General features: G+C 34.4%; 2 protein-coding genes across 2 annotated transcripts; one reads left to right on the forward strand and one right to left on the reverse strand.

Moving 5' to 3' along the window:
- Positions 1-31,853: 31,853 nt before the first annotated feature.
- LOC140434719 (uncharacterized) lies at positions 31,854-32,750 on the reverse strand. Its single transcript, XM_072523186.1, has one exon. It carries the CDS (start codon positions 32,748-32,750, stop codon positions 31,854-31,856), a length of 897 nt encoding a protein of 298 aa, XP_072379287.1.
- Positions 32,751-38,892: 6,142 nt separating this feature from the next.
- Positions 38,893-44,100, forward strand: LOC140434727 (uncharacterized). Its single transcript, XM_072523209.1, has one exon. It carries the CDS (start codon positions 38,893-38,895, stop codon positions 44,098-44,100), a length of 5,208 nt encoding a protein of 1,735 aa, XP_072379310.1.
- The last annotated feature ends 27,989 nt before the right edge of the window (positions 44,101-72,089 follow it).

Raw genomic sequence — 72,089 nt, forward strand, 5'->3', positions numbered from 1 at the left:
ATACGGCGTTTTTTTTCGACACAGTCTTTAATCCAGGAAGATATATTACAATGTTATAACTTCGTGTTTTGTCAGTAGTTGGTAGATTTTTTGACCATTTGTATATATTTTTGCCATAAACGTACCTTAATAATTCTTGAAAACTTTCACTATCTTCATCATCACTACTTACTACTGAAAGTACAGGACTCTAATCGCTGATATCTCGAATGGTCACTGTTAAAGGCCCAAGATCTTTATTCTTCGTATTCTCTGGAATATGGCTTTCACACAATATCATATTCTGAATCGCTGTCATATGATCAGTGTCTATAGTTGGGGAGTCACTAATATCACCATCATCATGCTTTAAAAAAATTGCCTGTGCCTGTTTACTTGTATACCGTTTTCTATCAATAACAGTTGAATCCATGGTTGTAAAAATATATGCGTATCTGGTATGGTCGGGTCAGAATGGACTCCAGACAGTCGAACCACTTACTTAGAGTACTATTTATAGACTGGTATTTAACAGCTTGACGCATGTGCATGGTTTGGGAGAACTTCTAAAAGAGGCGTTGTTATTTGGCGCTTGTGCGAACAAAATACTAAGAGAAATTTATCCAGTTGAGTCAAAAATGACGTGACTATACCAGTTAAGGGTTACAACAATATCATTGAATACCGTGCCTCTACTGATTTACATGGAATTTTGGATTTAGGTTATACTCTTCACTTCTCATTATCTCGTATGATATTTTATACGAATAATAAGATCATCTAAATTAATTTTTTTAAATTCTTATTTCTGAATAATTTTTATGAGCTACAACTCTGCTTCTGCTGGGTCTACAGACTTCATAAGCGCTCCATTTTTTTGGTTTTCTGATAAGCTACATTTTTGCTAAAAATATTGTTTCCGATAATTACTTGTTAATTATTTGTTACAAACCGTCTTAAAACGTGGTTTTTATTTTGAAAAATGGATATTTTTACTCGCTATTACCTCAAAAAGTAATGACTTCATAAAAAAACTCTATGGAATAAAAGTTGCTTAAGATTAGTCAATGCATCCATTTCTGGACTTTTTGATGAAAAAAAGTTCGGAATGGTATGGTATTTCACCCCTGAGAAGGGATGGCTTTCACTCTCAAAGTAACAGCAAGCCTAGACATTATAAGTCCAAAAGTGAAGTAGAGGGTAAGGGGAACCTAAATCCAAATTTTCAAGCAAATACGTCGTGACGAGGCAAATTACAGTCCAAAACGGTCATTTACTGGATTAACTAGCTAGAAATAGAGTTCGCTGGAGACACTTCGTGGAAGCCCTATGTTCCTCTAAGGAATATCCGGACTAATATATATATATATATATATATATATATATATATATATATATATACAGCCCTTGCTGTCCAATTTTGGACATAGGCCTCCTCTTCTTTCTTCCACGTCTCTCTATTGTAGGCAGTTTGTATCCACTTCGGGCCTGCGTGTATCTTCAAGTCATCTGACCGTCTCATTTGTGGCCTTCCTCTTTTTCGTTTGTAACTATATGGTCTCCAGTGTATAATCATCTTATTCCATCTGTCGTCTTTCTGTCTTATGGTATGTCCAGCGAACTTCCACTTAAGTTTTGTTTTGTTGCGGATCCAAGTATTTCTTTTCTTGTGTGATAGCCTGATGTTCAGCATTTGCCTTTCCATGGCTCTTTGGGTCTTTGCTATTTTTTCCATGTTTTCCTTTGTAAACGTCCAAGTTTGAGAACCGTAGGTGAGAACAGGAAGTATACATTGGTTGAAGACTCTTGTTTTTAAATATTGGGAGTATTTTCAATTTTTTAGTATATAGTAGTAAGTTTTCCGAAGGATATCCAAGCCAACCGTATCCTTCTCTTTATTTCTCCGTTCTGATTTTTTTTATTTAATTTAACTAGTTGTCCCAAATATACATATTCTTCTACTCGTTCTAAAGTTGTTGGTCATAATTTTTCTTTTATTATAATTCATTTGTAGACCTATTTTTGGTTGATTTGCTATTTAATTCATCCATCATATTTTCTAATTCTTCCCTTTTATCTGTTATTAATACAATGTCGTCTGCATATATCAAGTGATTCAAGCATTGGCCATTTATATTAATACCCCGTTTTTCCCATTGCAATTTCCTCAGAACGTCTTCCAAAGCTTGATTGAATAGTTTGGGTGATATAGTGTCACCCTGTCTGACTCCTCGCCGTATCTTAATGGGCTCCGTTTGTTCAACTATTTTGATGGATGTTGTTGCTTGATCATATATATTGAAAATTAAGTCCGTATATCTATAGTCTATTCTCCCATTTTGTAAAGACTTCTTGACTGCGCAATGTTCCACCTTATCGAATGCTTTTTCAAAGTCTACAAATGCCATATACATTGGGATTTGATATTCGTTGTCCTTTTCAATTAATATTTTTATCTTAAGCAGATGGTCGCTTGTACTGAATCCTTTTCTAAAACCGGCTTGCTCTCTTGACTGGTAATTATCTAACTTAGTTGTTAATCTGTTTGTTAATAGTTAGTAGTTCAGTTAACAGTTTGTACATTACATTCAGTAGCGTTATGGGCCTATAGTTTTTCAGATCTTTTCTATCGCTTTTCTTAAATAGTAATAGTGTCATTGCCTCGTTCCATGTGGTGGATATATATATATATATATATATATATATATATATATATATATATATATATATATATATATATAATATATATATATATATATATATATATATATAATATATATACATATATATGTATATATATATATATATATATATATATATATATATATATATATATATATATATATATATACGAATGAGGTATTAAAAAATTAACAATATCTGACACATCCGCAATATGCATGATGATCTGATGATGATTTATTGTTTTATTGTGAATGTTAAATTGTTACTTGCAGAATAAATAGCACAAACAAAAATCTACGACTAAGAATTAATGTCATTAATTCTAAAAATAGAGACTATGACAAGCAGATAAAAACGTCTTTATTACAGATACTAGTCTAAATTTTTTAAAAAGTAAGAAAGGGGAAGAAAGTCCTCAGATAAGACAAAGTGATGATTTTAAAAAACATCTTAAAATATTGACTGACAAGAGCGTTGGATAAAGACTAGTCAAGAAGACAAGATATCTGTGTCAAAAAGTAAATACAATAAGGGTAAAGTATTAACAATGGGCAGCCTTCGGCAAGCGGAACCATATTTTCAAATCGTCTGATATACCAATATGCCTTAAAAGAAAAACGTTTAATCAGTGTGTTTTGCCAGTGTTAACTTACGGTGCGGAAACGTTGACCATGACAAGGAGAACAGTTCAAAAGATCCGTGTGTGTCAAAGGCGATGGGGCGTGCTATGTTGGGCGTTTCACTACGAGACAAGATCCCAAATCGTCAGCTACGACAAAGAACAGGAGTGGCTGATGCAGTAGAGAGAGTAGCAACACTAAAATGGAACTGGGCCGGTCACGTGGCTCGAATGACAGATAATAGATGGACAAAGCGGATACTGGAATGGAGACCAAGAGATGATGCCCACCGAAGCAGAGGTCGTCCACCAACACGTTGGACTGATGATCTAAAACGTTGTCATAGGAATTGGATTCAAGAGGCACAAGATCGAAATAGATGGAAAATTATGAGGGAGATCTATGTCCAGCAGTGGATAAGCGAAGATTGAATGATGATGATGATTAACGATTACATGGACAAAGAGAATCGCGAATACCAATTAAAAAGAATATTTAATAGACTATTAGAGGTAACAGGCACTTATTAGAGGTACTTATATGACATAAACATTATTAGAAGTAAAAAAACATTAGTAAGTATACATAATTACTTACCCTGTGGAACACAATTCGCCCATACTAAGCCAATATTTATAAATAGAAAAAATACTCCCACTGAAACTTTCATCGTTTCAAGTGTAGAGTAGTCGGTAGTGAAAATAATTTAAATAAACTATTATCATAAATGCGTGTTAAATTTTAATTTAGGGTATAGTAGAAATACAATAAAATCATGTCTAATCGAGGTTTTCTAAAAGCTATAAATGATTACTTGAATTATAGTGTATTAAGGAGTAAAGCGATACTATAACAAATGTGTACATTAAGAGACTTGTATACTTGATAAACGAATTACCTAGACAGTAACAATAAGCAGTTTCAGCTTAGAAATGTTTCTTTTTTATACCAATTTGTTGTTTCATATGCCTTAGTTTCCCTTCAGTTAAATTTTTATAAATTATGTGAACTTTTCACGTTCTCTATCTTATTAGCTGCCGCTAATTACCATTCCTAGAAATCTACTAAAATACGAAAAACCTTTTTATTATACCTTTAAGGCTATTTGACTGTTATCACCACATAGGTTGTTATTTCTGATCATTATGAACTTAAAAATGTTTTAATAACCAGTTATTATGTCTCGTATATAGCGCTCTTGGCGCCATTTATTTGTCATATTTATAAAAAAGGAGAAAAAACTGAATGCGAAAACTACAGAGGTATAGCACTATTAGAAGTAATGTAAAAAATGTAAAAATATGATTACAAAGTGATTGAAAAATACCAGAAAGGTTTTAGACCAGGAAAAACAACTGCTGATCAAATAAGTATGTTAAAATTAATACAAAATAATAGGTACGAACAAAACTTACATATGCTATGCTATATGCTATTTATCGATTTCAAACAAGCATATGACTCCATAAATCGGACGCTGCTATATAAGGCCATGAGAACATTAGAAATACCAGAAAAGCTTAATAGGCCAGTGAGAATGATGCTTAGGAACACGATAAATAGGGTAACAATGGAAGACAGTTCACAGTGAATACAGGTTTAAAAAAGGGGATCCGATATAAACAAATTTATTCACCCTAGTATTAAAACAAATCGTAAGAAGATCAAACATGAACACAAACAGGACCATTTTCAGTAGCAGGGAACACCGCATAGCGTAAGCGGATGATGTGGTTATACTAGCAAGAAAAAGAAAAAGCGAAAAGATACAGATTAATAATAAATCAAACAAAAACGCAATATATGGAAATAAGAGGAGACCTGATAAATAATAACAAATATATCAAAAAGCAGAGACTGTCTCTAACCATAACGAGCACGGGAAAAGAAGGAAAAGAGATGGACAAAAGATTAATGAAGGAAAGCAGAGCGAATGGGTTACTAAATTCATTACTGAAAGCTAAAAATATGTTAAAAATAGCTAAACGAGTCTACGAATAGTAATCAGACCCACAATAATGTATGCCAGCAAAACGTGGATAATGAATCAGCAGGAAAAAACGAAAGTAGAGATCTGGGAAAAAAGGTGCTTAGAAAAATCTTTGGAGAAATAAAGACGACGGAGAATATCTGGAGAAGATGAACAAATAAAAAAATTTAATGAGGATGTATGGAAAACCAACAATTACGGCAAAAATACGAGCCCAAAGAGCTAGATGGCTTGGTCACATTATACGAATGCCAAAGAATCGAAACGTTAAAACAATACTGAACAAGGGAGAAATGGAAAAAAAAGGACGTCCAGAGAAGAAATGTTTGGAAGCAGTGAAGCAAGAATTGTCAAAAATAGGTGTGAGAGACTGGAAAAAGAAAGCAAGGGACCAAAAAAAATTGGAGGGAAATTACCAAGTTTTTGGAAGCCAGGGGCCTACAAGGTCTGTAGCCCTGTTATTTATATTATGTCTGGTATGTGATTAATTGAATTTGAATTAAGTTAGAGATTGGCTAGTGAGTCCGTAGCATTATTTTCACAATTGATTAAATTCTATACAGGTCAACAAGGTGATTTGTATACAACATGATTTTACGTCCTTATTTGGCCAATTACTTACTTTGTATCTCTACAATGTATCGTGGGTCTTGGCTGACTATACTATCTGCCTCCATTTTGTTTCTGTCTTTCTTAAGGTCTATCTTAATACCTTAAGATCTGTCCAACTGTAAGCCCACAACAATGAGATATTTAGCGATGATGTTTCTCCAACTGCGTGGTCGTCCTGGTAGTCTTCTTCCATCTGGGTTAGACTGTCATGCTAGTTTCGGCCATTGGTCATCTTGTTCTCGTTGTATGTGATCCGTCTACCTTCATGTCTGCCTTGACCTCTTTTACAATGTTTGCGTGCTTATATAATTCCTTAAGTTCTTTATTTTTATATTTATATCCGGTGTCTTTGTGTACCCTTATTAGTTATTGGGTCATATATTTTTCTTAACTTCTTTCGTTCGAAGCATTGTAATTTTTCATCTGTGTAAAAAGTGTATTAAGTGTGTAAATACTATCAAAAACACATTTTACTAGAATTATATGTATTTATGTAATTATATGCATTTTATGGCGTGGCCATAGCTGTCATAATTATTCTCAGTTTTAAATGTAATGTTGACATATGGCAGCTCGTTTTATTATTTTTAACATTAATTTGTTTTGGTTTTTTAAAGAAGGTTAACCTCTCTATGAATAGTTTCAGTTTAAAGATATTTCTTTATTTGTAACAATTTCATTGTAAGTTTTGTAGCACCTCCCACTTGTAAACAGAGTTTGTAAACAGATAGGACAAAGTAAATGTTTCTTTGTTATTTTGGTATTTATCTTTGTAACTATTAATCTAGTAATTTGTGCCATTTATTTTTGTGGTATAACTGTTTATGGTGGGACAACAATAAATATTAAATTTTTTTTCTAAACCATTTCTCATTTATTTTCGTTACAATTTGGCGCCTCCAACGTGAGACATGTTTTAGATTTGCGTCAAATTGTATCTTCGTTACAGTTTTGCGCCCAAACGTGTGTAGCCTGTTTATTCGTTACAAACTGTCGCCCAACCAGTGGGGCTTTATTCTTATATCTGTTGCCAAAATGGCAACAATTTTTATTTCGTTTGCCCACAAGTAGTTTCAACAAAGTAAGATAGATTCCTTTTCCCCAAGCTATATATCTTTTTTCAATTTTCCCCTAGTTTTCTGTCATTTATATGAAACACCCTCTTTCGAATAGTGCCCCAGTGTTTGTTTATGTATTGTATATCAACATATGTATTGTTGCATATTAGCATAATATGTATTATTGTTTTCTAACAGTAACAGATAATACCCTTATAGTTGCATTTATTTTTAATTGATTTGACAGACTTTACAGAATAAACGGTTTTTGTAATTTTGTTTGTTCGGTCATTTTGAGTAAATCTGTATACTGTTTGAGTGACTTTTGTTTGAGCTGTGTAACTGTGTAGTTGTGTTTTGTCCTTTATCCCAGCTGTGTAGTTGTGTTTTCCCCTATGCCCTTTGTTTCCTAATTAACCATCTTTGACTGTGTTTTTTATGCCACTGGTTAGTTGGAGAGTGTGTTCCCCTTTGTCCCTTTTGTTTTAATAATAAGCCCATCTTGGACGGTGTTTTTTATACCACGAGTTAGTTGGAGATTGTGAACGAGAAGAAGAGACAAGAGTCAGTGTTTTGTGTTTCCTTTCTTGTAAGTGTAGTACTCGTGATCGGAGGTGCTGTTTAGTTTTGACTAGGAGCAGTCTCATTTAGGTTTCAGAACAAGATCAGGTTTATTTTGTGTTAATTTGTGTAGCTCACTCAAAAGTCAAGTTTTCAATATTATTAGTGTTTTTCTGTACCCCCCTGTATGTGCAGTTTATTAAGTCTGTTGTTTTATCTCCCACTGTATGTGTAGTTCATTGAGTCTGTTGTTTTGAAACATTTTTTTTTAGTTACATTGTGTATTAAACTTTCATCCAAGTTTTCGTTAAATCAAGTTTATCCAAGTTAACTGCTACCAATTTCCAATTTTTCTATTTTCATTTTCTTCATTTTCATTTTCATTAGTTCAGTCTTTGTAAAAATTGAGAGAAATGTTTTTGTTTGTTTTTTGTGAATCAAATAATACGTATTTTTAAAGAAGGTTAACCTCTCTATGAATAGTTTCATTTTTAAGATATTTCTTTATTTGTACCAATTTCTTTGTAAGTTTTGTAGGACCTCCCACTTGTAAACAGAATTTGTAAACAGATAGGACAAAGTAAGTGTTTCTTTGTTATTTTGGTATTTATCTTGGTAATTATTAATCTAGTAATTTGTGCCTTTTTAGTTTTGTTACTGCTTTTATATATATATTTTGCATTTCTAATAATTATTTCAATAGTTACAACTAGTTGTAATCGATATAATTTGTCACCTCGAAGCGGCGTCCTTATTTTAAATAGCTAGAGGTCCTTCGTTTGTTTTTTTTTGTCCATTTGTTCCTGAAGATTCATGTAAGTACCCCTTTTTTTCATTTTTGTAGTTGCCCAATCCAACCGCCTTGCCATTCAACTTATCCACGACCCAGCTACTCCAAATAAACCCTGAGTGCCGTTCGCATAAGTTTCGTTTATTTTGCTTGCCCTATCTCTAACCCCAATAATTTCTGTCCCCAATTTTTAACCCCTTATGATAATACCCTATGTGGTAGGCAAAATATTTCGTTACAAAACAGTGGCCCCCTTTTTTTGTAAACAATTGGTCTCTTCCTTTTCTTTTTTGTTTTTGTTTATATGTTTATATCTTTCGCTATTTGACTACACTACTCCACTCATTATCTACAATGACAGAACAATTGTGCATTTGATACACAAAGTGCCGACTTCCTGGTAGTTCGGTTCACCGTTGTGTTATATCGGTGCATAAGCGCCTCTAACATTCCACTACACGCGCGTGGACCGACAGTCCTTGTTTGATTGAAATACAGAATTTCTTGCATACCTCCTACTATTTTTTGTAGCCGCTTTGTAAGTATTCATCCACTCGACTGATTTAGTCTAGACTGAGAATTAGTTAGAAACAAGTTAGTACGTTAACTTGTTTCCAAATTATAAGCAAATGCGGATTGAGGGACCACGCGTGTGTACTGATGTAACTGACATAGGTTTTGTATTTATTAGAGTATTTAATTAACAAAATGTAAGATAATTATTATACTTATATTATTCTAGTTAGTATGTGAGCATAAATTCCCATAATATTCATATGTAAATTAATCTGTTTTACATAATCTTACAATCAAAATCTATTCTTTTTATTAAGAAATAATCTTTGCAAATAATTAGAATATGTTACAAGAATAGAATATAAACAATTTTTGACTAACTTTATTTTTTCCAGAAGGTGTCTTATGAGTTAGCGCCGAACTACCTTTAAAAGTTGATGGAGGAAGCATTATTAGGTGATGAGGGAGAAGAACCTTTCTATGATGATAATGATCACCAAGAAGAATATTATGTAGAAGAAAGTAGTGATAATTCAGAGAGCGAACAAAATATTTTAGATATTGAAGTGGAAAAATCTAATAAGCAATCTACTTAGTGAAAAAAAGACGCATTATCAAAGAATGTTAAAACCAGATCTGTAAATTTATTGAAACATTCACCTGGTCCGAAAACTTCAACTAAAATATTGAAAGATCCACTTGAAATCTGGAAAGAATTTTTTAATACAGATATGTTAAAAATTATTGTCGAATATACAAATCAGCATATTGCTTCATGTTCATATGTGAGCTTTAAGCATTCTTTGGATTGTTGTACTTAACCGGCGTCTTAAAATCAAGTCACTTAAATTTACGAGACTTATACAATACTCAAGGAACGGGGGTGGAGTTACTTTGACTTGTGATGTCTCTAAACAGGGTTCAATTTCTTTAACGGCACTTAAGATTCGACTATTCTGAAACTCGCGAAGAACGCAAAAAGCTGGACAAGTTAGTACCCATACGGAATAGTATATTACTTTATGAGGCAGAGAAGCATGACTTTTCTTGACGCGCCAGATATTACGCGCCGAACGAAGTGAGGCGCGTAATAGAGGGCAAGTCAAGAAAAGTCGCTTCTTTGCCGAATAAAGTATACTATTTTTTCTTCAAACGTAGCAATTTTCAACCATAAATAATACAATTCATACGCTACTTTTACACGAAATTAACTGTGACAACTATCAAAGTCGTCTAGATGTTAGAAATTAAAATAATTAAGTCGTCGGTGGGATTGGCGTCTCCCTGGTACCAGTTGTTTGACAGTTGTTTGCAATTATTAAAGACAGCTTATTGTTGTTGCAACCGCAAGCGCAAATTTAGTGCGAAAATGGAAAACCTAAACGAAATTGAGTCCGCGATGCAAAGCATGTAGTATACTCTACTAAATTATAAAAATATTTCAGATTGTTTTGTTAATTGGGGTTACCGGCGCCTGTCGATGCGACGAAATGGTAAAAATGAAGACTGTGGACATTGAGGATAAAGAAAATGTAATAATTATCAAAATCCCAGACAGTAAAACACGACAAATTAGATCTTTTACGATAATTGGTCAAAACTACATTAAACTGTATAAAAAGTATGCATCACTGCGGCCTGAAAATTTCACAGAAAACCGATTTTTTATCAAGTACCAAAATGGAAAGTGTTATCGAAGCGTCATTTGAATACATTCGATCAGCGCAGTAGCCCAAAAAGTAGGTAGTTATTTAAATTTAAACGATGCAAGCGCATACACGGGTCACTCTTTACGACGAACTTCAGCAACACTTTTAATTGATGGAGGTGGAAATCTAGAATGCTTCAAACGACATGGGGGCTGGAAATCAAGCACGGTTGCCGAAGGATATAGAGAGGATTCAATAAGAAATAAGAACGATAATGCTCAAAAAATTTTAAACCCTCATGATTCGCCAACATCGGGAATGATTGCTGAAAGTTGTTCTCGACCATCAGTATCATCAACAATTACCAATGCGTATCAAGAGTCGGGAACATTTTTGCACGGTTTCAATTTTGAAAATGCCTCATTAACTAATTGTACTTTTAATATTACTATAAATAAAAATGATGTTTAATTGTTGTTAATGACATTTGTATTGTTGCTTTGTGACATGTTTCATATTGTTGATATGACAACATTTTTCCCTCCGCCGTAAAGAAATGGGAAACAAAAACTGCTGCTGGCGGAGACATCAAACTTTGACAGGATCAAGTTAGATAAGTAATGTCATCATTATTTGACGTTTGAAGAAAAAATATTTTATGCCTTCGTTACCAACTGCAAAACCGCTTACATTCAATTGATAACGGTCAATGAGAAACTGGAGGCGTTTGTTTCGAGGGCGTTGCCCATTTAGGTAATATATTCCAAATAAACCCAATAAATATGGGATTAAAATTTTCGTCCTAGTTGATGCCAAGTGTTTCTTTACTGAAAATCTTGAAGTCCATGTAGGGCAGCAACCTGATGGCACTTATGCTGTGAGGAACTCTCCCAATGCGGTAGTCTGGAGATTATGTGAACCCATATACAGGATCAGGAAGGAATACTACCGATAACTGGTTCACAAGTATGAATCTATGAGAGTCGTTGTACGCGAAAAAGCTGACGTTAGTTGGTACAATTCGTAAAAACAAAACAGAATTACCACCTGAGTTTGTCAACCCTCAAAGTCACGGTTCGATAACAGTAGTTTATCTGGCTTTCGATAAAATGTCACTGTCGTGTCCTACAAACCCAAGCAAAATAAAAACGTCCTACTGTTATCCAGTCTTCATTATGATAATAAAATAGATGTACAGGTAAACCCGAAATCATAATGGATTATAACGACACTAAAGGGGGTGATACCGTGGACAAGCTGTGTGGTGCCTATAATACTGCAAAAAATACTAGGGGATGACCAATGGTAGTTTTCTATTCGATGTTAAATATTGCAGGTATTATTGCAAATGTCATTTTTCATTGCAAAAATCTCGATAATTTAACCAGCAGAAGATTTTTTTTACAAAGTTTAGCTAGACAATTAGTTGATAATCACCTTTGTGCTCGCGCTACTCTTTCTTATTTGCCATCATCAACGAAATTAAGAATTACAGAAATGGTTGAATGTAAAGGTGGACTATCGCCTTCAGGTGGTAATATTGGCCAACAAAGGGGACGCTGCAGTTACTGCGACAGAAAAAAGACCAGTCCGACCAAGTAATCATGTGTTTAATGTGGAAAATATATGTATTTACAACATTGCACAAATAGTTGTAATAAATGTGTATAACATGCAAAATAATTAATAAATAAGTGTTTGTAATAGTAGTTCATTTTATCTTATCAGAAGAATTTTTTAGTCCGTCTCATACTTGCTATTTCAATATGCGCGTGTCCGGAATGGTACAAGAACAAATGTCATGTTGGCTGTGCCTATTTATTTCTCTTTTAAACATTTACATATATACAGTGTGAAACCACGAAATTTTTACTTGTGTTGTCAATTTTACCTCACAGCCAACTAGGACAGTTTATGAGGAGCACTTTGCGTATATTTTAGATTTAACTGAAATTTATAGTGACTCTAAATTCTATCTTTGTGGCTATATATGAGGAAAATTATTAATAGTCCTAGCATATGTTATATAGAAAATATGAGTTACTTGAACTTAAAGTGGTCTTTTGGGATAGCAATATAATACAAAAACCACAAGTCAACACTATACAATTCTCCACAAAACTTTCCCCACTAAATATTGCAAGCTAAATGTTGCAATAAATTTATCTATCTTGATATTCTGTCTGACTATTATCAATCTGTCTTGATTTGGCGAAATACAGTCATGTTGTGGTTGGTGGGAGCCAGTGTGTAAGTTAAACAGCTACACACGGTGGGAAGTGGGAGTATCAGTAAAAAGTTCTAGTACAAGCTGGACTCATTTTACCATCAACCTTATCTTGCAAAATGAGCTAAAACACCTCAGCTCATTATTTGTATATTTTAATCTTTATTTTATATTACGGTATTTTACATAACGATATTTATTTTATTTTGCGGTATTGGACATGTCCTAAGGCACGAGAGTTATAATTTCCAAAAGTGAAAAATGAAAAAAAATATTGCCGTCAGACCAGGTACTGATACACGACATACACGACACACTACGTAGTTAAGAAATATCAAGAAATGAACTTGATAAGAAAGGGCCAAGATAGACAAAAGTTTACAGAAGTCATTGCCAATCTTCGTTAGAAGAGGCCACATGAAGAAATAATAAATAATTATATTAAAATCACTTAAACAAATTTAGTTTTATTATTAAAGTTTAATGTTACATTCTACAACAAATTTATTGTTGCCCGTATGAAGTAATATGACTAAACGCGCTTTTCCTGCATCAGTCTATAATTTAAAAGATATTAAGAATATCCGTCTAAGCATAAGAGTATAAAAGTCGACTAAAGTATGCGGCCCAGCTAAACGTTCGAATACCCATTAAAACAAGATACATATAATTGAAGGATGGCCGATCGTTAGACATTATTGCTTTTAATAACAAAAAACACTTGAAGGGATTATTTATTTAATCGTTAGAAATTTACATAATTTCACCGGTCCATTAAAAAGCTTATTAGGTTCACTAGTCAGGTCCGTGGATATCTGCTTTTGGAATCTAATTTTGACGACTCACCGGACTCGGGGAAAATAAACAGTGTCAAGATACAAAATAATATTTTCTTGTTAGCAAATAATTTGATTGATTAAATAGAAAAGCCCTAGAAAAGTAGAAGCAGTTAACATAAATTCTCTAAAAATACAAAGCACTAATATAAGCACAAATATACGAAAAAATAACAGAAAACAGATTAATATATAAAGACAGCGTGGAACACTGTTGCCAAAAATTAACAAATAACAAATTAGGACCATCAGAAGAGGCACTCGGAACAAAAAAGGTAAAAATAAATAAAAAAAATCATAGAAAATCCCGGTTTACCGAAGAAGTAAAAACTGAGTGTAATGATAAATAAACGCATATTTGACGTCTAGAAACTCGAAAAACGTGAAGATTATATTAGGTTTGTGGAAGTATAAATGGTGTAAATGCAAGAATAAGAACCATAAAAAAAATAATGGAAAATATTTACTAAGGACGTTGAACAAAGAGTAAGAATATTTTTACGCTCATTAGAAGTTCGATAAATGCTTATAAACCGATAAATACACAATTAGAAGAATTTTAAAATAATTTGAAAACTTATAAATCAAAAACATTCTTAAGAAAAAACAGACACACAAGGCGCGAAATGGATTTCCAGAATGAGACTTAAAAAGCAAATTACCTAATTACCTAAGTTATGCTTATGAAGTTTCTGAATCCAACGACTCCTCCGAAGACGAATGATTATATAGGCAGTCACATTTAAGTCTATTTATATCTATATACGTAACCGTTTACTTGAGCCCAGATTAATTCTATAAGGTTTAACTCGCAACGGTAAGGAGGAAGTCTCAAAATGGTGATGCCTTTAGCACGAGCCATTGTATCTACAACATGCTGCATATATCTGTCATGATGCTGTCTAATGACATTTATAAGCTCAGCCTTAACCATGTCCTCGGAAAATGGAATTCCTTTTCGTCCTAACCAACTCTGTATGTCTGCTTTTCTGGTGGCCATAGTTGGCAGATATTCTACTAATCGCCTGTGATAAAAAGCGTTATTCATCACTAGGAGTGAATTTGAATCTTAAAATAAGGGATTCAAACCATTTTTCAAATCATTAGGCGACCATGTCTTTTTGATAATCCCCATTGTTTTGGATAAAAAATGAGAACACTATCATCATCTAAAAAGTTACTCTCACTACCTAGTTTTGCATATATAAATTCTAAAACTTCTTTTATTATGATCCTTAACGTCTCTTTGCTCATTTTTGGAATAAGATTATTCTCCGTTACCTTTGTCCTAATGGATTTGAGAGTCGGGGCTTAATTCTCAAAAAAGAAAGAACGAATAGTAGTGCGTACAAAATTTTTCTGGTACTGGTCCAATTCAATTTTTTTTCTACCACGACAATATACTTTTGGAGCTTGCACAATCCGAGTCACCTTTTTTTACTCTCGTTAAAAATGAACATTCAGCTACAGCTGCCACTGTAGTTCACGTGGAAATTTTCGTTTACTCTACAGACAATCTGCTTTTCTTCTATCGGCATAAACTTCCACTTTGTTTGTACATTACTTGGACCCTCTACGGCATCCATTTTACTGTTACAAAAAGAATAAACATTAATTATATTATTCTGCTATTTGTCTGTTGTTGACTAACCTCAAAAACTATTTTAAAGTTTATAAATATAATAAAGTCTATTTAATAAAAATATTCACAAGAAACAGAACATATCACACCTATGCAGAAAAGGAATTTGGAACGAATAGACTATTTCTCTCATTCTCATTCATTCCAAGGACGTAAATATAAAGATCAGCGAAGTGTTGATAAGTTTACCGATATTTTAAAGTATTCAACGAACTTGTTCTATTATTCGCTCGTGAATCGCACTGGTATGCAGAAGTTATATTGTTACGGGGGCAAATTTTGTAGAACCATCTGACTTTTCACTTATCCACATTGGCGAAGCATACACAATAAAAATAACCTCGGTAAGTACCGGTTAGAATTTACTTCTAATATTGAGCATTGTTGCCGTTAGCTCTTAGTTCTATTTGTAGATAGGTTACCTTTAATTAAAAATTGTTATAGTATAGTCGACAAACGTTAAAACTAGAAGTCTATTGTATTCTATAGACTTTTCAATCAATACTTCTATGCACTGTAGGTGGTTATTTGTATCGTAGATGAAGCGAAAATCAGCCTGTTCTCTTGGCTCATACAGTTTAAGTTCAATTCCTTTTTTATGTCCAATAGATTGGTTATTATTATGATCTACATTTGGTGTACAGTACACCGAAACCATCAACGGATCACGACAAAGCTTTTCACTGTATAACTGTGGGCATTCTAAGTTAAAGGAGCTTATAGATGCAAAAGGACTGACAACAACGACAAATGTAAGACTGGATAGCGGCCTAACGAAGGAAACACCTATTAACTATGGAGTAATTAAAACAAGGATGTGTTATATTGCCCATTCTGTTTAATGACTACTCAGAATGCATCTTTTAAAGAGCCCTACAGCATGCAAAGTTTTAAAAATAAATGGTAAACGTTTATTTAATATAAGACATGCTGACTAGAAAGTGGTGTTAACATACAGGATAGAACATCTCAAGCTTCTACTAAACAAAATAACCAGAGAAAGTCATGAACTCGGCTTGAAAATTAACAAAAATAAAACTATAAGCATTGTCAAAAACTCAAAAAATTGAGCAGCTGTATAGACTTGGGCCATGAACGTTAGTACAATGAACTGTCTTGAGGCCGGCTAAATATTGATAAAGCGTGGCGACGTGTGCTTAGAATGTCTTGAGTGGATCACGTTACAAATGGACTAAATTTTGGGAAGAATGAGAAAAAAGAGCAGAAACAAAAACTAGGACACATCTTTACACTAGAGTTATGAGCTCCTAAAACTAATCATAAAAGGAAAAATAGAGTGCCGCAGAAGACGTATTCTTGGTTCAATAACATCCGTGATTGAAGATAAGTTAATTTAAATGCACTCCTGAGAATGACACAACACCGCATGCAGTTTATCGAAATTATTGCCAACCTCCATTGATAGAGATGGTACTTAAAGATGTATCAGTTTATGATTTAAAGCTAGTAGAAGACATTAAGATTTGTATTAAGAAACTGTATGGGAGTACTGTATTGGAAGACTGGTATTAATTCGTGTATCTATTTATATACATACATGATATGTATACATGAGTGTTATTATTGGTGTTTGTTTATTGAATAAAAAAAAAACAAATGTGATCAAAAAAGTGTGGTTACAGGACAAAAGACATTTTCTTATAAAGCTCTTTATTATATTCAAACTATTTCTTCAATTATGAACAAATAAACACTGACACATTTTATAGCTATCGACCGGAAGCAGAAAAAGACAAAAATACAATATCAAGGCAATCAATCATCAACCATCAATATGCCAATTTGTCATTCGTCTTCTTGTAGTACCTCATCGTAATAGAAAGCCAGTAATTTCAAAATACCATAGATTGGAAACGTAAATATTGTACGTAAAGCTGTACCGTAGTCAGCTTATTTGGATATACGTATTTTATTTAATTCCGTTCAATAAGCTCAAAAAACATAAATCTTCACTGAAATAAACTCCTTATTTGCTCTTGAAGTTATGTTTACAAAATTTCACCAGTTGTTTATATTCCTTTTCAGATTTTTATCACTATACGAATAGTTAAGGTGTAATCTGACAGAACGTGGAGTGGCGTTCGAAGAAAGATATAAAATAAATAATAGAAAAAGACAAAATATAAAAAAGTCAACCCAATATGGAATACTTCTTCTTCAAGTGCCATCTCCGCGGCGGAGGTCGGCAATTATCATAGCTATTCGGACTTTTGAGACGACTGCTCTGAAAAGTTCATTTGATGTACGTCCGTTCCACTCTCTCAGGTTGCGCAGCCATGACATTCTACGCCTCTCTATGCTTCTCTTTCCTTGGTTTTTTTCCTGCATAATCAGTTGGAGCAAGGTGTATTTCTCTCCATGTGTAATATGTCCGAGATATTCTAATTTTCTTGTTTTTATTGTATTTAAAATTTCCATTTCTTTGTTCATCCTTCCCAGAACCTCTTTGTTTGTGACGTGTTCTGTCCATGATATTTTCAGAATTCTTCTTTACACCCACAGCTCGAATGGAATACTAGTTTGTCGGTATTTAAACACAGTTTAATGGAAATTGGAGTGTGATTTATAGCACGTACTTACCCCATCATACCTTACGACGCGACGTGACTTAAAACAGGTACGGCCAGTGTCATGGTAATTTTACTATGGAGTGGTTTAACGAAGTTGTTTTAGAATTTTCATAATTGTGTAACTTAATTACCTAAGTTACTAAAATTTTTATTGGCAACACTGGTGGACAAAACTTACCTAAACCTGTTTTCGAGGAGACACGCTTCATTGGGATAGTTATCAAAAAGTAAATCAATTTCACATTAATTTGGCGGTCCATACATGACCCCTCTTCTTTTTACCGTATATATTTTCTGTTCCTATTGACCGACGTGAACCAGCGAAGAGCGCTATTCTACGAGCCGTCTGATGCCACCTTAGAGTGCCCGTCGACAAAAAATGTACGATAGATCCTCTCTCCAAACTTTGGGTATCGCTTCATTAAGCCTAGTCTAACACGTTATCACTCTTCGACTTTTTTTGATTCTGTGGCGTTTTTCCTCTAATTTTTCCGAAATATTCCCCGAAAAATAATGATCACCCGTCAGATAGGAAAATCGAAAAACAAGTTCCACGGACAATATATTATTTTAATTAAATACCTTAAAATTTATAAGAAAAATACGAAAATAAAATTGTCTGATGATAAATATAGGTCATTCAATGCGCCTGACGGCTTGAACATATCGGAAAAACTACTGTGAACAAATTTTTCCAGGAAAACTAACACCTAATTTTTTCAGGATACTTTCATTAACAGCTTTTACACATATTTTATTTTTGTTCTTTTTTTTTAATGTGGAAAATGTATCGAGAGACAGAGGTCCATATTCAGAGGCAAGCATTGACTCGGCATTGAGTCTCACTTTTAATATGGTTTTCGTGTCCTGCCGTCAATGGCGATATACCAATACTATCCTGTGAAACAATATGCGACATTCCTCTGCACAGTAGTATACTTATAAAAACACAGTATCGCGATAGCGTCTATAATTCAAATTTTAAATTCTATAGCAGGGCTTCCTCATTATTGTCGGTGAAGATTAAAATAAAGAAACCGCATGCGGTCAAGAACTGGCCTAAAACTTTTATGTTGAATGATACTCCTCCGATCCGTAGGCTCTAAATAAACAATAAACAATGCTTCAAACGTCAGACGCTTGCCTGATTTGATAAATTCGTGATCATTAATTTCCTTTTACAAACGACTAATTATTACGTTGAGTTATCATTTATAATGGTCAAATTAAAATGGCGGTATTCTTAGACACAAATAAATATCTAAGAAGCTATTTAGATAATAATAAAATTGAAGGGGAATACATGTGTACCTGTGTATGTATTTAAAATGATGAGTGCTCCTTTGTCACTCAAGTTTATGAGGTATCGACGGAAGTAAATGATTATAATAAAATGTAATAGACTACAAGCCCATGTTATACTTTTAAGGGGTCATTTGATCCAGCATGAATTACATATAAATCAACACTACAATATGTAATAACAACTTTAGAAACTATGCCATAAATTTTTATCAGTACAAGTGACTACACACTTACACAGGTAAGGTAAACTTACCACTCAATGGGGGGCATTTTGGTCCAACATATTTGTGCGGCATTTATAACTTAGCTTGATAATACTAACATAATGATCTGCGACCTAATGCCGTACAAATATATTGGTACTATACTTGAGAATCAAATTTGTAGGCAGTAAATTCTCCGAACTGTGAATGCGATAAATCAACAACATCGTTGCCAGTTTGTAATGATAGATATTCTAGCAATTTATCATTTAATCATTGACATGCAGCAAAATTATCATATTAATGATCGTTTTGTATTTGTTAAGGTATATAATAAAATGTATTTAGTAACATCAATATTTATGTATAATATTATATTTATATACAATACTTATATATAGAAAACATCTAAAGTACGATAATATTCTTTGTAAAAGTCATACATGACAACATCGCATTCTAGGACCGGTAGAAAGGAATAGTAGATCAACGTTGTCATAATATAGAGAGAGATAAATTGCTCATTGACTTCCTAGCTTAGCATTCAGTAGCGTATCGTTCACACTGTTGCAGTGACTTTTAAAAATTAATCTTAATATAATATGATATGAGACTTATATTTAACTTTGAAGTGTATACTTCTTATCACAAAAAAACACTTACTTTCAAATTCCATAATTTTGTACAAAACATACGAGATAAAGAAACTTTCTATGACAGTTAATGACAAACTATAATTTTTTTTAATGACATTTTTTGTTTGTTACAAAAATTAATTATCAAAAAGGCAGGTAGAGAGATTTACCCTGCTGTTATTTCAATGAAAGGTTTATTTTCATTGGAATTACTTATATTTTAAATATACTAATTTACATAATTATGAAAATCCAATTCTGAACTTGCCGATTACATGAAGTGAACTTTTACTTTTAGTGAACATATAAACACTCACACATATATATTATAATTAAATAAAATAAACCGAATCGAATATACCTAATATATATAAGAAGTATTTATTTTTTTAAGAGCAAAGTATATTGGTACAAAATGTATTTTAGTTTGAAAACCAGGTTAACAAAACAAACTTACTTACATAAGAAAGTAATCTTAATAAAATGGTTCGACCTCCACAGGAAGTTAAAATATTAATCATCTTATGAAGACGACTCGTCGGCTGATGAAGAGCTATCGCGATCACTATTATTTACATTGATAATTAATGGTTCAACCCAAATGTCCACTCTTGTGTCTAAGTCCCACATTCTATCTTATTCTTTTATAGTGTGTCTGATACAATTTTTCCAAGACTCAGGTGTGACATTTTGTATGGCAGTAGCTAACAAGCACTTCACCTTCTCCATTTTAAAACTCAAGTTTTCCCTTGCCACTTGGTTTTTTATTTGAGCCCATATAAGCTCGATAGGGTTCAACTCACAATGATAAGGAGGGAGGCGATGTACAATTATGTTGTTTGCACGAGCCATTTCATCGACTGCATATTTCTTGAAAACGGGTATATGTATCCTCGCGAGGTTTAATAATTGTACTTTCAACATGTTGTCATTGAATGGTATATTTTTTTGAGAGAGCCAGTTGATTATTTCACCTTTTCGCCAGGCAGTCGTTGGTGATGACTCCAACCGTCGACTGTGGTATGACGCATTGTCCATAACAACGACAGAATTTGCTTCAAGGCTTGGTAGAATATTTGAAAACAAACCTTCGAATTTTTGAGCGTCCATTTCCTCATGGTAATCGTTGGTTTTCTTGGATTCGAATAGTAACAAGCCGTTGTCCAAAAAACCCGAATCGTTGCCTATACGTGTTATTATGAGCCTCCGTCCTTTACCTACTGGTGTTTTTAATCCTAATGAAAGCTCTTCACTACACATGGTAAGTACATCGTTGACCGACATACTTTTATTCCTTTCACGGAGTCCACAATACACATTGAATATAATAGTTTTTTCTCCCATCGAAAAATTTGGACGTCGTTTACTTTTACTGCTTTCACTTTCCATATAACTCACAACAGTAAAATAAGTGTTCACTGCTTAGATAATCTAATCGATATGTGAGTCATGTCCTGCGGTGGGGCCACGATGAGTAGAATACTATTTTGCTGACGTCATGTTGCGTAGCAACGACGAATAGAATCCACGGTTGCTGGGCAACGTGACGTCAGCAAAATAGTATTCTACTCATCGTCATCACACCACTGTTTACTTCGATAGCAAAACAACTGAATACCTGAGTAGCCGACTTTCACCGACTATCGCGGTTTTAGGGTGTAACTATTACCTTCTAAACTAAAATTATTATTTATTGTAATTAATTCAAATTTATAAAACAATAATAAAAAGGAATGGGTAGTACAGCGATGTAGTATATCTTTTCTAAGTAAAAATATTAAGAGAATAAAAGTTTTGATTTTTAAAGTATGTCGAGTGGGAGATAAAAAAAATTGAACGTATTAAACGAGCACTGAAAGATGTATGTGGCGTCCTTCATCATTTTTAGTGGCGAATTTTGATTTCTCGTCCCAAAAAGCTCCAGCTTACCAAATTTCGTGTTGTTATCCGATGCCTATCACGAAATATTTGAAAATAAAAGTTTAACTTTGACCCCCTTTATTTTGGTTATTATCAACTTTCGTACTAAAGTAAGTTAGTTTAAATCGGCCTATTTTAATCTCAGGAATCTAAGATTAAGTTATGGCCATTCGTTACCAAACACCATGTATATTATATTAATAATAATAATAGCCCAAATGTCAACAATAATCATATTAAAATTAACATAATTATAAATAGGTACATATTTATTTAATACAAGTAGCTTTGTCCTAACTTCTTATGATATTTTTCGTATGCCATTAGGAGACCTACAATAGCAATGAACCATCACTATTACTTCCAAGAATTTACTACCTAAATTTCTGGATTCTGACTATAGTAGCAGGGACATTCTTAGATTTTCGTAAAATTCTGACCCCATTTTCGGCAATTTGATACAGTACGGCATTCATACAGTTTCGGATCGGAATTAAAATTACTTTTTTTGCAGTGCTTTACATATCGGCTGGTACAGAGGTGACAAATCTAGGCGCAACACTTGATTTTAACCCCTATTCATTGAGGTCATCGAAAAATGTATGCCATCAATACCAAATGATTACTTGATGCCTAAAAGAATTTTCGGCAACTATGCCGTCTAAAAGTTATAGTTCTTGCAAATGTTTATAGACAGTTATCTATATTTGGGAATATAATTGTTGTTTTTTCAATAAGATAATATTATTCTTGTACAAATTTTTTTTTTAATACGGTAGTCACTTTTTTAACAAAATATAACTAAAAACTGTCATACTAATTAATAACCAGTTACAATAAATGGTACAATTTAAAAAAGAAACAAAAAACAAAAATTTGAAAATTGAACATGTTTTTAAAATACACTTTGGTGTATGTTATGTTATATTTTAAATAGTGTAGCTGTTTAATTATTTATAAGAATGCAAATGAAACAATGCCGTACATTTTTATCTGATGGATTTTGCACTACTGATATAGTCTATTAAAATGTTAAATTTTTTTGGAGTTACATTTCTGAGCGTGCATTTCTTAAAGGACGCCATTTTATTATCTTGAGGTGTTATGGGGTTATAAGATTATAAAATTATAAGGTTATAAGTAAAGCTCGGATTTATAGGCAACAAAAATTGAAGAAAAAAGCGCCTATATAGGCAAAGATTTTTATTAAAAAAGGCAGGAATATTAACACTTAGGCTAAATATAGGCAATAAAGGAATATAACTTATTATTTATTGTACAAAGTGAATTAACGTAATATTAACTTAAGGCAGGTATATTTACACATCATAATCATAACATTAGTATAAATAAACTAGTAACTAAATATCTGTAAATTAATAATTAAACATTGTAACCACTTAAAATTTTATCATTAATAGAAACAAATAAATGTTTTTCAATATTTTCGGTCTTAAAACTATGTCTTCGATCACTTAAAATTAATTTGTACATTAAAAACGAACGTTCGACATCGACAGATGTAATTGGAGCATATTTCAGAGCGGATAATAAATCTGTCATAATTTGAAATTTCTCGGAAAATGTCCCATTCAAAACTTTAGCAACATTAGATAAAAACGAAAAACATATTTCATTTTTTTTTAAATTAATTAACCGTTACTTCCAGGTGCCGATTTAATTTTCGTCTTTAAATTATCTATTAATTTTACTGACTCACATAAATTTATCTCTTGTTTTTCTAATAAGGTAATTGTGGTAACTATTAATTTATAATTGTCATTGATATAAGCGAGTTCCTGTTTCAATTTGGGATTTTTTAATATTTTTTTTTGCTTCTCGAATGGCTTCGGAAATATCATCATCAAATTCTGACATAACTAATTCTATTTCATTGCAGTGTTCAAAGTAAAAAAAAATGCTTCGAGCCAGGTTCCCCACCTTGTAATTGCTGATTTAGGTGGCAAAGGGACACCGGAAAGTCTTTCTTTATATATTTGCACCCTCAACGGAGCCTTTACAAAAGCTTTTTTCATAAAATTTATAAAATTATTTACCAACGGAAACAGATTTCTTATTTTTTCAGCAATTTTATTTACCCCGTGGGCTACACAAGTGCAACGAATTAAATTAGGATAAAAAATCTTTAAATTAACAGCAGCTTTTAACATATATGCCGCAGCATCTGAAAGCATTAAAACTATTTTATTCACTGGTATAGCGTTGGGTAAAAAGAGGTTTGTTAAACTATCTTGTATAAATCTACTTATTGTTAAATTGTTTTTTTTTTCCAATTCTTTAACGGCAACTAAATAAGGTGTTCTCGCAAAGTTTTCGTTCAAAATTCCAATCATTAAATTAGCTATATACCTGCCGCATACATCTGTCGTTTCATCCACGATAATATACAAAAAATTGCCCTCTAACTCCCGCTTAATTTTTGAAATACATTCCACATAACATTTTTCCACAGTATGTTTTCTCAATGTACTCAATGTAAGGATTTATTAAGATATTTTTCGAAAAAGCATTTAAAACTAGGGTTATTAACTTTATATAGAGAAATGTTGGATGCAATCATCATCTGGCATAAATCAAATTTAAATGCGTCTTCCTCCTTTTTTTTTGAACTGCTTAAACTATCCCGCAGAGATATTTGGGCTAACTTAGCGAATTTAATTTTTCCAAATTACGTTTATGAAGTGGGGTTCCACAACGCTGGTCAATAAAGTACTTTTTTCTACTTGAAATCTGAGAATTTAAAAAAAAATAATTAGAATTCTAAAACCGCTTAAGAATTTAGTTCTGTTGTGGGACGAGAAAAAATAAAACTTACCGATTTACCGCATGGTTTACAAAATGCTCCATCTCCTTCTAGAGAAAGTTCCGAATAAGGTGCGATCCATAGCCTTAATTTAGATGTCATCTTTTCACACAAATGTCTAAAACGTTTTAAAACGTGTTCTTTGCTTTTCGGTATACGCAACAAAACTAAACTAAGATATAGCAATTTGTGACTAAACTCTGATACAGTAACCGACTGTACAACTGATAATAAACTAACAAAGCTTAGGGATTTCCAAATAGTTAACCCTCAAGTCTCGATCAGGTACATTTTCCTAGAAATCTGTTATATAAACAAACCATTAATATTTTATTATTGACCCAAAATTTTATTATAGAATGGTTTAGTAATAGAATAATATCATGGATAGTACCATGAAATTTTAAAAAAGGCACAAATAGGCGGAATTTACGAAAAAAGGCAAAAAGTGCAAAAAACAATTATAATAGGCAAAATAGGCAAAAAAGGCATTTTGCCTATAATCCAAGCTTTAGTTATAAGATTCTGTTCAAGTTAGTGGGGTCGCTACTCTTGTTTTCGCGCTGTAGCTCGTAAACTATAATTATATAAAACTATAATACTACAGAAACGTAAACATAATACTACAGAAAATTAAGTGTGATATTATTTATTGTAAATTAAATTGTCAACAACTTTAATCTTATTACTTTTTAGTTTAAGATGTAAAATAAAAAAGTTATTAACAAAAATACTTTTTCAATTTTTGTGGGTTTTACAGTGCTTCTAAGTTGAACTGATTCTTGATTACTTATAAGAATACGATACAAACGAACCACCACAAAAAACTTTCCGATACCAAAAAACTTATTATTATTAATTATCTTAAGATGAATTTATTGGTAATGCAAAGAATAAAACAAACTAAATGGACCTTCTCAAAACTGCTCTGAATTTAGACACTTTGCAACATGAAAAGTAATACCTAATTTTCATGAGTTTTCCAGCCTCCAAAGTGCGTATTTTTGTTTTTTTGAGATTTTATATTGTTTATAACTTAAAAACCATCATTTTTAGAGAAAAATGACACTAGCCTTTTTTTTTTCTTTCAAATGACCCAAGAAACGTAAAAAAATATTTTTGGAGGAAAAACCAGTAATGTTTTGATATTGTTAAAAAAATTGTTTAAATTATTTCTGTCCAAAAATTTGGCAAGGCACCCTTCTGAATTATTTAAAGGGCACATTTTTGAACATGAATCCGTAAAGAAACCGAATCAGAAACATTTTTCCTACGGTAGCAGCTTCACATCGTCTTCTTCTTCTTCTTCTTTTTATGCCGACATGACTCATGTCTGTTTTTCAATGTGCCTCCAGTAAGTTGTCGTTTCATCATTTTCGTGGTCTTCCTACGAATCGTCTTTCTATTGGGGAACCGTCTCTTGCCATCTTTACTATTCTATTTGTTGTCATTTGGCTTATATGACCGTTCCATTCTACTCTTCAATTTCTTACCCAGTCCTTGATGTTCTCCACCTTGCATCTCCGTCGTATATCTGTACTTCTAGCTCTATCCCATAGCGTCTTGCCATCAATTTTTCCAAGTGTTTTCATCTTTGCTGTTTCTAACATCCTTTTTGTCCTCTCTGTGCTAGGACGTGTTTCTGCCGCGTATATCATTATTGGTCTAATGACTGTTTTGTAAATTCTGCCTTTCATTTCTTTCCCGATATTTTTATTTCTCCATATTTTTTCATTCAGGCAGCCTGCGGCTCTGTCTGCTCTATTCACTTGATCTTTCACTTCAGTTTCGAGCTTTCCGTAGCTAGATAATGTGATGTCTAGATATTTACACTCCATCACTTGTTCTATTATCTGAACTTCCAGCTCCAATTTACATCTTCGTAAATTTGCTGTTGTAAATCTCTCTTGCGTACAATAAGTGGATAACGTCCTTTAATTTGACCCAGTCAAATGTCTCCTTAACGTCCACGAAACATAGATATGCCGGTTTGTTGCATTCTAATGATTTCTCTTGCACTTGCCTCATTATAAATATCCCAGCTGTCTCGATGTAATCGTTTTCTAATATTTTATTCCCAGCGGTCTTCTCCGATATTCTTTTTCTGTATAAGTATTCCGTGGATTCCGTATTTAGTCCTTCGACTTTTTCTGAGTTTTGTTTCTGTTGGCGCCGCTCTCTTGGATGTGAAGTATTTCAGGATGATGCTTATTTTACATAATACTAGGCTATGGTCGCTACTTACATATTCTGAGTTGTGACATCTTACGTCTATTATTTTCGATGGATGTATATCTCTATTAGTTATAACATAATCTATCATGTGTTGTTTATTCTACGTACGTTAACCGTGCAGAAGTTTATCATCAGCTCTCCATTTTCTTTTTTAACATCCTCGTTATGATTTTGCTTAATTCCGGGTATTACTTGATTTCCTATTCGAGCGTTAAAATCGCCCAATATTATCATCTTCCCTCTCACTTGATCTACTACTTGTTGTAATTGGTCATAAAACCTTTCTCTTGTTGTTTTAGGCTTGTAATTTTCTGAGCCGTATACTCCGATTATGTTTAGGTCTTCCTTCTTCATTCTTATCGTTGCTGTTACAATACTTTCTGATATGTATTGACACTCTTTGATGTGATTTTTGGTACCTTTGGTGTATTAGTAAGACTACACCTTCTTTGGCCCTGTTTTCTTTTGCTGCTCCACGGTAGATTAGTATGTGTTCACCTGATTTTGATTGTCCTTTTCCTTTCTTTTTGGTTTCCTGTAAAGCACAAATGTCTATTTCTTTCTCTTTCAGCACTTGGATTATTTCTTGGTCCCTTGAGTCCTTGAGTTGAGCGATCTGAAATTCCAAGTATTAATTCTCATCTGAGTTTTGGATGTTTTTCGCTTGTCCTTATTTCTTGCCGTGGTCGTCTTCGTAGTATCAATCCGGTTCCGAGGCTGTACATTGTTTCTTTAAGCAGTATTTGTTTTTACGATTGGTAGGTTGCTAACCTTACCAATCACCCTCCACATTTTAGTCGCGACTTGCTTTGATATTCTGGACTATAATAGGTATAAGAGTACGCACCTATTATTTTTAATATATATCGCCATCTATTAAAGTAATTTTTACTTGAGGGCATTCTAAATACATTCCTACTGCACGGGCATAAACATAAATCTGCATTATCGTCCTAGTTTTGTCAATATGGTCGCTGCAAATAGTTGAGTTCAGATTTATAATTTTGTGTGTTCACAATTTAGTCAATTGAGAGGTAAGCAAATTATCAGTTTTGTATAAAATAATTTTTTAGACTACATTTATATAAAATAGTGATTGCTTTAAAAAAATGGTCCGTAAATCTATTTGTTTTCGTAATAAACGCCTTAAAATCACAAAATGCATGTATGTATAAGAGTACGCAGTTACCGATGTATAAGACACAGTTGGGTACCCTTAAACAATTGTTATTTATTTTAGGTTTTCTTTTTATTTTCAGATTTTAAATTCATAATGAGTCGGTACAAGCGAAAAACCGATAGAAAGTTAATTTTTACTGAAGAAAACTTTAGTAGCCGAGAAACACAGCAAAAATTAGAAGCAGGATGTAGTAAAAGAAGTGAAAAGTTATGGAATTACAAAAAAAAATTGCAAATAGCAGCGTATAAATTTGCTCAATCTAATAATATTTCTCACCGTTTTAATAGAAATCTACAAATGGCTGATGAGTCATGGGTAAGAGAATTTTCTCAGCGGAACAAAATTGCGCTTCGACATCCAGAAAAATATTCGATGGCCCGAATTATGGGTTTTAATAAAAATGAAGTAACAAGATTTTACGATAACCTTAAAAATCTTTATGAACTAAGGCAATACTCTCCAAGTTCAATATATAACATGGATGAATCGGGTATCAGGTTTATCAAACGTGCCTAATAAGTTACCCAAGACATTAGCGAGCAAGGGAAAGAAACTTGTAGGGAAAGTAGCTAGTGCAGATCGTGGATAACTTGTAACGGCTGTATGTTGCATGAACTCCACAGGTAACTATATTCCTCCAGCACTCATATTCCCCAGAAAAAGAATGAAGGAAGAGCTGTTTCTAAATGCACCATGTGAACATCTGAAATTAATTTCTGAATCTGGATATATCAATACGGATCTTTTTTGTAAGTGGTAAATCCATTTTAATAAGTTTGCCAAACCCAGTGCTGAAAACAAAGTTCTTTTAATTCTCGACAATCACAGCTCTCATCGTGACCTGCAAGCTATAAAATATTGCCGAGAGAATCACATTGATCTTTTATCTCTATCACCTCATTGAAGCCATAAACTACAGCCACTAGATATTGGTTTTTTTGGTCCTTTAAAAAAAACCTACAGTAGGGAATGTGACAAGTGGATGGTAAGTAATCCAGGTAAAGTAATTACACAACTTCATATTGCTGGATTATTTAGTACTGCTTATGGTTCTCTAGCAAATATTCAGAAGGCCCAAAAATTCTTTTAAAGTATCGGGAATATATCCGTTTAACCCTGATTAGTTTCATGACATGGATTTTGCCCCTTCGTATGTTACCGGCGTACTGGATTGTCATCCAGTAAGCGCGGTAGTAGATAATACTTCAAATGGAGTCCGTGTAGAAGAAGAAAATAATGGACTTCAACTTCCAATACCATCTGAAGTAATACCTCCTTCAAAGCAGCCTGAGAATGAAGATGATCTAATCTCTTTTGAAGATGGTGTATTAATACCATCACAACCTAGCAATAATAGCTTAAATATGTCAGTGTCAGCGGCATAGATTTTACCATTACCCAAAATTAAAGAAAAGCCTAATCGACGCAAAACAAAATCTCAAAAGTCCGAAATACTTTCCAGTAGCCCATATACAAAAGAACTTGAGAATTTGGAAAAAACCAAAGAAGTAGAATAAAAAAAGAAGATGGAACGAATAAAAAGAAAATTAGTGCCTAGTTGTAGTAAATCATTGCGCAAAGTTCAAAAAGGGAATAAAGAAAATTATCCTGATGAAACGTGCCCAGGATGTAATGAATTATATTCAAATTCTGTTGAAGAGTGGATCATGTGCTTTCAATGCAAGAATTGGTTGCACGAATCTTGTACGACTTACGTAACAGGAGACTACATGTGTTTTAACTGTGAGGAGTAGCAATGGATTTAAAGATGAAATAAAAATGAGTACTAAAACATACTTTTCATATTTCTTTTTTTATGTATTTGTGTTGCGTTTATTTTAGAAATAAAGTTTGAGTTTTGGAATGTTTTAATATTTTTGTACACTTCAGTAATGTGCGTACTCTTAAACATACAGATGCAAATTTGTGTATAAGAGTACGCATTAGCAGCTTCGCAAACAAAATTAAATATTTCTTATTTGAGTACAAACATGGTTGAAAACTATTCTAAAACATCTTTTTAAATGGTTGATTAACAATGTTAGGAATGATAAATAGTCCATTTTCGTAAAAATAAAAAACTGTCGCACTGTGCGTACTCTTATACGCATTTACCCTACCTTTAAAGCCCTTTAGAACCATTTTTTTGTAAGGCATTTTGTTTTTGTTGATAATTATGTCAATATTAACAAAATATACCAAGCCGTGCAGAAATTTTTGATCGTATCAGAGGTAAATTAATTTTTCTCTTATAAGCACATGTACCTTGAAAAATGTATGACAAAAAAAGTAATCTAAATAACGATCCGAAACTATGTGTGTGAATGCCGTACTGGGGTCAAAATTTTCCGAAAATGAAAGATTGTTCTTGCTACTTTGAAGCTTATTCTAAACTGCAAAAAATACCTTTTACTATTAAAAAATTCTTAATAATAAATCTTAAATCTGCAGTTACAAAATCCATATAAAGGATAACATAAATACTGAATAAAACTGTAGAATCATCAGTGTACTGATAGTAACATTTATTCTCCAGATTCGGACCTTCTATTATAAATTATAACAATAATTATACAATTTTGACTTTTTGTAAATATCTATTATCTGAATTTTTAGGAATGGGATCAGTTGTCAATGTGCTACGAAGTACTTACTTCAGTACATAATATTCAAACGACATGAAAAACGTTTGGGAAATACATTGGGTAAAACGATCTAAATATTTGCCATTAATATATAAATGTTTACTTCCTATGAAATGGAATATGATATGCCATTATCGAATAATTGCAATTCGCTTTAAAGGATATTGTCCAACTAAAACTAATATTGACAAATTGTGCAATTCACAATTTATAGTATTTGCGGCTGACAGGTTGTTCGTATTCATCACGTTGCTTTGTTGCATTTGTATCAAATTTAATTAGAGAATATCAGTAAATTCTATCTATTTCCTACTAATACCGCTGTGCAAGTGTATTAATTTATTTTTGTCTTTTTGCTTGGATCGAATTAGTCTTTTTAGCAATCCTGTATAATAATAGCATACGTCAATAGAGATATCTACATTCTTTTACTAGCTCTGCTCTTACCCGTATAGTGTATATGTTGAATGCATATGCTTATAAATATAAATATGGTTTTGAATATATCTTCAGATATATAAAGGTTTAACTAAAATATTCTGGAAATTAACCACAAATGCAAAATTGTAATTGTTAAAATCAGAAGAAAGCTAATTTTCTTATACAGACACAGTAAGTATTCAGTCTAAAATTTCGTTTACTTTAATATCAATGTCAAATAGTAATTTTGATACTGTTAAATTATATGAATATAATATATTAAATTATAAAATAATGTATATGGAAGAGCGTGTGTGAAAGATTTTGAGAATTTCACGTATAAATTTATTAAATAAACACTATAAACAACAAACTAACTGTATAATATAATAACTTAAATATAATTTAAATATGTCTTCATTGAAGCGGGGGTGTAGTCATTCTCTTGTTCATCTCGGCGTAAGCAACCCTCTCCGATGGAGCGTGTTCGGTTCGATCGGGGTGTATCGTGACGCAGGCGCACAATTAGTAGGGTTTAAACTACGATGTGCGCGAACAGGTCCGTACTTAACATATACTCCCCCACCTTGAAACCCCAAAGACCGGGTTTCAATACTAAATAAATAGTGTTTAAAAAAAAAAGTGTCTAAGATCATGTTACTTATAGTCATAGAGAATTTATTGCTCTTGGTTTGGTAGAACACAAATTTTTACAACCGGTCGTTTAATGTCACCAGTGTTTGTTTTTATTATAACCGACCGCACAATATTTACTACCGGTGTAAGTTTTCAAAATTCTACCTAACTGCCAATTTAAGGGAGGAAGTCCATCATCCTTAACCAGAACCATGCGTCCAGGCTTGATCAGCTGTTGGCAATTCTCCTTCCACTTGACCCGCTGATGAAGGTGGGATATGTATTCTTTGGACCATCTTGTCCAAAAGTGCTGCAATAACTGTTGCACCCTTTGAAATCTTGAAAGACGATTTTCATTCATGTGGATGAAGTTTTCTTGTGGTATACTCGTCAATGAAGATCCGATTAACAAGTGTGCAGGAGTAAGAGGATTAGGGTCATTTGGATCATTAGAAAGAGGATAGAGTGGTCTGGAGTTGAGGCAAGCCTCTATTTGATATAAAACTGTAGAAAATTCTTCATATGTTAGGATTGCTTTACCTACTACACGTTTCATGTGGTGCTTAACTGATTTAATATTTGACTCCCATAACCCACCAAAGTGGGGAGCGCGTGGGGTAATGAAATGCCATTGAATACCGTCGATTGACAGGTCTGTTGTAATGGCATGAGAGTTTTTGTCAAAAAATTGTCTAAGTTCGTTATTTGCTCCCACGAAAGTGCTGCCGTTATCTGAAAATATTTCAGAGCATTTACCGCGTCTGGCCGTGAATCGGCATAGTGCCGCCAAGAAGCACTCTGTCGTGAGGTCACTGACAACTTCTAAATGTACAGCCTTACTGGCGAAGCAGATGAAGAGAGCAATGTAAGCTTTAGAAGTTTTGTAATTACGACCCCTTCTATCTCGTAAGAGAACGGGACCAGCATAATCGACTCCAGAAACTGTGAAAGGCCGTGAGGGTGTGATTCTTGACTCCGAAAGATTGCCCATAATATGCTGTTCGGGTTTATTGTTAAATCTAAAACATCGGACACAATCACGAACAATTTTTCGTACCAAATTGCGCCCTGAGATTGGCCAGTAATTCTCTCGTAAGGAAGCAAGAAGCGCTTGAGGACCAATATGTAAAAGTTTCAAGTGCTCGTGGCGAGCAATGAGTATCGTGAGATGATGTTTTGAAGGTAGCACTATGGGGTGTTTTTTGTTTGAATGGGTGTTGTTTAAACGACCCCCAACACGTATTAGTTGTGTTGTAGTATCAAAGAATGGGTTAAGGCCAAGAAGGTTACTTCTTCTGTCAATTTGATTGGAATTAGAAAGTGCATCATAATCATATGGAAATGATTGACGTTGTACAAACTTAATTAATGTTAAAAGAGAAGTATTAAGTTCGAGTGTGGATAGGGGACCTGTAATTCGCAGATGTCTAGGATTCGAGGTAAATTAAAGATGGCTTTAATATGATTATTTACAAGTAATTGTTTGTTTTCGAATCTTTCAATTAGTAAAGCCCAAGCAATATCATAATTAGCATCACAGACTTGTAAAGATTTAATAGTGTCGGCAGCTATACCGCGTAAAGAAAGACGTAAGTAATGAAACTTTTGAACATTTGAAAGTGAAGTATTATCATTAATAATGGAATTAAAACTGTCGCGAAAGAAAAGCCATTGATCAAACGTTCCATCAAATGTAGGTAAATTTAATGAAGGTAATTTAATGTTGCTTGTATTTGTAGGACTAGCTATTATTGAACCAATGACACTGCGTGAATCAGACGAAACAGTAGGTTGTCTAGATGAGATAAGTTTTTTAGTGTCAGATATTAGTTTAAAATATTTGTCTTCAAAAGACTGTCTTTCAATAGCATGTATTGTATCATAGTTTATCTCACAGTCAGGGTCATTAGTTTCAATAAGCAGTTGAGCCTCATTAAAAACCTCTAAAAGCTCTTCGGCTTTGGATAACCGATTTTCCAAGTCTACGAGGTCGATAGTTTCATTATGTTCTATGTTTCTAAAGTATGTTGTAAAGCGAGTAAGAGCACCTTTAGCGGCTATTCTCTTAATTTTGTTTTGATCAGACATGATAAATATGTGAAGATGTAAATAATAAAATAAATATGTATGTTACTATAAGGGATGAAGTGTAATGTGTGTAATGTAATTATACTATATTATACAGGTTTAAATTACGAAAATGTGTTTGTTGTTTAAGAAATAAATATCTAGGCATCTAGGTAAGCTCCTATAAAATTGTGATGAACTATGATTGTAAAAGTGAATAAAAATATGTTTAATTCAAGTAGAGACAATAGCGATAAATGTTTTAGTTATTAAAAATATTATGTATGTATTAACGATTGTATCAGTTAAAATTTGGTATAATAAAATCAGTTTAGCACATTCACAATGAATACGAGAGTAGGTAAGATATTTAATGTAAATTATATCACTATTCGAAATAATAAAATGTATTAATTTGGTTTGAAAACCATGTAAAATAAATCAAATAGAGACCGTAAATGTTTTGAAAATAGTAAAAGGAATGGACTGACCTTGTTTTTATCCAGTTTTAGTGTACCCAACCAATTTTTAGGTAAAATGAAGCGTCGTGGGGTTGTTAGTCGGCAAATATGGCGTCGTATCTTGAAGAATAAAGATGTTGTTTTCTTTATAACTGCTGGTAATAGATATTTATCCGGCTCGAAGGACCATGGAAGAGCGTGTGTGAAAGATTTTGAGAATTTCACGTATAAATTTATTAAATAAACACTATAAACAACAAACTAACTGTATAATATAATAACTTAAATATAATTTAAATATGTCTTCATTGAAGCGGGGGTGTAGTCATTCTCTTGTTCATCTCGGCGTAAGCAACCCTCTCCTCGGTTCGATCGGGGTGTATCGTGACGCAGGCGCACAATTAGTAGGGTTTAAACTACGATGTGCGCGAGCAGGTCCGTACTTAACAGTATACGTTTTTTTTAATTGTGTTGATATTTTCTTTTTAACAACTTATTTTACTGTCAGTAAGCAGATACCATTTAAATGTCGGATAATTCGGTTTCCGAAGGAAAAGGGAATCAAGGAAGAATTTTTTAAAATGGATTGATGCAACCAGGAGGTTCTTCAGAAGTTCAATAAAAAAAAGAGAATTGATTTACAACATGATAAAGAGAAAAACTTCATACCTTGGCCACGTTATAAGATACAGCGGAGCAAAACTTTTGAGAATTTAATTATGGAAGGAAAAATAAAAAGCTAGAAAGGACTTCGAAGACGCAAACATTCGTAATCGAAAAATATAAGACTCACTTTTATTTGCTTTGGACTCACATTCACGGTACTCAGCTGGACGAGATAGGACTAATCTCAGAAGCTGAGTTCGGATTTAGAGCAGAACACTCCAGCGAATTACAAGTACTTAGACTGACAGAATACATAACAGCTGGATTTAACGACAAACAGTACACAGGAGCAGCGTTCCTGGATGTAAGCAAAGCCTTCGACAGAGTCTGGCATAAAAGCTTAATACACACAATGAGAAGCTACGGATACAGTGAGGCCATGACGAAACTAATCTCTTCGTACTTGAGCAATCGAAGCTTCAGGGTTCGAATAAGACAAGTACTATCCGAACACGGAGCTCCGGAGGCTGGAGTGCCACAGCACGCTGTCGTGTCACCCCTAATGTACACAATATACACCGCAGATGTTCCAAGAACACCAGCAACACTACTCAGCCTTTATGCAGACGAGACGGTGATTGCAACCAAACACAGAGACTTAGAAGTAGCGGTCAACAATCTAGAGACAGCATTGTTTAACATTGAAGAATAGACAATTCAATGGAAAATAGCAATCAATTCAGAGAAGACACAAGCAATCATATTTAAAAAGAAAAGAGAAATCCCAGAGTAATAGCTGTTAGTGCAAGATAATCCCATCGAATGGAAAAGAGAAGCGAAATACCTAGGAGTCATTATAAAACAAGGCTTATCATTCACGCAACCCGTGGATACAAGCATCCAGAAAATAGAAATAGCCAGAGCAGCAATAAGAGGACTCACAGGTAGAAAAAGCAAACTGCGCATAAAGACGAAAATGAGACTGATAAACGGCATTATACTTCCAATAATCACATATGCATCTCTCGCATGGGGACACATCAGCAATTCAAATAAAAAGAAAATACAAGCAGCCCACAATTACATATGATATGATGCGTTCCATCGATGGAAGCACAAAAGACCAAAATAGCAAACCCTGGCAAACCCATAAAGTCTAGATAATTCGTAGCTCTACCAACAGAAGAAGCCCCAGTACGCAGCACTGAAAATTTTATTAATTATTGATTATTTTCAGGACAACCTTCAAAACAATAATAAAAATAAATAAATAAAGGCTTTGGCCACCAAAAAAATAAAAAAATAACAAAAATGTGACAGCCATCCAAAAAAATTAACAAAACGCCAAAACCTGAGCACGACGGGGCCCATATCTCCGGGCACCGAGTCGCCGATTTTGGCGTAGCCCGGAGCGTAAGTAATTTCAGTTCGATGATACTTCACTAGAGAAAGCAGGAAAAGAGCGCCTAACGCTAGCCTACATTGATTGGGTTAGGATATCGTGTTATCGATATATAGTGAGTCCTATATTCTAACTATATATCGTGTTCGTGTATGGTTTGTGTTCTCTTTGGCTGATAGTAAGCCCCTATCACGCATCAAAGTGCTATAGGGGGGAAAGGGATGGCCTGGAGCACTGGAGCGCGATAAGTGTTTCCTGATATCATGAATCAATACACCTCGATCCAATGAATTGTAACACTTGAATTTCATTCTAAGGGGTGTGCAAGTCTCTCAGACAGAAACTTAATCAAATCGCTTGCATGAGATAGACCTTACTTCACTGACAGTGCAGCCAACTTTCAATGAAGATTAACATCAGCAGTAAGTCTTCTACGAAAAATTGGATATTTATTCACACCAAGGTGAATATCAGTTGAGAACATAATTGGAATACCCTTCTTCTTCCTTACTCCAGAGATTGTTAATAAGATGCCTGTAATTAGTTGCCCCTTCCAACGTTAAACTTCGCTCAATATTTTTAAGTAGCGTTCTACAGTTCTTCTGTTCGGTTTTTAATTTAGTATCTATTTTGTTCTATATCATTTTATTTTCTCACAGATTAAACCAATATTCAGTTCTTATCCATAAGGAAACTGAATTCCTGTAGTTGGCTGTATACCATGAATCACAAAAGACTAGTTCTTGACTAGTTCCTCAAGAAACATCAATTTTAGGTTGATATATAATAAGTTAAAAATCCACAGACAATAGCATAAATGAGCATTTGAAACAAGCCATCTTAACAATAGACCTTATACCGGAATAAATTAAAAATTCCCCCTCCCCCCTCAATTGTTTAACTAACGTAAGTAATATTGGCACCTTTTGTACCATATCTGATGTAAGGTTTGTTTATTACAATATGTAATTTTTTAGCTTTCTAAAGATTGTATTTTACCGGTGACCTGATGATGACCAAAAAACTGTAGTGGTCGAAACCGTTTGCCGCTTACTAAATAAATAGATTTTGATTAAGTCTGTCATTCTACTACCCAGTTTGAAATAGATTCACACGAGCAACCAATTCATTATTTGATCTTACAATTGTATATAATGAATACATTTGATTTTACAATTATATATAATGAATACTTAACGTTTTTCGTTTTTTTTTAAGCGGTTTATGCATTAAATTTATAACTGTTGTGTCCATTTTGTCAAACATCTACTACTAAGACGGCGTGTTAGTTAAATCTATAGCAAGTTACTTAAGTATACCTAGGCAATTCATATTTTTTAGACTGATATAGTTGGTAATTTTAGAATGTTAGAATGTGACTAATGCAAAAGTGTAAAAGTTGGGCCCAATAAAATATTTTTTCAATCTCAGTTTTGAAAATATGTGTTTATCTTGAGGTGGATATTAAAATATGCTCAGCTTTACTTCTTATATTTATATGTACATGTTTTTTATTTTGGCTATTCACAAGAAAGAATATTTTATTTTTAACTTGATATGTATATTATTTATTTTTTGTTATAACTTAAAAGTTATACTGCAAAAGGTAGCTGGTAGATACACTATACGATCCCGATAAAGTAAGGTCTATGTAGGTCGCGACCCTGCCTGAACGAGCCGTGGTTCACTCTCACTTCCTTTACCCTAGACCATGGAACCATGTCCCAACCTACCATCCCTGTCGATGGCCCCAAATTTCCTAACCAATCCTAATATCCTTATATTAACCCGCACAATCTAGCATGGTAGAAAAACGGCCAGGAGTACCCGTAAAATGAGAAACGAAGAAAATGTAAGGCTCTTAGTCTTCAGCAGTCCCTTGAAATCAGGCTATGGTAGCAGTCTGGGAGATAAGGGAACAGAGGCTGCTAAGATTCTCCAGAGTCGATCAGTATACCTTTAGAATTTACGACGGTAAAGAATATTGTTGTTAGAGACTGCAAACATCGGCAACGCAGCTTACCAGCCAGATGGTCCGTGCCGAGGTGGCGTCTTAAAATTCAAAATTCAACAGAAAGAGACCTTCACCGACCGCCGTGGTGTGAAGACACATTTTTATTCATATTTGTAAATTTAGTAAATAAACCCCTTATGCGTAAGCGAATGCGTTTTAATTCGACCAAATAAAAATAATATACAGTCCACTCAGTTCATATACATAAATTGATCCATCGACCGGATATCAGTAATCAGCATAAACGTTAAAATCAAAGTGATTTGATACTCGAAAACGGACAGTTTCATCCAATAATTCTTAAGTGCACGTATAACCAAGAGCAGATCATCCAAAACCAAGCTGTTGTAACGTTGTACCTGACGCCAGAGGGTGGCCAGAGAGCTAGCGGCGTTGCCTAAAATTCAAAGAGTGAGTACAAAAATCCTTTTACCGAATTCATTCCTCCAAAAAATAAAATAATTTCTGTTTGTGTGAATACTGCTTGATTTATTCTTCGAAAGAATTTATACGAATTTATTTTTTTCGTTTCTTAATTTTTAGTAGTAAGTTAATAATAATTTTATTTATAACTAAAATAAATATGAATACCGAAGAGCAAATAAAAATTGTAAAACGAAAACGGGGTGCAGTAAAAGCCAAATTAACCCATTTTAAAAACTTTTTAAATGATTTGGAAACGGAGACAAGGTCTGAAATTCATATTTTAGAGGACGCGATTTACAATTTAAATTTACGTATCGAAGAAGCGAATAAAATAATACAAAATTACGAGGAATCGCAGTTAGAGTTAGAGAATTTAGTTGATGAGGATGAATTAGAAACTTGTTATACCGAACGCGAGGAATTTACGAAATCTTTTTATTGCGAATTGGCCCGAAGTAAGCGATTACAATCTAAACTTTCTAGGCATAGTACAGATTTATCAAATAACAGTTCATACTCGGAAAATGCATCGGGTAGTCAAGTAAACGATTTTAATGGGTTTCGTCTTCCGCCAGTTGAGGTACCGAAATTTAGTGGTAGTCATGAAGATTGGTTGGAATTTCACGAGACTTTTAGCTCGTTAATACATACAAACAGTGCACTACGGAATTTTCAAAAGTTTCATTATCTTAAATCTTCACTTTCAGCTTGCGCGTCCGAAGTAATAGCATCAATTGAGTTTAGCGAGGCAAATTACATTGTAGCTTGGAATTTGCTTTGTGAACGCTATAATAACGAAAGACTTCTTGTTCATAATCATGTAAAAGCATTATTGAATTTAGATGTTAAAACATGTGAGTCGTCAAAAATATTACGGTTTTTGATAGATTCTATTTCAAAACACTTAAAAGCATTAAAACAATTAAACCAACCCACCGAACATTGGGATACTTTAATAATTTACATAGTAACCTCTAAGTTGGATAATAAAACAGCGCGAGAGTGGGAAGAATTTAGATCGAAAATGCAATATCCAACAGTGCGAGATTTAAAAACATTTTTAAAATCAAAGGCTGATTTGCTGGAAACAATAGAATCTAAACGCGATACATCTTCAGGAAATACCTCCTCTTTTCATAGAAAACAATCCAGAATATCTCAATCGTTTGTCAATACGGAAAATGTTTCTTTAAGGAACAATAATACAGCTGATCGTTCGGGAAATAACATGACTTGTGCTTTCTGCAAACAAAATCATTATATTCGAAACTGTGCAGAATTTCTTAAACTTTCCCCAGCAGAAAGAAATACGCATGCGAAAAGACTTAGATTATGTATAAATTGTTTACGACCTGGTCACATAAATACGGTTTGCAGATTAAGCAACTGCAGAAAATGTAACGGTAGACACAATACATTATTACATATACAAAATAACGAATACAATAGACGCGAAAATAATACTACAGAGAACCCAAATGTATCTCTAACTTGTTCAAATATTTCTCAGGAAAACGTTTTACTTGCCACAGCTTTGGTACAAGTAATTGATAAATTTAATAAGCCTCATACCGTACGCGCGTTGCTAGATTCAGGTTCCCAATCTAGTTTTATTTCATTAAATTTATGCGATATACTTAATCTCGAAACAGAAAATATCAATATGGCCGTGGTAGGTCTTAATAGTAGCAAATCCCATATTAGGAAAAAATGCGAAATTTCTGTGGAGTCGCTACATAGTGCATATTCGGTAAAATTATCATGTCTTATCATAAACGAAATTACTGGAATCCAACCAACTACTGTTGTTAATATCAATAGGTTAAATATTCCAAAAAATATAATCCTTGCTGATCCAGAATTCTACAAACCAGGTCCCATAGACTTACTCATTGGAGCAAATTTATTTTGGAATCTGATGCAAATTGGACAAATACGTCTAGGATCAGATCAGCCAGTATTACAAAAAACTTCTTTTGGATGGATAATTTCTGGAAACATTACAGAAAATTCGAATGTATCTCACTGCAATCTGTCTTTAAATGGTGATATTCAAAAACAACTAGAGAAATTCTGGTTATTAGAAGAATGCTGTGTAAAACCCGCAATATCCGAAGAAGAAGCGTCATGCGAACAACATTTTATTGAAAATACGAAACGCGATGTAGAAACGGGCAGATTCGTAGTATCTATTCCGTTTAAAACGGGTACAGATGAATTAGGTGATTCGGAAGAACAAGCGCGAAGGCGATTTTTATCATTAGAACGAAAACTTAAGCATAATTCGGATTTACGTAAAAAATATGTCGATTTTATGAATGAATACAAAGCGTTAGGTCATATGACCAAAGTAAATAAATTGAATACAAATGCTATTCACTATTACTTGCCACACCATGGAGTACTTCGAGAGGAATCTGTTACTACAAAGCTTCGCGTTGTCTTCGATGCTTCGGCTGCCACATCCACAGGTTTATCACTTAATGACCTACAAATGGTAGGCCCAACAATACAAAGTAGTCTTTTGTCAATACTCTTAAGATTTCGAATTCATGCATTCGTGATAACAGCCGACATCGAGAAAATGTATCGGCAAGTAATGATTAATCCGAAAGAGCGATCATTACAACGAATATTTTGGCGAAGTAATCCCAACGAGGAATTAGAGATATACGAATTAAACACGGTTACGTATGGTACAGCTTCAGCGCCTTTTCTAGCAATTCGTTGCATCATGGAGCTAGCCTTAAATTGTGAAGGGAACAGTCCAGATTTATCTCAAATAATTAAAAACGATATATACGTAGACGATTTAATTACGGGTGCTGATTCTATTCAAGAAGCGGTGAGTTTAGGCGTGGGTATTTCAAAAATTTTATCTGAAGGGTGTTTTAAATTGCGAAAATGGCACTCAAATAGCGATACGATACTTCAAATTATAAAGGGCGACGTACCTTCACAGAAGACCAATTCACCGGTTCAATTCAGTGAAGGTCAAAACACAAAAACATTAGGTCTCGGTTGGTCATGCGATTCTGATTCTTTGACGTTTAAAATTGAACCAAATGCTATAGACGGTCGTGTAACTAAAAGAATCATTCTTTCGGCTGTGGGTCAAATATTTGATCCACTAGGCCTTTTAGCGCCTTGTATTATTAAAACGAAGATTATACTTCAAAGGCTTTGGCTAGAGCGATTAAGTTGGGACGAATCAGTTCCTCAACCGTTACATGGTGAATGGCTTAAGTTCAAATCTGAGATTCCTAAACTTAATTCATTAATTATTCCACGTCACGTAACATTACCAAATGTACGATCAATTGAATTACATGGTTTCTCGGATGCTTCCGAGCGCGCGTATGGAGCATGCATCTACGTACGTTCTATCACTCGAAATAATCAAGTTTCAGTTAGGCTTCTATGCGCAAAATCTAAAGTAAGTCCGTTGAAAACTATTACGATTCCCAAACTCGAGTTATGCGCAGCTGTTGTTTTATCCAAATTATGTACAATTGTTAAGGATGCACTTAACAACACAACATTTGAAAGAGTTACCTTATGGACAGATTCCACAATCGTGCTCGGTTGGTTGAAAACGGAACCACACCGATTAAAAACGTTTACCTCTAATAGAGTTGCCGAAGTACAAACTTTAACTAGTTCTTGTGATTGGCGGCACGTTTCCTCAAAGGACAATCCTGCAGATTTAGTGTCACGCGGTATCAGTCCATATGAGTTGGAAGTATCTAATTTGTGGTGGTCTGGTCCAAGTTGGTTAAACAAATCCGAATGCGATTGGCCTCAAGAGGTAAAGTGTCCAGAGAACTTGCCTGAACTAAAGTGTGCCTCAAATTCATTCTTAATACGTGCGTTGGAACCAGTAGTAGATATAAGTCGCTTCTCTTCATTGAGCAAGTTAATTAGAACAGTAGCCTTTGTTCTAAGATTCGTTTCAATGATCTCAAATAAAGATTCTAGACGAACAATTGGTCCTCTTAATACTGAAGAATTAAGAAAGGCATACAAGCTTCTTCTCAAAATGTCACAAAGAGAGTCATACACCGTAGAGATAAACAACTTATTAAACAGACAAGAAATCAATACTAAAAGCAAAATTCTTAATCTTAATCCTTTTATCGATCAGGAAGGTTTATTAAGAGTTGGTGGTCGTTTAACAAATTCAGATTATTCGTATGACAAGAAACATCCCATTATCGTGTCGGCACATAATCCGTTAACCAAATTAATTTTTAAATCAGAGCATCTAAAATTGATGCATGCCGGCCCACAACTTTTGCTTAGTTCTTTACGTCAGTCCATTTGGCCGGTATCAGGAAGAAATCTTGCTAAATTAACAGTTAGACAGTGTGTGACTTGCTTCAGATTCAATGCGAAGAACACAAATCCTATAATGGGTAATTTGCCGAAAACTCGATTTGATGCTGGTTATCCATTCAAGGTTTGTGGGGTAGATTATGGCGGACCTTTTATTATTAAAAATCGATACGGTAGGGGCAGTAAAACTTCAAAATGTTATATGGCACTGTTTGTAGGTTTTGCTGTCAAAGCAGTTCATATTGAGCTAGTTTCTGATCTTTCGACAGATACTTTTTTATTAGCACTAAAACGATTCATTAGCAGACGCGGAAAACCTCAACAAATATATTCTGACAATGGTACTAATTTCGTTGGCGCGAATCACGAATTACAAGCGTTAAGTAAGTTTTTGATTTCAAATCAAAATAAAATTTTGGAGTTGTGCTCATCCGAAAATATAAACTGGCACTTTATTCCAGCACATTCTCCGCATTTCGGTGGCCTCTGGGAGGCAGGAATTAAATCAAGCAAAAATCATTTAAAGCGAGTTGTAGGTAATAATATTCTAACATTCGAAGAATTATCAACAGTTTTTGCACAGATCGAAGCGATTTTAAATTCCCGACCCCTCTCACCACTCTCTTCCGATCCTAACGATGAAAATCCATTAACTCCTGCTCACTTTCTCATCGGCAAACCGTTAATAGCAACACCAGAACCCGACATCACAGATTTACCTACTGGAAGACTTTCTCGTTTCCAACTCCTGGAACAAATGCGACAGAACTTCTGGCGACGATGGTCGAAAGAATATATATCCGAATTACAGCAGAGGGTTAAATGGAAAAAGACGCAGAGAACTTTATCACAAGGCTCCATGGTACTCGTGAAGGAGGATAATATCAATCCGTTGAAATGGAGACTAGGTCGTGTTCTGGAGTTACATCCTGGAAAGGATGGAATTTGTCGAGTGGCATCGATCCGAACTGCAACTGGTGTCATTCGTCGAGCTTTTCCAAAAATTTGCCCACTACCAATTCAAGATTGAAAGCAGGTCCTTTCAAGGCCGGGGGCATGTTAGAGACTGCAAACATCGGCAACGCAGCTTACCAGCCAGATGGTCCGTGCCGAGGTGGCGTCTTAAAATTCAAAATTCAACAGAAAGAGACCTTCACCGACCGCCGTGGTGTGAAGACACATTTTTATTCATATTTGTAAATTTAGTAAATAAACCCCTTATGCGTAAGCGAATGCGTTTTAATTCGACCAAATAAAAATAATATACAGTCCACTCAGTTCATATACAATTGTTTATGGCAGCATATAACACCAGAACATTCATGAAGGACGAAAAAATTGTGGAACTTGAAAACGAACTGAAGCATATAAAATTGAATATACTTGGACTATACGAAGTATGGTAAAATGGTGAAGAATAAATGGTACTTTCGTCGCAAAACCTATTGCATTATAGAGGAGAGTCTTCTAATGGTGGCGTTGGATTTATGGTAAATAAAAATCACACAAAAAACCAGAATATACTCACAAATAAAAGCATAAATGATAGAGTTATATATCTTATTTAAAAAGTAAATAAAAAAAATAGATTAAAGATCATCCAAGTATAAGCACTTACCTAAAGTTTTTCCAGGTTATACTTAGGTGATGAATAAATGAAACTTTTTATAAACGGCCATTAAAAATATTTTACATGATTAAATCTTAATTAAATATCCAGTTGGAGATGAGATTTCAGTGTTTCTGCTTATTATTTTTTCCTTAAAAAAAAAGATATTTCTTATCTCACTTTTTGGAAGCATCTTTTCTCAAGTTGTGTGCTGTTAAACCATAATTAATATTACCCATTTTACAATTCACTCTGTTGTGCAAATTATTGATTACTTTTACATTTATATAGAAGTAATATTGTTTTGTTGCATATCTAAAATTTTTACTTAAATTAACCAAAAACAGTTGTTAAAAATATAGATCTATCAAACTTCTTCTTTTTCTTTCGTTTTATGGCCTCCACCTCTTAGCTACGTGGCCAGCTCATGTATATATTTTCATTTCAATTATAGAAGGGAATTCACCTTACAGAGATTCTGGAAATAACCATATTCCCTTCAACTATTTTGGACAATTTATAGTCGATATTCTAAAATAATTCTATATGTCATTAATGATATAGATTTTTCTTGTTCCATCTATAAAGCTATGTAAGGTATATCTGGAATTTGGCATCTTGGACAGGACATCAGTGGTTAAACGATAGGTTAGGTTGGGTATTTATTTATATTTTACTTACATTTTATTTTGGAAAATATTGATAAACTTACCAATCGTTTTCAAGGTTTTAGCATTGATATTGTGGAAAATATTTTGTACTGAAATGGGCGTTGGGCACCCATCTTTAATAAGTTTTTAATATAACTCAAATAGTGGTGTTTTATTGATAGGACACTCTAGCAAGATGTGTATTATACTTCCTATTTACCCACACTCACAAAAAGGGAAATCTAAACAGTTAATTTTAAATAGATGATCTGGCGCCAAACAATGTCCTGTTCGTAATGTGTTCTAACCAAACTTTATATAAACAATGTCATATCATACATTTTCGTTGGTTCTATACTTCTTTTTAACGATATAATATTTGGTCTCTTTAGTAATTATTATACAGAGACCTACTTTGTAATTATTCTGATAATAATATGTATAAACAATTATCTCATAGCGCTACTCCTTTTTGGCTACAATTAAGATAGAAACTCTCACAATCTCTAATTATCTTTTTTTGTAAACCTCTTATTAATTTATTTAATTAAACAATCTTAGAAAAATGAAAAATGTAACAAGAAAAGACAGAAGTGGGTAACTCTAAACGTCAATTCATCATCCACGCTCGCTAATTATTTCATTCGGGCCGTTTGAAATAACAATCTCCTGATTATACGAGCACAACACAAGTCATTCTTTTACGTCATAGCGGGTGTTTCGGAAAACGTTTTCCCTGAAAGTGTCTGCAAACACGTCAACAGTGTTTAAATGGTTAAAACATTTTTAGAAAAATATATGTATATTTAAGTCCGTCGGCTGGATCTTGGCACATGTATGATAGTATTCCATTTTTTTAACATTACGCCCAAAACATTTCACTCACAAAACATAAAACTGTAAGTTACTTGTTACTTGATTACCGCTTAAGAAAGACATTAACTTAACGAAGGCTAGTTATTGATAAATAGAATTTCCAATTTTGACAGTATTCTGACAGCGTGTATGTTTCCATAAATTTTTATCAAATTCATTTTCAAGTGTCAAAATAACTGTCAAAGGTAAAATACACATGTCAAAGTTCTCCACAAATTTTTGTGATTTAAATCTTGTGATATCTTTAATTTTTTCTTTGAAGGTTCAAGTATAAAAGTCTTCAAATATTTAAATCCACTTGTTCGTACCAAGTGGTTACTTTTCATCCGTTTCAGCCAGTTCAATTTTGTCCTTTTGGCTATGTTTTTGCTATATCAACGAACGATTCTGAGCATGTGAATGTTTATTTGCCCCTCCCTTGGAAAGTAGGTCCGCTTTTTTATTTTTTTAACGGTAGTAATATCTGCGACTCAGTATAGAATACGCTGGTGTATCGGATCAAATTTGGAAGATTAATCTGGCAAAAGATGGGTACTTACTGCTCAGTGTTACTCATTCCTTTGATTCTGGCGGCATGCGACAATAGGATGTACTACACCCGCACCTAGATAGATATAAAAAATAATATAAAATTAAGACAGTATATTAGGAGAGATCAAGGGGTAACACTAAATGATGTCAAAATAAGACAGTATTGGGTACCCAATTCGTGGACAGCAGGTAACCATTATTAGTAACATACTGCACCAATAAATGCTAATAGCGACCTTTGACGAGTTAAAAGAAAGTCAGTGCCGATAATAATTAAAGTAAACTGCAAACCCACGCTAATAAAGCTTATAAGTCGATGCCAGAAATGTCTATATTCCATGAGTACATCAACAATTGCATCAAATATCAAAACAAAAAACTTACTAATCTTGGACATCGGATACCATTGAATACCGACAGAAGAGGAAATTCGCAGCAAGACCACATTGCCACTCAGGTAGTTACCAAAGGAAATCCTCCTAGTACAAACAAAAGCAACAATAAAACGTGTTTAAAATCGGTATATGGAGTATCAGGAGTATGTACGAACCTAGGAAGCTACAAAAAGGAAAAAGAGATGCATCTAAGACTGTTTTACATTGGCATTTCTAAGTTAAATATTATGTTTAATCTGCCATATAAAATTTAAGAGATGCAACGAATAAATATATAGACATCATGTTGTATCAGCGCCACTAGTTGGCCACATTCTGGTCACGTTAACACTACAAGCGGTAAGGCGTATTTCTCTAGCAGTAATGAAATTCACCATAGACATGGAGTTGCAGTATATGCCCCTACTACCGAGAAACCTGACGAAGAGATCGACTTGTTTTACAAAAATATAAATTCAGATACTACAATTATCGTAAGCGTTTTCCACCCGACTAAGCAAGAAAAAATGCGCACCTGGATGAGTAAACCTCTGCATGGGCGACATCTCAATGGGATCAGCAAAGAATAGGTCGACAATATAGCGTCGAACTATTGCTTAAAATCAAGAAAGATGTTTCCCGAGACTGAGAGTTTTATACTTGCCATTCAGGATCAGGTTATTCCAACTAAAACTGAAATATATTTTTAAAGATCCTCAAATCCAAAATGACAAATGCCGATGTGGATGCCAAGCACAAAAAATCATCTAACACGTTACCGGGTGCTGCCAGGCGTTCGATTCTATAAAAAAAGCCATGAATCAGTAGGAAAGATTATTCATCAAGAACCAGCTGACAAACTGGGACTTCTCCAGACCAACCATTACTAGTCTTCCGACTTTGTACAAATTGGTCACATCCTCTGTAGCCCAGCGTATGTACTAACACTGTTTTTTAAACAATATCATCGAGCCTCTACAGAAAGGATGCGCTAAGGGTCTATGAGATGCCAAAAACAACTTATAATCGACTCAGTCATTTTTAACCAGGCGTACATCAAAAAAGAATCTTTTTTATTGTCTTTATTAACTTCAAAAGGACCTTTGATACAGTACTGCATAACATGGCTTATAAATATATTGAAAATAAATGAAGTCGATGATACTATAGCGATCATTTTAATGCATATAATGACGGAGTGGAAGGCTTAAATTTACCTTTAAATACCTGGAGAAAACAACTGAAGATATTCCAATTAACTGGGCCTTTTCCAGGAGGACTTGTTGAGTCCATTTTGGTTCTGCCTGGCGATGAACCCACTATCTCAGCTACTGAACTCCACTGACTCTGAATTAGCATCAAAAATCCCACTACTGTTCCAAATAACTTCGACCAGATGCTAAAAACTGTGGAAAAATTCTCAAATGATATCAGTATGCACTTTGGACTAGACGTGCTAAAGTGCCGTGTTCTAACTATAGTCAGAGAAAAGGTTCAGCCAGGAAGTTTTGATATGCAAGATGGTCAAAACATCGAGGCAATGGGTGAAAATGATGTGTATAAATATCTCGTAATAAAGCAAGCGCGGAAAATTGACCATAAACAAATACAAACCGAGCTAACTTCTAATTTTGTTCGAAGAGTAAAACGGCCAAATCGGTCATACCTTAATGGTAAAAATCTTCAATCAACGGTTTAAGGCATTTAATAGTCTTCAGCGGAAAATAAGAACACTTCTCACAAAGGCGCAAAAAGACTATCTACGTAGTGCAGTGGAGAGAAAAACATTACCGCGATGTTAAGGGGAAGAGGATTAATAGACATAGGTGATTAACTGGATAAACAGGTTGCTAATTTAGGAACCTTTTCTTTAGACGCAGGCTGAGGCATCTACGTTACATCGCGCAATTTTCGCAGTAGATGATACAACGCCACTTTAACTGAGGGAATAAGAAATGTACATAAACCACATTACTAAACAAGAAAAAATGGGCACCTGTCGAGTCGCGTCAAGCTCAATAAGCTCAATCTTATGATACCGTAGGTATCTGGGATGAGTGAATTTTTCCCTTAGAGGAAGTGTAAGCCGTACGGCTAAATCTGGAATAATAATAAGTATTATTTAACACACGTATCCTGATACACGGATCGAACAACAATATTAGACAACATAGAATACCGCTGTTTAATTTAAACTGAAATCTTTTAAAATAAGACCTAAATGACGTCCACTAGGAATGTGAATTAAATAAGTATTTGGAATACGTATTGATTATTTTCTATTTACCTGGATTTCTAGGTGCTGGATTAGAAAACATACGTTCGCGTTTAAAATTCTCCCTTGCCGCTATCTAACGGAGACTTAAATATAAAAATGTGCCTCGGGTATGCTATCACTCATCAGACAACATGCTTGAAATCAACTATAAAAATTTATAATAGCACAGTTTTTATAGTAGAACATTACAACTTATTTATACAGGACTATTCAAAGTAGAAAAATGTAAATATCGATATTTGCTTGTCTTAATTGTGTGAAAGAATATATAAAAAATAATATTACCAACCCGACAAACATGGAATAGAATACAACTTAACATGTTCCTTGCCGTTAACGCGCTGACGCGTCGCTACAAGACTTTATCTAGACGCCGACGACGCTCTCGCGCGTTCAGACTTTTATTGATTACGATCTTGGATTATTTCACTGGCGCTACATGAGGGTCTTTTATATTTCAAAGGCAGGTAACTAGGGGTATCAATTCTCTAACTTTGTTCTTGGTTCTTCGACTAAGGACTTTTTGTCCAGACAGGGTGTCTATATCTTTTGGCTTTGTAATAATTGTAAATATTAGCAACAGTACATAAAATTCTGCAAATGCATTATTTTATAGGATTAGTAACCGTGTAAAGATTAGTAATTCCGAGATTTCAATATTTCTCCTATTTTTTGACTCGTGAATCATAAAGCTTGGTAATACCCGGATATTTTCAGTGTTTCCCCTAAATATGATTTGGGTTCTTTTACATCTCGTTTGGTTAGTTTATATTTGAATGACATAGGGTGTGCATATTGAAGTGGAAAAATGAATAAAAATAATATAAATGACGATATTATACCAAGTGGCTCAAATTCAAATAAAAAAAGAAAGTTAGATATGAAAAACAAAAATTATCAGATGAAGAACTGTTATTAGAAACAAGCGATGAAGAATTTAATGACTTTTTTGATTCAGACAGTGAGTATTTACCAGAATCTGAGGATGAAATTGAAAATAACTTACCTGCAGCACTTATTGAGGATACGGAAGATAATGTATGTTATAAAATTAAATGCAAATATTGATCTTTTAATAAAACTATATTTAATTGTAGACTAAGCTGCTCGTTGAAGTTGATGGAAGCGATAAATGGGAAGAAAATGTCGATGGTATGAAAAATTTCCCTTTTTTAAAACACCAGGAGTTACTAATACAAGTTCCCGATAATAATCCAGTTCACTTTTTTCGAATGCTACTTACTGATGAATGTTTGCAGCAAATATGTGATGAGACCAACAGGTATGCCGAGTACGTTTTCTTGTTTAATTCAGGGGCGACAGATTCTAGAATTTTCGATTGGAAAATTTTGACTCCCGAAGAACTGCTATTCTTTTTAGGATTGGTTTTACATATGGGTCACATTTCATTGCCAAGGATTGAGGATTATTGGAAAAAGAAAGGTACTCTTTTTGCTAATGCAATTTTTTCCACTTTTATGGGCCGGAACAGATTTATGGTCATACTGCGTTGTTTACATTTTAGTAAAAATCCAGAAGTGGAAGAACAAGCACCTGAAGACAGAAGATATAAAATTAGATCGATGATAAACTAAGAGAATGGAAGAAGTTTATTATCCTGATCGTAATTTGAGCTTAGATGAGTCAATGATATTACACAGAGGACGACTTAATTTTAGACAATACTTAAAAAACAAAAAGCATAAATATGGAATAAAGTTGTATATGTTGACCGAACCAAATGGTCTAATTTTAAAATTTTTAGTTTATTCTGCAATGTTTGACGATTCAGGTGGAAAAGGACATGCCAATAATGTGGTTTTGCACCTTTTAGAAGGAAAACTAAATGTAGGCCCTTGCGTTTACATGTACAATTTTTACAACAGCTTTGATTTAGCCAAAAATTTGCTTGAATTTTCAACTTACTGCACAGGAACTCTTCAAATTGACCGTAAAAATAATCCTGCAGAAGTAAAACAAAAAAAACTTGCTAAAGGTGCAACAATTGCCCGTTGCCGAAAAGGGGTATTAGTTGGCAAATGGAAGGATAAGAGAGACGTTTACTATATAACAACAGAATGTCAAAACACCTTACAACAAGTTACAACAAGAAGAGGTCAGCATGTAATGAAACCAGAGCCTATTATAAGATATAATAAGAATATGTCTGGTATTGACCGACAAGACCAGATGCTTGCCTATTATCCTTGTCAACGAAAAACTGTACGATGGCCAACAAAAATATTTATACATATTATGCAGATGATGGTTATAAATGCTCACATACTATACAATAAGTATTCTGGAAAAAAGATTGGTCTTTACAAATTTCGTTTAGAACTCGTTAGATCACTTTTAAAAATTAATAATTCTGAAACTAAACATGTTACAAAAGATCACCTAGTAACACAACGAGAGGTAGAAGATCTAAAGGGAAAAGTTATGAGAAAACGCTGTAAAACTTGCAGCGAACGAAATATCCGTAAAGATACAATTTACGAATGCAAAACCTGTCCCGACACCCCTGGATTTTGTCTGGATTGCTCAAATATCCCACATTTAAACCTTAATTTTGTTTTATATATCTACATTTTATCTTATTTTGTATTTCTTGTTTTAATTTTATTTTGTATAAGTAAATCAATAAAATGTTCCTATTAAAACTGATTTTATCAATATTATTTACAAAACGCACCAGCGCGTCGTACGGCGTATGTATATAAATACTAGAGCCGAGCGCCAGTGACGCTCTGGCGCGTTCACCGCCAACCCTTATTACTTTATTCGAAATTCGAAAAAACACTTACTTTATTCGAACTTTTCCAAAAACTAATAAATAAACGTCTGTGTATCAAAAACAGAAAGCGGCTCTTGGTGAAAACCTACCCAGAATAGATCGGCAGTTAACGTGTTAAACTGCAAATGCGCTGTGTCATACAAACTGAGCTATTAATAATTTCCAAAGGAAGTATAACAAATTTTTGTTAATTATCATAGATAAAATAAAATAGATAAAATAAAAATACATGTTAAAAAGAGAATGCTACAGCAAAGATAACTTAGTAATAATTTTTGGAACTTTTACTTTAATTATCTCGAAAACTATTTTCAACCTTTTTTCATTAGTTTGTTTATAATTTTATGTAAGAAGAATTCCTACAAAAGTCATTGTTGGAGCTATCTTTCTTTACGTCAGCGTATCTACAGACACTGCCTTTTTTCTTAACACAAAAACTCTTCTGCTTCGAATAAAGAATCCTCGTCCGACATAAAGAGGTAATTAGCAGTCTCAGTTCCTGTCAAGTAGCTGGACTCTTTCAAGAGTGTATAGAGAACAAGGCATGTTTTTTTCGAAAGCTGCAGTGGAACAGATAAGAATCACTACATCGAAAAACTTTTCTTTCATATGTTCGCTTTAGGATAGTTTATTCTGAAAAACACTATTTCTTTGAATATTATTTAAAGATATATCGTTCTTTTTTGTTTCGCAATAATTGTTGTAAAACAGTAAAAAAAAAGGTTAAAATTATAAAAAGTAATTAAATTGAATTCATCTCAGAAATATATTTAAAACATAATAATAATGTTTTAAATGCGTAAAGTATTTTGATCAGATCGGATTTAATTATAGTTAATTTAAAACTGAAAATCAACAATCACCCTTACCTTGTTACAGAATTAGAGAGATTGTTGGAGAAATCAAAAATAGCCACTAGTTGTATTTATTATTAGCAAAATCATAAAAATTCAGTTTAACTGGACATATAAATTTTCAATGTACGAACAGAAATATCCATACATCTAGAATACATCTTCATAAACAATTTATTAAGTAATAGTTTCTCTCATTGGCCTGGTGAAATATTTATTTTAAAAATGATCTCAATAATAAATGTTATATAAATATGAAAATTTTGAATGTTCCTTGGTCATTATCATATCATGAAATGTAGGTAGAAAATTGTGTAATACTATGTATATACAAATTAAGTGTTGTATACAAAAAACAATGTTTATTTGAACATGCAAAAAATTGAGTGGTATACCCCATAAAAAAAACTATAACACTGCACTGCCACCAGGTACATGTAAAAGAAAGTAAAAATAATTACAGGTATTTTTTTCTTTGTAGTGACCACCACCCGGAAATATTTAGCATTTAGCATATTGAATTTGGTGTTGCAGGATACATAAAAAAGTAAAAACTTACAGTGAGTGATATTTGCATCCAAAACGAAAATTAAACTAATATGCACTAACTTAAACTTTATATCTTGCTGGGTTGCTACATACTTTGGTTTCTTCTTCTTTAGGTGCCGTATCCGTATTCAGACGTTGGTCATTATCATGCTTACAATTTCCTGAAACCGTTCTCTATCGGCTGCTGCGTGATATAATTCTTCAACTGTGGTACCACACCATTTTCTAATATTACGCAGCCATGAATGTTTCTTTAAACCAATCCATCTCTTTCCTTCCACTTTTCCTTGTATTATAAGGCAAAGTAAATGGTATTTTGATCCCCTAATTATATGGCCGAAGTATTCTGTTTTTCTTCTCTTACCACCACAACTCCAGGTCATAAAAGGCTTATTATCTCTTCACCAGTCACAATTTACATTTAACCAGCTGTCGAGGTCTTTAAAATGGTTTACGCGTTCTATGAATCTTGATCTACATTATTCTTTCCAACCTCTATCCACTTTGGCTTTGAAATGTTGATTTTAAGACCTCTCCGACAACTTGCTTCACTAACTAGAATTACTAATGTTTGGAGATCTTGAAAATTGTCTGCAAGAACAGCTGTACGGTCAGCGTATCTAATATTGTTGACTACTTCTCCGCCTAGGCTTACTTCCTCTTATCTAACATCGAAAGCCTTCCTGAAAATTTCCTCAAAGTACAGATTAAAAAGACTGGGTGATAAAACACAACCCTGTCGTACTCTACATTTGATGGGTAGTTTTTCAGTACGACTATCTTCAATTTGGTTAGAGGCTACTTGATTGTAATATAAGTATTTTAGCAGTTTTATATCGTAGTAGTCAAGTACTGCTGCCCGCAAGCAATTGAAAATGTATCGTGTTGTACTTGGTCGGATGCCTTCTCGAAGTCGATGAAACAAATATATTCGTTTTTTTTTTGGAAGTCACGGCTTTTTTTTGTAAGAGTGCCTCTCTAGTTACTAGACCATTTCTAGATCCAAACTGCTTATTACCCATTCTAATTTCGCACATGAAATACTCGGTTTTGTATAATTCGTAAAAGTATCTTAAGTATGTGGCTCATAAACTGATTAGTCTAAAATCGCTGCATTTGGTAGGCCCGCTTTTCTTTAGTAATGTTATAAACAGTGACTCCAAACAATCATCTGGTAACACAGAAAAACAGAAGGACCGCACACAACTAAAATATCGAATGTTGTTTTAATTTTCATTTTTATTTAATATAGGTACCTTAAAACTAAATTTAAAATTCTCGTATTTATGAATTGCAACCTTGTAAATTAAGATGTATATTCCACATACAATTAAGATCATATACATATTCAAAATTAATAAATAATTTTAGAGTTGATAGGGCTGTGTAACCTTTGAACCACCCATCAGAAACGGTGAATGCCAATGGGTAACTACCTCCGAAAGTTGGGAGCCAATGTAGAATTAAACTCACAACTTTCTTTGGGAGCAATTGTTAGGCCTCGTTTAGGTCAGTCACTTAGGCGTAAGAACTTAGAAGTAAATCTGAAAAATGAGTTTGGCTCGGACAAATAAACCAAGATATTAACTAATCGTATTTGCAATAGAATGTTGTGGTTAGATATAGCTGAATCTAGATACTTTTATGTTTCTATCTTCAGGTGGCCATTAAGTCTAAATAGCAGCTATAATTATTGTACATTTAATATTGTTAACAAATAAAATGAAGATTATGTTTCGTTGATATGGTGCATTAATTGTCTCGTGAAATAATCTTGTCGAATATTATTCGAGAGAAAATTGTTTACAGGCAAAATTTTCTCCTGGTTTTATTCAAGTTTATTGCCTTTTGGCAATTTTAGCTTAGAAAGTTCTGACAAAATCACTCGACTGACGTTTCGTAATTTAACTGTCAGAATGTAATTAGCGAAATTTGCCAGGCAACAAATTTTCATACCAGTCGAAAATATTGCCAACAAAATTTTCTCTCTTATGATATTATATACGCCAATAGTTAAACGAAGTTTATAAAAACGCTTGCCAATGCCACTGTTATGTACACTCACGGAAGAATCACATGCGGTATTTGCCTGTAACGGATTCGCGGTACTTTATACCACGTGTATCACGGTACTGTTTTTTTTTTTAATTATTCGTTATTACTAAAAGAGTCGGAAAAAGTGATTTCTTTCTACGGGAACCAAATTAAGATAGGCAAACAATGACTGGTGTCTACGGAAACCAAATTAAGAGAGGCAAAAAACAACGTCTGTTCCCTACGGGAAATAATAGGAGCAATTTTGTTTTTCACGGTCCAGAAATGTCTGTTTCTCGAGGATGGCGCTAAGTCAGGAGTAGGAACTATAACTAAGTATTGACCTAAACGATAATTTCGAAACTAAGGTTGGTAATTATAGGGATGAAACAGCGAAAAATGTAATGTTGTTTTTTGCATGTGCAAAATTGAACACTCTAACTAAATAGTAAACCCAAAGGAAAAGCAAATGCTATTGTCTGAATTACAAGTACTTTCAAAAAAATAAAATTGTCTTCAAAAACAAAGCAACGAGCAACGACGAACAATATAATAATATATACTGTTGGGAAAATACCAAAAATAAATGACGGTTTATGAGTTCCACATATAAAAACAAGAATAATTAAGTAAGCTCTCAGTTTAAAAAAAAAAAATTTAAATTATTTTAACCATTATTTTTGATGGGTAGAAAATAAAAATAAATCGAATTTTATGAGCATTTTAAAATTCTGATGTTGGAATTGCGTGACAAGCCATTCGTGGGATTATCAAAATATGCGTTTATATAAAATGCATCTGATATACACCATACATCTTGACTTATTATCATACAAAAGTTCTACATATTTTAAAGGCATTTATGAATATCTTTATATTAGGATTTTGTTAAATAATTGTTCATTTGCATACCTGCGGGTGCAAATAAAGATTTTTTTTAAATTGCTGTAGATAAATGAATATTTAAAGATGATGGACAAAATCTTTTAATTTTATTTAGAATATATGAATCACAATGAAGTATATTTATATAAATATTTTTCATGCCGTTGATTATTCTAAAATATTTAACGCTCTTCATAACTTGGTATTCTAACTGCTTATTTATTATTTTTTAGATATTTGATCTTAAATTATTTTTTAAGTTCAGTAATGTGTTTTTTTTTTTTTAATAAGGATGGTTCGAATTCGAAGCTAAGCTATTGTAGTATAATACGAAACATGGATTGCAGATCGGGAAAGTGGTGCAAAAAGGTGTTTTTTTAGACTGGTTATGGTTGCAGCGGTAAACAGTTGGGTAATGTACAACGATCTTTATCGGAAAAAACTACCATTTCTTGAATTTTTAATGGCTATAGTTGAACAGCTAATTCAGTTTAAAAAGGCTAGTCCAGTTCCAGAGGACAAAATACATGATACATGTACGAGAACATCTGCCAGTCAAGAGTGGAACATATCGACGTTGTGCAAGATGTTCCTAACAGAAAATAGAAAAACGAACTTCAACATTGTGCAGAATGTTTCAAGTTCCACTTTGTAGAAATGTCTTAAGCCTTACTACACTTGAAACTGTAAAAGTATGTTAAATAAATGATTAAAAACACTTTCATAGGCTACCACTGGAATGTATATGTCGCAGTTAACAATACCAATGGAACACATATGTCCCATCTGTTAATGTCAAGATTCAGAAAAAAATCTTATGCAATCCTGTTTGCTTATCTTAATTACATACAAAAAACTCAGAAATTACGATTTGGCATTTTCTCTTGTCTTTATATTCTATGTATGTTTTTATAATATCATTTTTATTGTTTTTCTACCTTCTAACTTGAACATGTCTGTGGGTATACTCATCCAATAGATAATGTTCTCTGTGCTCTACATCATCATTGTGATAATTTTCGATCAGCAGTTTTTCAAAGTATCTTTTAAAATTTTCTTTAATTTTGTTACGATAAATATACTGGCCTAACTTTTATGACTAATTATTCTGTTTTATTGTAGAAATTTCGGTGGAAGTCTAGATTCAAATTATGGTGAATTCTCCAACTTGATGTTCTCGACTATTCCAGTATATCAGGATTTCGTATATAAATACAACATTTTTATATGGAGAGTCAGTTAATTCTCAACACCCGCGCTCGCGAATTTGTTACGTACGAATATAATAAATTATTGTCAGATAAGTTAAAATAAATAAAGAAATAAATTAAATCCGTAAGTGTTATAAATATTGAACCTTTTAATAAATTCACAACAAATGGTGTCAGAAGTGGGATCGAACATAAATTAGACTTATAATAATAATACAAGTGAATACGTAAAATAAATTGTGAAAATGGCTACGATTTATGAGCTCACAGTGACGAATTTAAGAAGACATCTCGAAGACAGAGAATTAGCTTCTACCGGAAAAAAGGCTGAGTTAGTCCAACGACTAAAGAACGCTTTGCTAGAAGAAGGACTAGATCCAAAAACTTATATATTTGAAGACAAGCATGATGCTGTCCTCTCGTCGATTTCGAAAGTTTCTGGTGATGTAGCCAAAGTTTCCGGCGACATCGCATCATTGGAGAACAAAGTATCCGGCGACATCGCTTCTTTAGAAAGCAAAGTTTCTAACGAGATTTCTTCTCTGGAAAGCAAAGTTTCTGCTAACATCTCTAAAGTCACTTCAGAGATATCTGCTCTTGACGATAGAGTGTCTTCGTTAAAAAACCAAGTTGCTGCCGATATGTTGGCCTTCGAAGAAAAGATATGGAAAGAGATGGAAAGGAAGATGGAGGAAACAGGGACAGCAGAGAGAGGTAACAATCCGATTACAGTGGAGATAAAAGAAGACGAGACGAAATTTAAGTTGGAGACACGGCCGAAATTTGAAGGAAGTGGAGGTTCTATTCATGTTAAAGTCCCAACTTTCGACGGAAAATCATCATGGAACAACTACATGAAACAGTTCGAATCAGCCGCAAGAGCAAATGGATGGTCTGAAAAAGAAAAGGCTGTAAACCTGACTATCGCCCTTCGAGGAGATGCCTTAGATGTGCTTCAGACCATAGCCGTAGAGGAGACCGATGATTTCGAACAACTGAAGAAGAGGTTAAATATGCGATATGGCCACGAACATTTGGAGCATGTATATCAGTCACAGCTTAAAAATCGTAGACAGAAGAAAGATGAGGCTCTTCAAGAATATGAGGTAGATATTGCCAGATTAGTACGATATGCTTATCCAACAGCTCCCGAAGACATGATGGAAAAATTGGCCGTTCAAACGTTTATTGATGGTCTTCGTGATCATGAAATGCAGAGAACACTGCGATTAGCTCGTCACAAGACGCTGGTTGATGTCCTATCCGCCGCCCTCGAATACGAGTCAGCTACGCAGGCCTCTGGCGGGTACAGTAAAGTTAGGACTGTAAAAGAGGAAGGAGATGAAGATAAACTTGACCAGCTCGTTAATATGATGAAAAGCATGACATACAAGAAAACGAAGACCATCAGATGCTGGAATTGTGGCGAAATAGGACACGTACGAAGCTCCTGTAAGCACCCTAGGTACGACGCAAATCAAGAAACTCACCATCAGGAAAACTAGAACGGGTCAGCCTTAGGGGGGCAGCTTCGACCCAGAACTTTTCCAAAGACCCTCTCATACTAATAGCTTCTTTGAAATGTCGTGAAGATAGTGTATATGTAGATGGAGACATAAATGGTAAAAAGCATACGTTGTTGGTGGATACCGGAGCGACCAGAACCATTATACGCCCGACAGTTATAAACAGCCGAAAGAAACTGTTACCAACGAGGTTACGACTTCGGACCGCTACAGGCGAAAATGCCAACATTCATGGAGAAATCCAGGTACAATTGGGAATTGGGGCAGAAAAGTTTGTCCATACTGTTATAGTTGCTGACATCGAAGAGGATGTTATATTAGGAATGGACGTAATGAATATGCATGGATTCCAATTGGATTTTAAGAATAAGGTAATCAAAGTTGGCAACGAGGAGGTATTTCTCCATCCACATAATGACAACACTGTGCAAGCAGCCATTACAGAAGATACAGTCGTGCCTGCGAGAAGCGAAACGATCATAGTAGCGCGACTACAGGGAATTGTAGACGAAGGGAGACCTGTTATGATGGAGCCTTGGAACCACGACGATGAGGTTGGCCGTGGAATCATAATTGGAAAGGAATTGGTGACTTCGGCTAAAGAAATTCCTGTGAGACTTATCAATGTCAACGACTACCCAGTGACCATAAAGAAAGAGACAAAAGTAGGAACTTGTGTACCTGTGACATCCATAATCCGTCAGGCGACAACATCTGATAATTCCAACGACAAATTCGACCAAATGGTTGCAGTTGCAGGACAGTCTCTAAATCAGATGGAGAAAAGGAAATTAAGGGAATTTCTGCGGCAGTATCGTGATATTTTCGTACCGAAAGGAGGAAAGACGGGAAGAACTACCGTTGTTAAGCATAAAATTGATACTGGTAATGCTAAGCCAATTCGTCAAACAGCTCGACGATTACCACAGGCGAAGAGAGAGGAAGCTGAAACGATTGTTCAGGAAATGAAGAAAGACGGGGTGATAGAACCTTCTACGAGCCCATGGGTCTCTCCGGTGGTCCTGGTTAAGAAGAAAGACGGAACGACGAGGTTCTGTGTGGATTACCGTTTGCTGAACAACGTTACCAAGAAAGATAGTTATCCTCTGCCTCGGATCGATGACACATTGGACACATTGGCTGGAAGTAAATTGTTTTCTACTTTAGATTTGAAGTCTGGATACTGGCAGGTAGAAATGGACCCAGTCGATAAAGAAAAGACAGCCTTCACCACAGGATCTGGATTGTGGCAATTCAACGTTATGCCATTTGGACTTTGTAATGCTCCTGCGACATTTGAGAGGCTTATGGAAAATGTGTTGAGAGGGTTATCTTGGAAAACATGCCTGGTTTATTTGGATGACATAATCGTCTTGGGGGAGACATTCGAAGATCATTTGAGGAATTTAGAAAACGTTTTTAATCGACTTAAAGCTGCCCAATTGATGCTGAACCCCAAGAAGTGCCAGTTATTTCAAGGTAAAGTCAATTATCTGGGTCATATAGTCAGTAAAGAAGGAGTGGCCGTGGATAAGGGAAAAATCGATTCCATCAAGGAATGGCCAAAACCAACTGACAAACATCAAGTGAGAAGTTTTCTTGGACTATGTACTTACTACCGGAGGTTTATTAAGAAGTTTGCAGATATCGCTAAGCCATTAACGCGACTTACAGAGGAAGCAAGAGAATACCGCTGGGATATAGACTGCCAAAATGCCTTTGAAACGTTGAAAAAGCATTTAATAACAGCACCAATTTTGGGGTATCCACTGCCAGAAGGAGAGTCCATCTTAGATACGGATGCAAGTAATGTGGGAATTGGAGGAGTGCTGTCTCAGATTCAAGGAGGACAGGAACGAGTCCTCGGATATTTTAGTAAAGTTCTTTCAAAACCTGAGCGGAATTATTGCGTCACGAGAAGAGAACTTCTAGCAGTAGTTAAATCAGTAGAGCACTTCTATCAATACCTCTATGGAAGGAAGTTTTTAATCCGAACCGACCATGCCGCCCTTAAGTGGTTGATGCAGTTTAAGAATCCAGAGGGTCAGATAGCCAGGTGGATCGAACGACTCCAAGAATACGATTTTAAGATTGAGCACCGAGCCGGTGTTAGCCACAGAAATGCTGATTCTCTTTCCAGAAGGCCATGCCCCGCAGAGTGTTCCCACTGCAACAAAACGGAATCCAAGGAAGCAGCAGTGCTAAGAACGACGATTGTCAACGACGACTGGACGCCTACTAAGATAAGGGAAGAACAAGAGAGAGATCCAGTTATACAGAAAATCCGAAAATGGAAAGAGGAAAACCGTCGACCACCTTGGCAGGAAATATCAAACCTATGCTCAGTAGTTAAGACGTATTGGGCCCAGTGGGACTCATTTATCATCGAAGATGGCTTGCTCAAACGAGTCCTGGAAAATGATGACGGTTCAGAGAAAAGAAGACAGTTGGTGATCCCAAAGAGCAGAATAGCCGAAGTACTTCGTCAGTTACACGACAGTCCATCGGGAGGGCATTTTGGTGTAAGGAAAACCCTTCAGCGAATTCGGGAACGGTTTTATTGGATGAACAGTTCCGACGACGTAAAAGACTGGTGTAAGAAATGTACTATTTGTGCTACGAGTAACGGGCCTCACCGGAAAAGGAGAGCTCCTATGAGACAATATAATGTTGGAAGCCCGTTTGAAAGAATAGCTTTGGACATTGCAGGGCCATTTCCAGAAAGTGAAAATGGGGGCAAGTACATGTTGGTAGTAATGGATTACTTCACTAAGTGGGTCGAGATTTACGCACTTCCAGACCAGAAGGCCGCCACCGTTGCAGATAAGTTGATCCAAGAATATATCAGCCGATTTGGAGTGCCTTTGGAGATCCATAGTGACCAAGGCAGGAACTTCGAAAGTGATCTATTCCAAGGAATATGTGATAGACTAGGCATGAAGAAAACAAGAACTACCGCGTATCATCCGCAATCGGATGGTATGGTAGAACGAATGAATAGGACAGTTGGCAAGTATTTGACAAAGATGGTGTCCGATCATCAGCGAGATTGGGACCAATACCTTCCGTTCTTCACAATGGCCTACAGATCTGCTGTTAACGAATCAACGGGCCAGACACCAGCCAGAGTCCTATTCGGACGCGAAATGCGACTACCTTGTGATCTAGAATTTGGGTGTCGACCTGGAGAAGATGTAGCAGGTGAAGATTATGTGATCGAATTACGAAGAAGAATGGACGATGTACATGAGTTGGTCCGTTCCCACCTTCAGATTGCTAGCGACCGAATAAAGAAACGGTACGATACACAAGCCGAAAAGGGTTGCTTTAAGAAGAACGACAAAGTATGGCTGTATAATCCCAAGAAGCGACAAGGTTGTTCTCCCAAATTGCAGCAGTTTTGGGAAGGTCCATACCTCATCATGGAGAAGATCAACGATGTCATCTACCGAATAAGCAAGATTCCGAGGGGAAAGCCGATGATAGTACACCATAACCGGTTGGCATCTTTCGAAGGTGACCACGACGTAGATGAAGAAGTGGAAGTAAACCAAGTCCAAGATGTGTCTGACCTCACGTTTGAGGAATTCATGGGTGCCTATGGAGGTACCGGTAAAGCGAGACATGGTGTTAGCACTGAAGAAAAGCAAGATCTACTCGCGCTCCCCGATGACTACTCGCTGGCCCTTACCATCCCGGCCAGTATCAAAGACGCACCAGGGTTGGCATCCGTCTTTCGAAGGAAGTTTGGTCGAGTTGCAGAACTTCAATGCCAAGTGCCAGCTCCCGGTAAAACCTTGAAACTCCAAGATGCATCACGTTACCTTTTCTACCTGGTAACAAAAGACACTGCCCGTGACCAACCTACCTACCGAGATGTATGGGAAGCCTTACTTCAATTGAGAGGGCACGTACTAGAGTCCGACGTGCAAAAGTTAGCCATGCCAAAGTTGGAGTGCCGCCAATTAGATTGGAGGGTTATCCGAAATATGGTGGAGGAGATCTTCAAAGACACCGAAGTCCAGGTGTTAGTCTGTTGCAATCCGCTAAGTACCTTGTGCGGAGAGAAAACCGTCCCTTGTCATTTTTATACAACTGGAAGTTGTAAAAGAGGGTCCAGTTGCCGATACCAGCATACAGTTCCGGTTCCAGTCCCGACAAGGTTCCAGGAGGAACCATCTTTTAAGAGGGGGGCAATGTTACGATAAATATACTGGCCTAACTTTTATGACTAATTATTCTGTTTTATTGTAGAAATTTCGGTGGAAGTCTAGATTCAAATTATGGTGAATTCTCCAACTTGATGTTCTCGACTATTCCAGTATATCAGGATTTCGTATATAAATACAACATTTTTATATGGAGAGTCAGTTAATTCTCAACACCCGCGCTCGCGAATTTGTTACGTACGAATATAATAAATTATTGTCAGATAAGTTAAAATAAATAAAGAAATAAATTAAATCCGTAAGTGTTATAAATATTGAACCTTTTAATAAATTCACAACAATTTCTTTACTGTTGATGGTTATTTTGCTTTTTTTAATTTACGAATTAGTTCTTGGTTTATATCCTAGTTTTATTTGTTCGATAAATTTATATATGCATTTCTTGTTTTGTGTTCTCTAAAGTTTATTTTCATACCCATTAATTGATTGTTTATATGTTTTGTCTTTTTTTATCGACACAGTTTACCAGCTATTCGTCTTTTGCTTTCAAATACCAGTTATTTTCTCTAGTTCGTCCAATTAAATATATTCTATGTTTTAAAGTAAACCTTTAAAAACAAAACTACTAACAAAGAAGAATACATAGCAAGAAAAAGATTTGAAAAATTATGATAAACAAACTTCAAATGAAATTTATCAGGATTTGCATAAAATTACTCGTAGTAGCTTCACTATTCATAACTTTTGTAATTAAAACACTATAATGTGTTATATGCTCTACTGGAAGGAATATAGTATATCTATGTAAAGATAAAAGCAGAGATTATTGACGTGACAACGTCTTAAATTAGGTTGTGGCTCGGAGTCACTCATGAAAAAGTGTAACGCCCGCTCACGTCTGTTACGATGAGTCACCGAACGAGAGAGAGGCCCGCCGGACCGGCGAATGCCTTGCGTCTCTCGCCCACTCAAACATGATCGGTCCGCTGCCCGCGCAGCACTAGAGAATTAGGCGCGTTGAATCGGTGCGTGCTTGTGTCTCTGTCTTTCTCGAGCGTTCTTGGCGTTGGAAAACCGAGAAAGCGTCATAATACAAGTTCACACGTGTGGTTAAAGTATCATCAGCTGTGTCTGTAGTGAAAATGTGGAGTGCTTAGATTCGTCATTTACAACAACTACAACAATAAAGGTAAATAATTGTACACTAATATTTCGTTATCGTAAACTATGATTGATTGATTAATTGTTAGATTGACACAAAAGTTGAGAAACTGAGTTTATAGGTTATGTCATACTATTGACAAATGTTGATAGTGTTAAGTAAATTATTAGTTTAAATCACTCTGCAATCAATCGTAATTCAGTCGTTTAAGAAGAAACAGCGCGTTTCAACTGCAAACAACTATTGTGCAATTTAATAATATTCATATCAATAAATATTCTACCGAGAAAAAGACGTTGTCACGTAAAATCTTCGCCCGTAAAACCGACTTTACAGGCAACCGATTTTTTTTTTTTAGTTTATTGTGTCTCAACTACAAGGTTATTGACACAGGGTCAATTTTGTTACTATATATTTTACATTACATTGGGTACCGTCGAACGGGGTACAACCAATCACACGGGGTTAAAGTAATCGCTAAGGGTTTTTTGCCTAATATTTTCAAGATTAATAGCATATATGTGAATTTACCGCCAAACAAGCCTTCGTACCTGTCCGAGGATATGCCAGTCGCCATAGTGAGCTCAAAGTAACAGGTTGAACGTGTCGCGTGGCTGCAGTGTAGACTAGTAAACAAAACGTCGTATTCGGATGTTTTTTACAAAACTTGGAAAGATTTCCGTCTACAGAAAAAGTGATTACTATAGAACATTTCTGGTAAGTGTTATTTTGTTGTGGAATTCGTAGAGAGTATTAGTCATGGCCAATTATGCGATTTTACTTTTTGGGTTAATTTTGATATATTTTTTTCTGTAAAACCTGAAATTTGTAGGGTAAAACCGACCAACAATTCCCTAGTTATTTTATAGATGGTACCTACCTAATTCTTATAGATATGAACGTTATGGGCAGCACAGAGTGTGGCGGTGGTTTGGTGATCACCTAGCTCCTCTTCAAATTGGTGTAAGATTTTAACATATTTTTTTTTTGTTTACAGACAATGCCTTGCACCTATAAGAAGAAGTTAGGGCCAACAAGAAAATTACAGTACAATGAAATTTATATGGAACGAGCATTGAAAGCTGTTGCTAGTGGGAGTATGTCTATAAGAAAGGCCTCTGAGAATTATGGAGTACCTTATACCACCTTACAAGAAAAAATTCGAAAAAAGAGGCAACATCTCAAGACTGGAGCGCCACCAGTTCTTTCTAAACTGGAAGAAAAAACGCTGGTTGACTGTCTACTAGTGTGCGCGGACTGGGGATATCCTCTACACAGTATTAACATTCGATATATGATTCAGCAGTTTCTTAACAGAACAGGAAGAAGATAAAAAAGATTCAGAGACAATTTACCAGGATCAGATTGTTTCTTCAAATTTATGGACCGATATAAGGATCTCACCGTAAAATTGGCAGAGAACACAAAAAGGGTAAGGGCTGCAGTCACTTATGAAACAGTTGAAGAGTATTTTCGTCGTCTTGGAACACTGTTGCCACCTTATATAGTGTACAAGGCAAAGCATATGTATGAAGGATGGGCCGATGGACGCTTTCCTGGTGCAAGATATAATACTTTTGAAGACTGGTTTCTATCGATACTTCAGAAACTTAGAAGGCCCTAAAGTAATGATAGGGGATAATTTATTCAGTCGTCTTACAGTCAATGTTATCGAGCAATGTGAAAATAATGGTATAAAGTTTATACTTTTATCTTTAAACTCCATAGATTTATTACAATCACTTGACGTTGCCTATTTTCAACCTTTAAAGAATGCTTGGAGGAAAGTGCTCACAATTTGGATAATCAAAAATAGGGGTGTCCTGCCCAAAACTATTTTTCTAAGACTGTTAGAAGAAACAATAGAAAAAGTGGGTCTGAAATCAACCTCAAACACCCAAACAGGCTTTAAAGCTTGTGGCATAGTGCCTTTAAATCCAGATCAAGTGCTCAAAAAAATACAACATTTGAAAAAAGTAGAAAACGTAAATAGCGAACAGGAAAAGTCTAGAGTCGAGCAAATATGGACGAATACCATTGTCGATCATTTGAGAGAATTAAGAACAGGTTCAAGTGAAAATCCAAAGAGAGGTAAAAGGATGAAGGTGGCAGCAGGAAAAAATATTTCTAAAAAAGACCTTGTACAAGAAAGTGAAGATTCTGAAAGTGAGCAAGGGTTAGAAGCACACGATCTAAATTTTTCAGAGTTGGAAAATGACGAGTAAATTTCAGAGGACACACCCCAGGTTTCTGATGATACACATTTTCAGCTTGGAGAATTTGTTGTCGGTAAATTTGTTACGAACAAAAGAGATCGATTTTTTGCTGCTAAAATTATAGATATTTCTGACAAGGAGGTCACACTTCAATGCTTGAGGCAAAAGTCGTCAAAAAAACAAATTTGCTTTGCTTAACCAGAAATCGAGGATATCGTCATAGTTCAGAAAGAACAGATTATACAAAGTATACAAGCAATTTCTCTCAGAAGAGGAACATTTACTTTCAGGAGGATTTCCAACCTTACGTAAGAATAAGTTAGAAAGTAGGTACCAAATTACCAATGTACCACCAAAGAACCAACGTCTTCCTTTTGTTTTTTAGAAATAAGTGTTTTCTTTTATGTTTTAAGTTTTTTCAATGTTTTAAACCCAAATTTGTATTTATTTTTGAAATAAAGTTCTTTAGTAAACAAATCTTGTGTTGATTTTTACAATTATTTATTGTATAAAAAATAGTTTAAAAATTTTTTTTGTGTGATCGGTTTTACCCTAAAGCTTGCTTAAAAGTAACATAAACGCAATTAAACACCCGATCGGTTTTACCCCAACCTATGGGGTAAAACCGATCACCATTTGAAAATATATGAGAAAAAAACTATTAGGATGATATCAAATGAAAAACCACTAATTGGCACTTCAGATATGATACTTTAACATATATAATTTGCAGCTTTCTCAATTCAAAAATAATCATGAAAACATGAAAAAAACCTCAAATTTTGGTCGGTTTTACCTCGTTCGACGGTATATTTACAATAAAAAGAATAATAAAGTAAAAAAAAAACACTAAATTTTGAAATACAAGTTCGTTTGTCGAAGAAATCTAATACATTCTGAACAAGTTCTAATTGGCTGAGGATAACATTTGCAAGACTATGTATAGAGTATTTTTTGTTCTTGCTCGTATTTGACACACTGTGTAAAAATATGTTGAATGGTTAATAATTCCCTACACTTTTCACAAACAAGTGATTTCTTCGAAGTCATCAGGTGTCCATGTGTCAGCAGTGTGTGAGCAATTCTTAGCCTGCGAACGATTAATTTGTCTCTTCTACTTAAGTTAGATAGCTGAAAGGTTAGGTTGAATTCTTCCATTGGTTTTGCCAGGACTTTCTAATTTGGGACCTAAAAAGTAGTTTTAGATCTGATGCTAGTTGAACAGATTTGATGTCTGATTTGGTTGTAATTGCTTCTTTTGCAGCAGTAACAGCTAAAATGCCAACGTGTGAAGGAATCCAGATTAATGTTATGTTTGATCCAGAAGAAGTGATACAGTTTGTTGCTCCATGTATGGCATGAATTAATGGATGTTCGGAAAAAACATTTTTAATTGAGTCGATGGAGGACATCGAATCTGTACATATTGCAGTGTTCTTGGCTTTAGTTTGGTTACATAAGCTTTTTAATGCTTGTAGGATGGCGTACAGCTCTCCTGTATGAATAGAGGTGGATTGTGGAAAGCAGAGCTTCTGAATGATACTATTTGAAGTTGTTCCAAAATATCCAACACCTGTCTTAGTTTTAGATGCATCTGTGTAGAGAATCTCGTCATATGAGTTTTTGTTGACCAGCTCTAAGAAATATTGCCTCATAATTTGGCTGTTGGTTTCATTTTTATAATAATTATTAAGCGAAAGGTTAATTTTTGGTATTTTATTAATCCATGGAGGAGTTGATGACAGTATATGAGTATCTATTACTGAAAAATCAACAGGTCGTGAAAGTAAGAAAGGGTAAGTAAAATTTGAGGTAATGTCTGGTATTTATTATTGGGCTCTCAATTATAGGGTTTGTATGTTAGCTTATATATAGGTTTGTTTTGATTAGAAGACACTCTAGCAAAGTATGTTAGAAGAAGTTGTTGCTTGCAAAGCCGAAAATTAAGTTCACCTGTTTCACAGCGAAGACTTTCGGCGGGACTGGATCTGAAAGCTCCGAGACATATTCGTCATGCTGTATTCAGAATAATGTCAAGACTCCTTAAATAAGTCTTTGATGCTGACATGTATACAAAGCATCCATAATCCAGTCGAGACCGAATAAGAGATACGTATACCTTAATTAGGATATCTTCATTAGCTCCCCCTCCCCCCCCCCCATTGATGGTTTGCTAGAGATTTTAATAGATTTAATCTAGCTAAGCAATTACCTTTGACGTTTCTAGTCTGTGGTTTCCATGTTAGTCGACTATCAAAAATTAAACCTAGTATATTGTGTTCATTAACTACTGTGAGCGGAGTACTATTTAATGCAATTTGAGGTAATAATATGCTACATGTTTTTCGACTGAATTTGAGTACTTTTGATTTTTCATCAGAGAAATTAATACCAAAGCTTATAGACCAATAAGTTATTTCATTTACTGCTTTTTGGATTAAGTTTGTAGTTGTTAACGTATCTTTACCGCGTCAATATAAAATCAGGTCGTCCGCATATAAGTTATACTTCACTGGGTTTTGAATATTCTTGCAAATATCATTAATAGTTATTATAAATAAAGTGGAACTTAGAACTGATCCTTGGGATACCCCATTTTCCTGAACGTAGGTTGAGGAAGATTTTCCGTTAACTAATACTTTGAAGCGGCGATTAGAAAGAAACTGTTCAATAAAAGATAATGTATTTCCCGTAATATTGTATTCTCTTAATTTGGTCAATACAGTAGAACGTAATAGAGTGTCGAAGGCGCTCTCGATATCAAATGATGTTGCTAATAAATCTTGCTTATTTTGAAAGGCGGTTGTGATCTCTGTTTGTAACATTACTAAGTTGTCAGTCGTGCTTCGTGATGGACGGAATCTGGATTGAGCTGAGTCAAAAAATTTTGTGTTTTTCTATATACCACATAAGTTATTTGTTTATTAGTTTTTATAGCAACTTACACAAGGTGCATGTCAGTGAGATAGGAAGGTAGAAATTTGGATTATGTTATGTTTCTTGATTGGTATAACGATAGATTCCCTCCATAATATTGCAAATTTCTGATTGGTCCATATTATGTTGTACAGTATAAACAATTTTTTTACGGCAGATATGTGTATTTTTTTACGGCAGATTTTTGAGGAATATGAAGGGGATATCATCGAGATCTGCAGCTGAATTCTTGCAAGTTGGAAGAATATTTTAGAGTTCCTGTAGTGTAAATGGAGTGTTTAAGACAGTAGAGTCAAATTTGTGAGATTGGGAAGGATATTGTACAGGAGGATTTGTTTCATTGAGTACATTTTTGTTTTTAAATCGTTGATAGAAATTTTCGGCGATTACGTTGACGATTTGTTGATCATCGGTTACTAAATTACTCTTATGTAAAAGAGCTGGAATTCTTGTGTGGGATATATATACTGCAAATAGTTATTCTTTTAGGGCACCATATTGTTACTGCAATTGCTTCTAGGTTTGTAAATAAAGACAAATGTGTTAAATATACGTCTTTTTCGACAAAAATTGAGGTTCCTCCACTTGCTCTGAGGCATTCTGTTCTTACGTGATGATGTCCTTCATAACCCCTAAGATCAATATCATGTTGGTGTCCCTGATAAGTTGTTGGATTCTTTCTAAGCGGCGAAAGAATCCGTCACAATACCATTGAATAAGTGTGAAAGTTGTTAGTGATTGGATTTTTCAGAATGTTGTGAATGTTCGGTTGGGTCATCATCGTCAGAAGTATCAAGAGATGCTTGTGATACTAGGCTATCTGTGTCGTCTACATCTGAAGGTAATTCCTTTTTGAGCTTCTTAGTGATCTAGTGGTTAGGTGTGGATAAATTGCATACATGTCAGATAAAAGTGAATTAATGTCAGAAGTAATTTGCTGGGCTTATATTGTAAGGTTACTACTTGACCTGACATTCTCAAGAAAGGCTATGAGATGATCTGGTGGAGTAGAAAAGCTTTGGGGTTTGTTGGTTTAAAGATCTTTAATTATTTGCTTTGATGCATCTAATATTCTGGATTTATCTGTGGGATCAATTTTTGACTTCTTCTTAATGTGGTTTGTGCTTTTTTCTATTGAGTCTTTAGGATGAGGCATCAGTGACGAGCTCTCAAGATGAGGATTAGATATTATTTGGTCAATAAAGTATGAGTCTGGTGTGCTGAGTGGGCTCTTTTTTGTCCCTGTACAGGTTCATCAGGTAATCGTTCTAAGGTAGTAGCTGATGAGGTTTTTGTTACCGATGATTGTTCACAGGCAGATTAAGGAACATTAGTGTTTTGACAATTTGTACCACTTGCAGCTGTATGGCCAATTTGTTTACAAATAAAGCATTCCATTCTATCAGTAAATAAAAATATACGGTATGGTGTGGAATCGAATTCAATGAGTAGTGAGGTATGAAGCTCATAATTTTCAGTAGGTGGTATTATGTGTAGTTGTCTTCGAAATGAGAGGATGTGGCTATATTCATCTCCTTGAATTCCAGCTTTTAAGAAAGAGACATGATTAAGGCCGTTTAAAGCATTTTCTACGAGATCGTAAGAAATTGAGGGACAAACATTCGAAATTATGATACGTTTTGCTGGAGTAACTAATCTCCTAATAGGTAGGTCTAGAGTGTTTACTTTATTAATGGGATTGTTGGTAATAAGCTGTTCAACAAGTTCAACTTTGCTTAGATATATGCAGATATGGCTGTTCGAGATTCTAGACGCATATATTTTTAGGGCCAGCAATATTACCAGTGGATTTAACATAGTCAAATAGTTTTAAGTTTTCTTCTGAGTGATAAATAATTGCTTGCTCCTTTTTAGGGAAGGAAGGCTTGGGTCTAGAAGTCAGCAATGAAGAAAATATCACCAATCTGTACACAAATGTTTTTTATCACTATTTATTGTAATTAAATACTATTAAAACTGGTATTTACAGTAGTAAATTGCAAAAATTGGCACTAATTTACAGAGCGATATGTACACGTACACTCTCTATAGGCCAGTTCGCAGAGATTATTAGTTCAATATTAAAAGGGAAAACTTGTAAGACCAGTAGTATTAAATGTCACCAAAGCAAAAGGTTGATGTATAAAAATACGTAGTACTAATATGTCTGTTTTTGATTTGTGCCGCACTGTGGAAAAACCCTTTAGCGAATGTAGAAAAATCTTCGAGTATTTATTTTAACGGCGCGGTACTTTTTCAACTGTCGTTTATGCACGAACGAGAAGATAAAAGAAGGGCTTTTGTGTATTATATAAGCTCGGCTGGAAACAAGTGTTTGGGTATATAGATCGATTTTTTGTG

Source organism: Diabrotica undecimpunctata, chromosome 1 (assembly GCF_040954645.1).
Source record: "Diabrotica undecimpunctata isolate CICGRU chromosome 1, icDiaUnde3, whole genome shotgun sequence".
In the NCBI taxonomy this organism is placed as follows: Eukaryota; Metazoa; Arthropoda; class Insecta; order Coleoptera; family Chrysomelidae; genus Diabrotica; species Diabrotica undecimpunctata.

Bases quoted from the DNA above. Each gene is read 5' to 3' on its own strand.
- LOC140434727 (XM_072523209.1), top strand. From the start codon at position 38,893: ATGAATACCGAAGAGCAAATAAAAATTGTAAAACGAAAACGGGGTGCA.
- LOC140434719 (XM_072523186.1), bottom strand. From the start codon at position 32,750: ATGGGCAATCTTTCGGAGTCAAGAATCACACCCTCACGGCCTTTCACA.